The sequence below is a fragment of the Myotis nattereri genome (genome assembly GCF_964212035.1).
Source record: "Myotis nattereri genome assembly, chromosome: 4".
NCBI classification, from domain to species: domain Eukaryota; kingdom Metazoa; phylum Chordata; class Mammalia; order Chiroptera; family Vespertilionidae; genus Myotis; species Myotis nattereri.
The window spans coordinates 79741421-79808977 of NC_138079.1; the positions used below are offsets into that span (position 1 = coordinate 79741421).

The 67557-nt window shown below is 48.0% G+C and overlaps 7 protein-coding genes across 15 annotated transcripts; 4 read left to right on the top strand and 3 right to left on the bottom strand.

Annotated features, from left to right (window-relative positions):
• Positions 1 to 10778: 10778 nt before the first annotated feature.
• On the bottom strand, positions 10779 to 23056 carry ZNF3 (zinc finger protein 3). Of its 4 annotated transcripts, XM_081090089.1 has the most exons (7): positions 22790 to 22892; positions 22427 to 22487; positions 21568 to 21670; positions 17026 to 17164; positions 16261 to 16352; positions 15863 to 15989; positions 10779 to 13987 (listed from the first exon to the last, which is right to left on the bottom strand). In XM_081090089.1, exons 4-7 carry the CDS (start codon positions 17078 to 17080, stop codon positions 12918 to 12920), a joined length of 1344 nt encoding a protein of 447 aa, XP_080946215.1. In that variant the 5' UTR covers positions 17081 to 17164; positions 21568 to 21670; positions 22427 to 22487; positions 22790 to 22892; the 3' UTR covers positions 10779 to 12917. The 4 variants fall into 4 exon arrangements, with proteins under 4 accessions (XP_080946215.1, XP_080946213.1, XP_080946214.1 ...); XM_081090087.1 differs by lacking the exons at positions 22427 to 22487; positions 22790 to 22892 and adding an exon at positions 22976 to 23056 and having other exon boundaries at positions 17026 to 17143; XM_081090088.1 differs by lacking the exon at positions 22427 to 22487 and having other exon boundaries at positions 22790 to 22902.
• A 5669-nt stretch (positions 23057 to 28725) lies between these two features.
• On the top strand, positions 28726 to 31676 carry COPS6 (COP9 signalosome subunit 6; the record flags this gene model as incomplete). Of its 2 annotated transcripts, XM_081088755.1 has the most annotated exons (11): positions 28726 to 28861; positions 29082 to 29207; positions 29392 to 29523; positions 29850 to 29938; positions 30030 to 30092; positions 30400 to 30447; positions 30524 to 30638; positions 30729 to 30821; positions 30902 to 31002; positions 31141 to 31285; positions 31440 to 31676. In XM_081088755.1, the coding sequence occupies 10 exons, from the start codon at positions 28726 to 28728 to the stop codon at positions 31279 to 31281; spliced, it is 1044 nt and encodes a 347-aa protein (XP_080944881.1). In that variant the 3' UTR covers positions 31282 to 31285; positions 31440 to 31676. The 2 variants fall into 2 exon arrangements, with proteins under 2 accessions (XP_080944881.1, XP_080944882.1); XM_081088756.1 differs by having other exon boundaries at positions 28758 to 28861; positions 31141 to 31676.
• Positions 31677 to 32311: 635 nt separating this feature from the next.
• On the bottom strand, positions 32312 to 40418 carry MCM7 (minichromosome maintenance complex component 7). 3 transcript variants are annotated; one of them, XM_081088745.1, is made up of 15 exons: positions 39835 to 40418; positions 38585 to 38664; positions 38098 to 38262; positions 37838 to 37962; positions 37583 to 37763; positions 37155 to 37292; positions 36693 to 36842; positions 36401 to 36515; positions 36196 to 36327; positions 35793 to 35876; positions 35113 to 35506; positions 34760 to 34843; positions 33701 to 33869; positions 32853 to 32962; positions 32312 to 32684 (listed from the first exon to the last, which is right to left on the bottom strand). In XM_081088745.1, exons 1-15 carry the CDS (start codon positions 39863 to 39865, stop codon positions 32483 to 32485), a joined length of 2160 nt encoding a protein of 719 aa, XP_080944871.1. In that variant the 5' UTR covers positions 39866 to 40418; the 3' UTR covers positions 32312 to 32482. The 3 variants fall into 3 exon arrangements, with proteins under 3 accessions (XP_080944871.1, XP_080944873.1, XP_080944872.1); XM_081088747.1 differs by lacking the exon at positions 39835 to 40418 and adding an exon at positions 39156 to 39344; XM_081088746.1 differs by lacking the exon at positions 34760 to 34843.
• On the top strand, positions 40237 to 44155 carry AP4M1 (adaptor related protein complex 4 subunit mu 1). The gene is made up of 15 exons (XM_081088757.1): positions 40237 to 40318; positions 40421 to 40509; positions 40876 to 40982; positions 41060 to 41156; positions 41287 to 41397; positions 41485 to 41565; positions 41783 to 41845; positions 41945 to 42011; positions 42118 to 42171; positions 42298 to 42404; positions 42505 to 42599; positions 42942 to 42986; positions 43230 to 43280; positions 43420 to 43531; positions 43711 to 44155. The coding sequence occupies exons 1-15, from the start codon at positions 40261 to 40263 to the stop codon at positions 43933 to 43935; spliced, it is 1362 nt and encodes a 453-aa protein (XP_080944883.1). The 5' UTR covers positions 40237 to 40260; the 3' UTR covers positions 43936 to 44155.
• On the bottom strand, positions 44132 to 52189 carry TAF6 (TATA-box binding protein associated factor 6). 3 transcript variants are annotated; one of them, XM_081088751.1, is made up of 16 exons: positions 51662 to 52189; positions 51448 to 51533; positions 48734 to 48949; positions 48550 to 48636; positions 48290 to 48443; positions 48026 to 48082; positions 47810 to 47929; positions 47449 to 47594; positions 47264 to 47341; positions 47031 to 47132; positions 46742 to 46924; positions 46396 to 46470; positions 46152 to 46277; positions 45411 to 45584; positions 44948 to 45145; positions 44132 to 44681 (listed from the first exon to the last, which is right to left on the bottom strand). In XM_081088751.1, the coding sequence occupies exons 3-16, from the start codon at positions 48887 to 48889 to the stop codon at positions 44298 to 44300; spliced, it is 2040 nt and encodes a 679-aa protein (XP_080944877.1). In that variant the 5' UTR covers positions 48890 to 48949; positions 51448 to 51533; positions 51662 to 52189; the 3' UTR covers positions 44132 to 44297. The 3 variants fall into 3 exon arrangements, with proteins under 3 accessions (XP_080944877.1, XP_080944878.1, XP_080944879.1); XM_081088752.1 differs by lacking the exon at positions 51448 to 51533 and having other exon boundaries at positions 52129 to 52183; XM_081088753.1 differs by lacking the exon at positions 51448 to 51533 and having other exon boundaries at positions 51976 to 52175.
• Positions 52190 to 52438: 249 nt separating this feature from the next.
• CNPY4 (canopy FGF signaling regulator 4) lies at positions 52439 to 59022 on the top strand. Its single transcript, XM_081090229.1, has 6 exons — positions 52439 to 52676; positions 55087 to 55213; positions 55310 to 55406; positions 55630 to 55752; positions 56248 to 56365; positions 56458 to 59022. The coding sequence occupies exons 1-6, from the start codon at positions 52559 to 52561 to the stop codon at positions 56610 to 56612; spliced, it is 738 nt and encodes a 245-aa protein (XP_080946355.1). The 5' UTR covers positions 52439 to 52558; the 3' UTR covers positions 56613 to 59022.
• On the top strand, positions 56467 to 59020 carry MBLAC1 (metallo-beta-lactamase domain containing 1). Its single transcript, XM_081090228.1, has one exon. The coding sequence runs from the start codon at positions 57895 to 57897 to the stop codon at positions 58765 to 58767; it is 873 nt and encodes a 290-aa protein (XP_080946354.1). The 5' UTR covers positions 56467 to 57894; the 3' UTR covers positions 58768 to 59020.
• Positions 59023 to 67557: the final 8535 nt, after the last annotated feature.

Consider the following 67557-nt stretch of genomic DNA (forward strand, 5'->3'; position numbering starts at 1 on the left):
AAATTAATTCAAAGATAGTTTCCTGTGATTCCAGCATTTGCGATGACTATTAATAAATCACAAGGACAAACTCTGTCGAGTTCAAAGAGCATGTGACATTAAAGTTAAAGTTGTAAATACTTCATCACAAGGGAAATTAGTCAAGCACTCTGAAACTGTTTTTACTCTTAATGTGATATGCAGGGAGATGTTAGAATATGTTTAATTAATTTATTGGTCATTGTTTTTATCAATGTTTTTATATCATGTCTCTGTTGTTATTGTTATATTGTTATTGTTCATTTATTAATTTATATATTATTTTCATATACATTTTACTAATTTTCTTTCATCTCTGACACTTCTATTATAGAGAAAGGTTCTAGATTAATTTCCTTTCAATGTGCATGAATCCGTTCACCAGGCCACTAGTAATAATATAAAGTGATATAAAAAATAGCAAATAGCCCTGGCTGGTTTGGTTCAGTGGATAGAGCATCGGCCTGCAGACTGAAGGGTCCCAGGTTCGATTCCACTCAAAGGCACATGCCTGGGTTGCAAGCTTGATTCCCCAGTGGGGGACGTGCAGGAGGCAGCCCATCAATGATTCTTTCTCATCGTTGATGTTTCTATCTCTCTTTCCCTCTCCCTTCCTCTCTGAAAAAAAAAAAAAAAAAAGCAAATAAAGTTTCAAAACATACAATAGAGAACTGAAATGCATAAATATGTCACAATATATATTTAAATATGATATGTGAGGCCCTTGGAACCATAATAAGTGCAAAAAATTCAGTTAATAACTTTTTCGAATTGCCCCCCTTAAAAATCAAATTGCCCCACTGTGGGGTGTGTGCCCCACGTTGAGAACCACTGAAGGGATCTAAAGGGAAACATTGAAAGAGCCTGTAAGCACAGTTAGGATTTTAAATATATATACATATTTTTATTGATTTCAGAGAAGAAGGGAGAGGAAGAAATATCAATGATGAGAATCATTGATCGGCTGCCTCCTGCATGCCCCACACTGAGGATCGAGCCCACAACCCAGGAATGTGCCCGGACTGGGAATCAAACTGTGACCTCCAGGTTCATAGGCTGATGCTTAACCATTGAGCCACGCCAGCCAGACACACTGTGAGGATTTTATCTCATATATAGTATATATGTTATGTCAGGCCGCTTTTTAAAATTAAAATATTCATTTTTATAGAGAGAGGAGGAGAAAAAAGAAACACTGATGTGAGAGCAAAACATCAATCAGTGGTCCCCTACCAGGGATGGAGCATGCAACCCAGGCATGTGTCCGGACTGGGAATCAAACCAGCAACCCTTCAGGTGCACAGGACGATGCTCAACAATCGAGCCACACCGGCCAGGACTATATCAGGTTGTTATCATTTAGAATCTCTGCAGCCGAAACCGGTTTGGCTCAGTGGATAGAGCGTCGGCCTGCGGACTGAAGGGTCCCAGGTTCGATTCCGGTCAGGGGCATGTACCTTGGCTGCGGGCACATCCCCAGTAGGAGATGTGCAGGAGGCAGCTGATCGATGTTTCTCTCTCATCGATGTTTCTAACTCTCTCTCTCTCTCCCTTCCTCTCTGTAAAAAATCAATAAAATATATTTAAAAAAAGAAATAGAATCTCTGCACCAGAGAGAGGCCCTATAATTGTAATAAAATGGGAGGATTCCTACATCATGCATATAGTTATCCAAACTCATACTTCAGGAAAACCTTGTAAGTTTGATGTATCAAAAAGACTCCAGCCAAAACCGGTTTGGCTCAGTGGATAGAGCGTCGGCCTGCGGACTGAAGGGTCCCGGGTTCGATTCCGGTCAGGGGCATGTGCCTGGGTTGCGGGCACATCCCCAGTAGGAGATGTGCTGGAAGCAGCTGATCGATGTTTCTCTCTCATCGATGTTTCTAACTCTCTCTCTCTCTCCCTTCCTCTCTGTAAAAAAATCAATAAAATATATTAAAAGAAAAAGACTCCAACATTATAAATGTACTTAATGCCACTGAATTATATACTTAAAATGGTCAAAAATGGTAAAATTTATGTACATTTTACTATAATTTTTAAAATCACCAAAAAAGTATGCTATACTTGGTGTATGCAATAAATACTATTTTTTACCAGAAAGAAAAAAACAAACAAAAACAGAAGGCTTGAATCATATTCTGTAACTGAGGAATCCATCTTTTGAGAAAATTTGGATTCCACACTATGTTAAAGACAGAAGATATTTTATGGTAGTTCAAACATATATCTAAACTCAAAATTGCTCTTATAATAAACAGGATATTAGTCTGAGAGTTTGTAAACACTCTTTAAAAATTATTTGAGGGCCCTAGCCAGTTTGGCCCAGTGGATAGAGTATCGGCCTGCTAACTGAAGGGTCCTGGGTTCGGTTCTGGTCAAGGGCACGGAGGCAACCAATCAATGTGTTTCTCTCTCATTGATATTTCTCTTTGTCTTTCCCTTTCTCTTCCACTCTCTAAAAATCAATGGAAAAATATCCTCCCTAACTGGGTTGGCTCAGTGGATAGAGCGTCAGCCTGCGGACTCAAGGGTCCTGGGTTCGATTCCAGTCAAGGGCATGTACCTTGGTTGCAGGCACATCCCCAGTAGGAGGTGTGCAGGAGGCAGCTGATCGATGTTTCTCTCTCATCGATGTTTCTAACTCTCTATCCCTCTCCCTTCCTCTCTGTAAAAAATCAATAAAATATATTAAAATATATATATATCCTTAGGTGAGGATTAAAAAAACAAGTAAATTATTTGAGGTTTGTCAGTACTGTCTAGAAAGACACCATGGGATGCCCTAGCCAGTTGGGCTCAGTGGCTAGAGCTGTGGCTGGAAAGGCAATAGGGACTCAGTGTTTGGGACATAAGGGTCACGGGTTCGATTCTGGTCAAGGGCACATGCCTGGGTTGCAGCTTGATCCCCAGTAGGGGATGTGCAGGAGGCAGCTGATCAATGATTCTCTCTCATCATTGATGTTTCTATCTCTCTCTCCTCCCTTCCTCTCTGAAATAAAAAAAAAAAAAAAGACACCATGAGACCTGTATGGCATCTCCCTAAGTCCAGTGGCCAGCAAACTGCGACTCGCGAGCCACATGTGGCTCTTTGGACCCTTGAGTGTGGCTCTTCCACAAAATACCGACTTCTGCGCATGGGCCACGAAGTTTCAATCGCACTGTTCATGTGTGCCTGCACCTGGTATTTTGTGGAAGAGCCACACTCAAGGGGCCAAAGAGCCGCATGTGGCTCGCGAGTCGCAGTTTGCCAACCACTGCCCTAACCCATGAATTGCTCCTGGTGGGTCCTCCGACTGGTATAAATGATTAGTAATGTCTCCTGAGCATATCCCTTGCACAGTCTCTGTGTAAGCACTTTCCTGGCAAGCTCTCAGTTAAGCTTCACAACTCTCTATAAAGCAACCACTGTTTGTAAAAGTGAAACCTGAGGCTTAGAGAAGGTGAGTGATTTGCCAAAGGGTCACTCACAGCAAGTCAAGGGCAAAGCGAAGGACATCTGAGGCCATAACCCACCATGTTTGCTCCATATATATGGACCGTCTCTTTATAAAACAAGTTTCAACAACAGTTTAGGAACCATCAGTTTGTTTAGGTTTGTGGTAAGACAGCAAATTGAAAACAGACTGTGAAGTCAAGAGAAAGCAATGACTTGATAGGTAATGCCCATGAGATCAAGGATCTGATCTGACTAGTTCATCTCAGTGCCACTAGGACAGCGGTTCTCAACCTGTGGGTCGCGACCCCTTTGGCGGTCTAACAACCCTTTCACAGGGGTCGCCTAAGACCGTCCTGCATATCAGATATTTACATGACCATTCATAACAGTAGCAACATGAGAGTTATGAAGTAGCAACGAAAATAATTTTATGGTTGGGTCACAACATGAGGAGCTGTATTTAACGGGCCAGAAGGTTGAGAACCACTGCACTAGGACCTGATCACATTTTGAGTTCATTATACTATTGGCTGACTCAAATAATTACAAACACTGAGTCCCTATTGCCTTTCCAGCCACAGCTAAGTAACAACCATCTTTAGGGCACATCAATTCCATTCCTAGGCCAGACCTTTCCTTTGTGCTCTCCAGCATGACTCCTTGGTGCCAGAGTGAGCCCTTGTCAATGGAAGTAAGACCATGGCCACTCTACTCAAGCCCTCCCGTGACTCCCAGCTCACTCAGGGAACAGGTCTCACTCCCCACAGTGGCTGACTTTGCCTTACATAACACACCCCACTGCGTCAGAGGAAAGAGATAGACTAAGAGGTTTATTGCAAGGAAGCAGCATAGATGATTATCCGGCAGGCCATCAGGAAGACAGGCTGCAGCTCTCTTGCTCAAGCTGAAACTGTTACCAACAGGAGACTTTCTTCTGCGAAAGATCTCTTAAGGCCTTTCAACTGATTGAATCAGCCCCGCCCAGATTACCTAGGATGATCTCATTGACTTAAAGTCAAGTCTCTCCTACACCTGTATTAGTGTTTGAATGTCAAGGGATTGTAGTCTGGCCAGATTGACACGTGAAACCATCACATCCCCTTACCTCTTTGACCTTACTTCCTACCACTTCACCTCCTCTTTGCTTACCTATTATTTTTGTTCCCACTTGAACAGAGGCGCCAGACACTGTTTTGTTCCCTGCTGTACCTGCAAGCCTAGAATGGTAGCTGGACAGCTGCTCAATAAATATTCATTGAGTAAGTGAATGTGCAACCTTTCATATGATGCTTGAATGTCTGGTCTAACACCCAGTCTCTTTTTCAACATTCCTGGACTCCTGAGCCCCAGGGCCCAATGACAGGGTTGACCTCTCTGGATTCATGCCTTTACCTTCAGACAATCTGATCATTGGACCAAACCTCTCTCACTGAGGCGTCCTTGACCCTGTCCAGCCCTCAACTCTCTTCTGGCATAGCCTTTACCAGTTTTTCTTAAGCACTCTCATGCCTCCGCTAACTGCCAACTCTAATGCCCTGTGAGATTGGTGGTCAAACCAAGCATGATTCTCCACGTGTCCCTCCTGCCTTCTATCTATACTCTGACTCCTGTGGCTTTGTTGTCAGACACATTGTACGGTGGGACTCAGCTACAACTAAGCACCCTCGGGTTTTTCACTGAATCAACATGCTTACAAAACCTCCCTTGACTTCCTGGTACTGTAGGAAAGAGACCAGTTCTTAGCTTGCCATATAAGGCCTTTTCTAATCTGACCTTCAACAGGGCCATCTACCTCTTTTCTTGGGAGACCCTCTCCTCTCCCACCAGCCTCTTTCCCAGACCTGCTCCAGCTGCCCTTCTACAAACGGGGATACGCACACCTGACTGTTTTCCACCATGAAACAGAATCCCTCATCTCTCTTCAACCTTCAACCCCATCTTCTCTGAGAGGTTTCCAGCGTGGCCAGAACCATTCTTACTGCTCTGGTAAATTCACTGCAGTGGTTGGAGGTACTGGAAGTCCCACTGTTCTAGGTAGTGAATGCTCTTATCCTAAGCTGTGCCCCCACACCTGGCCTAGTAATTGCACTTAAGTCAGCTTGTCTGGCGAGGAGGTGATGGGTTTAGAGCAGGAGCTCCGGGTCTCTGGCTGCTGGGATTCAGGGAGTTCGTATGTTCTACAAGGGGCTGCATGTTATAGCCAGCATGCAAGCATGATGTGAAAGGCATGGATTTGCAGGCCAGGAAAGTAAGGGGATTGTTCCTTTCTACTTCCATCCAGGCATCCACCTAGAGCATTGCCATTTGCCCAGAAAGAAGATCTAAGTCCCAGGTTCCTAAACCTGACCATGCACTTAAATCACCTGGGAAGTTCACACTGCAGGCCTTGCTCCCAACTACCTGATTCTTAACTCAGGAAGTGTTGGTGTCCTCGCACTCTGGAAACCTGGACACCTGCAAGTTCAGGTGCCACAGTGCGGCAGGGTTTGGACAGAGCCAGAGGAGCTGACACTGCGGTTTTCCCAATGAGTTGCTCATTGCCGGCTCCGAGGGGCACCCGAATACAGGCTCCCTCCTAAGGGGCCCCTCAAGGGTGCACAGACCAAGTGTGGCAGGTAAGTGGGAGTCGTGTCTAGGGATTCAAGGGCTCCAGGCCAGGGTCGAGCTGCAGACTCCTCCCAGATCAACCATCTCAGCACAGGGTCATATGTGGACTCCCAAGGACTTAGTTACCCGCTCATCTCCCTTCTGATCAGCCCCTCCGAGAACCCCCAAACCATCTTCCCTGCGGATCAATCAGCCCCGCCTTTAACACACTATGTTCTCTGAGCCATAGCCCACAGTTTTTTCCTGTCTGACCAAATCAACTACACCAATTAACATCAAGGACACAAGTGCACTGTTTCCTGTACTGGACATATCGAGGAGGCAGACATTTTTAAATTTTTTAAAATTATCCTGCAGCTCAGCTGAAGTGGCTCAGTTAGTGCACTGAAAGGTTGTCAGGTAAACAAAGAGGAGAGGGCAGTCAGAAAGAAATAGTATGTGTAAAGGCACAGAGGTATGTAACAATATTTGTGCCTGTCACTGTAGTTCTGCATCACTCCAGCATAAAACGTGGGGAAGTTGGAATGAGAAGAGAGGTAGGATGGGAAAGTAGGCAGGGCTAGGAAATGAAAAGCCCTGTGTCATGACAATTTGAACTTTGACCTAGGGGATAAGGAGGGGCCACTGAAAGGTTTTGAGGTGCTGTCATCCTGCATAGGTATGAAGAATGGATTGGAGACTTTAGAAACAAAAAGACCTACTCTCAGGCTGGTGTCCAAGTCCTGGATGGAGTTAAGGATGGCCTAGGCCAAAGTATAAGTCACAAGAATGGGCAAGACAGGATATTGACAGACAAGCTGTATAGGTGAGAGATGGAGAAACAATGCATCCAGAACAATTCCCAGGTTTCTGGCTTCGCTGACTAACAAGTTGATGGTGTCAGCAACCAAAGCAGAGAATACACAAGAAAAAAATATGCCTGTGGAGGAAGAATCCTTTATCATTCCTGGAGAAACCACTCTCTGACCATATTTCTTCTCTTTGTATGTAGAAAATAGTCCACGCCCTAATCAGTTTGGCTCAGTGGATGGAGCGTTGGTCTGCGGACTGAAAGGTCCCAGGTTCGATTCTGGCCAAGGGCATGTACCTTGGTTGCGGGCACATCCCCAGTAGGAGGTGTGCAGGAGGCAGCTGATCGATGTTTCTCTCTCATTGATGTTTCTAACTCTCTATCCCTCTCCCTTCCTCTCTGTAAAAAATCAATAAAATATATTTTTTTAAAAAAGGAAAAAAGAAAGAATATAGTCCATATAATTTTTGATTCATTTCAAAATCTTCAGTTCTTTGCTGACATATTTAAAATAGTGCACCTGACTGAAAAATTTCATTTTTTAAGTAGAAAAAATTTAAACTTTATAAACAACTTAAAAAAGAAAATATCTTTGGAGAGCTTAAAAAAAAACCCAATCATTTAATTTTTAAAAACCCCACACAATTCGTTAAGCCCTAGCCAGTTTGGCTCAGTGGATAGAGCGTGGGCCTGCTTACTGAAAAGTCCCTCAATTTCGGTCAAGGGCACATGCTGGGGTTGCGGTCTTGATCCCCAGTAGGGAGTGTGCAGGAGGTAGCCAATCCATGATTCTCTCTCATCATTGATGTTTCTCTCTCTCTCTCTCCTTCTCCCTTCCTCTCTGAAATCAATAAAAATACATTTTACAAATAAATATAAAAGATTTTTAAAAAGAGTATTTGTCATGGAAACAAGGGCATGAATATAAGATTAAACAAAAAATAACATATTAAAGTATGTATATGTAATATATCCCACGTAAAATAAAATTATTAAAAAAATTAAGTTTTTCTCGCCGAAGCCGGTTTGGCTCAGTGGATGGAGCGTCGGCCTGTGGACTGAAAGGTCCCGGGTTCGATTCCGGTCAAGGGCATGTGCCTGGGTTGCGGGCATATCCCCAGTAGGGGATATGCAGGAGGCGGCTGATCGATGTTTCTCTCTCATTGATGTTTCTAACTCTCTATCTCTCTCCCTTCCTCTCTGTAAAAAATCAATAAAATATATTAAAAAAAAAAAGTTTTTCTCCGTCAACACTCAGTAGCTTACACTTCTATCAGCTGGAATGTTCAGATAAAACCAGGCTTTTCCCTTACTTGGAAACTTATCACATAATATCCTTTCTCAGAATTACTGAGTTGGATCTCAAAGAACAGTTATGACTTGGGGTGTGTGGGGGTAGTTAGGAATGAAATTGCTTTTGCTATGACTGATGGGTCCTTAGAAATCTTGCCCATCCTCATTTCACAGATAATACAAAACCACAAGCTAACTGTAAGGCAGAAGCTTACAAGAAGACAGAATTTGGTTTTACTTAATTTCCAGAATGCTCAACAGTGGAATTGCCTGCTTTTGCCTGGTGCAACGAGCCTCTTTTCCCTGAAAATACTACAATAGAGAATGAATCGTCATCTGTCAGTACTGTTGAAAGTTTCTGCAGAGTGGGAGATTGAAAATGGTTTCTCAGGCCCTCTTGGACTCCAATTTTTTTTTTAATATTTTATTGATTTTTTACAGAGAGGAAGGGAAAGGGATAGAGGGTTAGAAACATCGAGGAGAGAGAAACATCGATCAGCTGCCTTTTGCACAGCCCCTACTGGGGATGTGCCCGCAACCAAGGTACATGCCCTTGACTGGAATCGAACCTGGGACCCTTCAGTCTGCAGGCCGACGCTCTATCCACTGAGCCAAACCGGGTAGGGCATTGGACTCCGATTTTTATTGATTGGATGTGAGGAACTGGAGCAAGATATGGGTACACTGTTGAGCAAACAAGTTCATGGTCATGAACGTAAGTTTGTATGTGGCCTTGTTATAATCTTGCTATTTGGTGTGACAAGATTCTTTGCTTGACTAAATCTTACTCAGGATCCTGAACCTTCTACGCCCACTTTAGCAAGTCCCCCATCCTCCAGATCACTTCATAGCAACATCTAACCAACCTGGCCTGTCTTCAGCAAGGATCCTATTAGGTCAGTTTAGCCCAAACCCCTCTCACCCCTGAATGTTTCCTCTTAGAAAATTGTCATCCACTGACCCCCACCCTTGTTCCTTAGCTATAAATCCCCACGTGGCCATGCTGTATTCAGAATTAGGCCAGTTCTTTTGTTTTTATCCTCACCCAAGGACATGTTTTTGTGTCTTTTCTAATTGATGTTAGAGAGAGAAATGGGGAGCAGGGGAGAAACATTGATCGGGTACCTCTCCTACTTGCCCTGAATAGGGATCAAACCCAAAACCCTTGGGGCACAGGATGATGTTCCAACCAACTGAGCCACCTGGAGAGGGCAGGGCCCAATTCTTATTGAGGTCTCTTTCCCCCTATTGCAATCGTTCTGAATAAAATCTGTTTTACTCCTCTGCCAGCTCTGGCTTTTCACACATTTGATTTTCAGATGTGTGAAGAGGAGCACTAAGAATTAAGACCATACATTTATGTGGCAACCAGCTCAAGGAAAGCCTTGACTACATAAAGGGTTTGAATTTTATTTTGTAAGAAGAGCAGCCACTGAAACATTTTGATAAAGAAGTGAAAAATTAGGTATAGTGCTTTGGGGAGTGATTTGTAGTGAGAGAAAATGAAGATATCAATCCATTAGGAGACTATATAATTCAGGGGGGAATGAAGACCTGAACTCAAGTTAACAGCAATGGAAATGAAGAGGACGAACTATGGAGATTGTAGAATCATAACTGACAGGACAAGATCATTGCCTAGATAGGGTTCTCTTCAGAGGTGGGTGCCTCCCCATCTCACATGCAAGCCATCTGCCTGGGGCCCAGCCTCCACTAAGTAGAACCCTGAGCTCATTGTTATTATCTCACTGGGCAAGTCCAATTGTTTCCTCGTCTATAAAATGGGATCATACTAACAACTGCCTTACACACAGGTCACAGTGAGGATTAAATAATTTAATACATGAAAAACATTTGGAAAGGGGCCAGGTACAGTATATGCATATGTCATCTATTATTACCATCACTTGGAAATCCCACTTCCTCCATGATCTCAACTCTGAAAACTTCCCCTCTGATAATCTCTTGTCTTTTTACTGCATGCTCACTGAACCTGCACAGGATTGATGTTGGTTAGATGAAGAATACAAATAACTTAAAAACACAGGAGAGCCCTAGCTGGTTTGGCTCAGTGGATAGAGCGTCAGCCTTCGGACTGAAGGGTGCAGGGTTTGATTACGGTCAAGGCCACATGTCCAGGTTGTGGGCTCCATCCCCAGTAAGGGGCGTGCAGGAGGCAGCCGATCAATGATTCTCTCTCATCACTGATGTTTCTATCTCTTTCCCCCTCTCTGAAATCAGTAAAAATATATATTTAAAAATAAAAACTCAGAAGTTATGACTCTGAGAGGTTTGCAGAAATTTTGAGAGGGGGTATTGATGGGGAAGACAGATCTAATTTGAAACACATCATTTGAAACTTTTAAAAGATCCAAGTGTAAATGCCTTGCAGTCTGCCGGAGACCCAAGACTGGAGTTTGGGAGAGATCAGTACCACACCTGCAGATTTAAAACTTACTTGCGTCGAATAGTGGAGGCCTTGGAAATAAATGGGCTCACCAAGACAAACGGGTATCATATACATTAAGGATTGCTCAGTTAGGATTAAGAGGAATTGATGGGAATAGGAATAATCAGGGAAATGAGGTGAATAAAATGTTATGAAAATAGTTCGAGACATTTTTTAAAAAACATTTTTCATGTAATGACCCGCAATCAGTCTCAGGTCCCACTGAAAGGGAAAGAAATTTAAAACACATTAGGTGATCATAATACATGATCCAAAATTTTTTACAGGCTAGAGTTCCAGACACTTCCTCATCCTCTCCATTACTTTTTTGTTAGCATGCAACAGACTGAGGAGTCGCAGAGGGAAGGGGAGGGGGGGGGAGTGGGAAGGGATTAACCAAAGAACTTATATGCATATATGCAAAACCCATGCATAGTGCAGTGAAGGCTTAGAGAGGGGGAAGGAGTGAGGAAGAGGTCAATGGGGGGAAATAAAGGGGACATCTATCTGCAGTACTTTCAACAATAAACTTAAAATCTAAATATGCCCATTGCTACCCAACATCCAAGTAAGTTCTTATCAGGGATCCCATGCCCAGTAACCCTTCTAGCTTTAGTTGCTGATTTTAAGTATCATACCACACAGAATGATATGCAGCACAAGAAAACCTGTATGTGGATATAAAGGTGGGAGAGATTGTGTAAATGATGGAATAGTCTACAGTAGTATCTAGAGCAGTGGTTCTCAACCTTCCTAATGCCGCGACCCTTTAATACAGTTCCTCATGTTATGGTGACCCCCAACCATAAAATTATTTTCGTTGCTACTTCATAACTGTAATTTTGCTACTGTTATGAATCGTAATGTAAATATCTGATATGCAGAATGTATTTTCATTGTTACAAATTGAACATAATTAAAGCATAGTAATTAATCACAAAAACAATATGTAATTATATATGTGTTTTTCAATGGTCTTAGGCAACCCCTGTGAAAGGCTCGTCTGACCCCCAAAGGGGTCACGGCCCACAGGTTGAGAACCACTGATCTAGAGGAATATAATGGGAGTCCTGAAGGAAAGAGGTCACATGTTTGTGATTAAGAGAGAAATGGTTGGCTATAAAAATTTTTAAGGTTAATTTTTAGATTCCATTTACAGTCACTGTTTAAACTAAAATAAACTTGGCCCCTACACAAAAACACACTCAAGCCCTCCTTCTGAAAAACTATTCTGTTTAATAGTGCACTTCATTTATGCTACAGGATGAGCAGGATTGGGAAAACATCATGAGGTCATCCCTTCAGCTGGTAAATTCAGGAGCTCCATCTTAACCCAGCAAGGAGCCCTGCCACCAGGCACAGGCCAGAGCCTTCCTTCTCTGGGCTTTGCTCTTTGTTTGCATTCATACTCTGCTGTTGAAGTCAGAGGTGGGGTCAGAAGTTTGGCTGCTGGGCCAGATGTTACAGGTCATAGGTGACAGAGGGCAGGGCAAGCTGGCTGAGCAAGCTCCTTAAAAGCATCCTTAGTCACTAGGGTTTTAATTAAATAACTTTTTATCACAGGAGTGATGAGGAAGAGGGAGAGAAGAGGAAAGAAAACAAAGACCTATGCTAAAAGCTTTTGATCCATTTCCTCATGTTAGACTCACTGATTAGTTATATTTCCCAATTAGTCCTGGGTTCTCCAACAAAATTGCCAGAATGCTTTCAGAAACTCCTCACCCCCAATCAAATAACAAATCCCTCATCACCCTATTTCCTTATCAAAACTTAAAGCTGGATTAGGAACAGTGGCTTCCACGTACAGCATCCTTTCCCCTTTCTTTTTCTTTTTTTAACAGCTTGCAGTTACTTCAACGCATTTGAAATTCCTTTCCCTTCTCTCAGTAAGTAACAGGACCCAGAACATTCTTTCCACTGCCATCTGTGCTGACTATACTGACTCCAATAGAGGAATCCTTAGAATTTTACTCCTACTGTGCTTCCACCCTCACCTTGGTAAGAAAGGCTCCCTTGGTATGAGAAATACGGTCTAGTGCAAACTCCCTTCCATAACGGAAGGTGATTGGTCCCAGAGCTTCCCTCCATTTCCAGCACTTAATCTGCTGTTTGCCTCCTAATTTTTTAAGGCTGGTATTGTTCCTGGGGACACTGACCAGGTTGCTAATCACTGTGCCAGGATGAGTTGCCCAATTTTCCCCATTCTCTAAATGAAAGATTTGCATCAGAAGGGACACATCCGAAGTTGTTCATACTTTTATAGTAAGGCAGGGGGTCTTCAGATGCAGAGGAAGTGAGAAAAACAGGTGTGTGGCTCTCTTTCAAGTTGACTCTCTGATATTTAATTCAGCAGTAACTCTGAGAGAACTTTTGCTCATTCCCATTACATTCAAAGGCTTCTCTCCAGTGTGAATTCTCTGATGGCGAACAAGAGCTGAACTATACCTAAAGGCTTTCCCACACTCATTACATTCATAGGGATTCTCCCCTGTGTGAATTCTTTGATGCTGAATAAGGCCTGAACTATAGGTAAACTTTCCTCCACATTCCATACATTCATAGGGCTTCTCTCCAGTGTGGATTCTCTGGTGCTGGTAGAGGTGTGAGCTCTGGCTGAAGGCCTTCCCACACTCATTACATTCATAGGGCTTCTCTCCAGTGTGGATTCTCTGGTGATGAATGAGGGTAGAGCTTCTACTGAAGGCTTTCCCACATTCATTACAAGCATATGGTTTCTCTCCAGTGTGGATTCTCTGATGATGAGTAAGGGTGGAGCTCCAGCTAAAGGTTTTCCCACACTCGTTACATTCATAAGGTTTCTCTCCAGTGTGGATCCTTCTATGTAGAATGAGAGCAGAGCTACAACTGAAGGTCTTCCCACAATCATTACATTCATAAGGTTTCTCTCCAGTGTGGATTCTCTGATGCTGAATCAGATGTGAGCTCTGGCTGAAAGCCTTCCCACATTCACTACATTCATAGGGTTTTTCCCCAGTGTGAATTCTCTGATGTTGAATAAGGTCTGAAGTTCGATTAAAGCTCTTGCTACATTCATCACACTTATGGGGTCTGTCTCCCACAGAAAGTCTCTGATGTGAAATAAGGTTGGAACTCACAGTGAAGCTGTTCCCAAAATCATTATATTTCTCACTTCTCTCTATCATGGGGGTTAGCTTTTCCTCAACTGTCACTTGACCAAAATCTTGTATCTTCCTATGCAGTTTTTCTCCAGAAGAGTTCCCCAGCTGCCTCTTGAGACTGACTTCTTTTTCATAGGCTTCTTCAAACTTAAGACCCTGAGAAATATCCTTTTGGAATCTTCCCAATAGCACCCCATCTGATTCTGTATCTTCAGAAATTTCTTGGTCATGCTCAGTTCTGGTCTCACCATCTGGCACAATACAAAATACAAACATCACTGGTTCCTTGTGGAAAAATCAAAACCAGAGGACAGGAATAATCATGGGCATGCCTCTTATCTGCCCAGGCTGTGTGTAGCTAAGGCAAAATAAGAGAAGAGGAAACAGGGAAGGAGAAAGGCAGGAAGCAAAACTGAGATAACAGCTAGAAGTATAGAGAAAATTGGATTGTAAGGAGAGAATGGATCAGGTAGAGGCAGGGAGGAGCATGTTGTTTAATGAAGTGAGAAAGTCCTCGGAGGGGTTAAAGACTATAGATATAATTTGGGAGATGGTGACTACCAGAACTGTTTAAGAAAAGTGGGGAAGGTGTTGAGAAACAGTAGCAGAGCAGGAAGGAACACCAAGGTTGACGTCATTAGTGACCCCCTACAGCCCTAGGTGAAAAGAATACTTGTTTGTAGCTGTGCCACATATGTCAAATTCAGGAAACAGGCGAAAGTCCATTTCTGGGCCTTAGGCCTAGAAGGCTATGCTATGATGTGAGAATATGTAAACAATTTCCATATTTGATTGCTCTATTTTCACTGTCTTAGAAATAAAGGGAACTTCACACACACAAAATAACTATAAAGGGTCTAGATATTAGCATTTTTAGGCTGTCAATAAAAAAGTGTTAGGAACAGAAATAGCTATTCCTCCCTCACCTGAACAGGTACCTTTCAGAATCTCTCTGTTCTTAATTCCCTTCAAACCCAGGACCCTCAGCTCTTCCTCACCCTAGATATGTCAAAATACAGAAACAGGAGCCCTGGTTGGCAAGCTCAGTGGTTAGAGCGTCGGCCTGCACACCAAAGGATCTCGGGTTTGATGCCCAGTCAAGGGCACATACCTGGGTTGCAGGTTCGATCCCTGGCCACAATCAGGACGTGCTTGGGAAGCAACCAATCAATGTGTCTCTCTCACATTGCTGTTTCTCTCTCTCTCTCCTCCCTTTCCCCCTCCCTTCTATATGATCTAAAAAAAGATCAATGGAAAAAATATCCTCATTCCTTGGATGAAGATTAAAAAAACAACAACACAACAACACAGTAATGGGAATACTGCTCATGGGAAAAAACATGGAACAAGGTTTTATCCTGCTCATATCAAGCAGGCCCAGAGCTCAATCCCAGACCTAGGATCTGCAGGGCACAGAAAGGAAATGTCAGGGAGGTCTCAATTAGGAGTTGGGAAGACCTGGCACTGCTCAGGAAAGTGTTTTCACTGAAAGTAGGAAAGAGACAAGGAATTAACAGTCTACAGACTAAAGGTTAAAAAGATAATTGCTCCCTATACCAAATTAAAATTTCTACCAGAGCAGCAGTTGCATTAGATCATGAACAAACCAACAAGTTCCTAGAGGCAGTTCAACAGACAAGGGAAGGAGGTAGACAGAGTTCCAGAATGTTCACTTGGGCACAGACCAGTACTTCACAAGTTCAGGGATCCCAATATGCTAATCTTTTGGAAAAGTCTCTGGATTATATGTTAAATTCTAAGAATAGCATGGGAAAAAGCATCATATTTGGACTTAAAAGACCAGGGCTTGAGCTGCCACCAACCAGGTATAGGACCATGTGTAAAACACAAGACCTCTGACCTCCCTTTCCTCACCTATAAAATGAGGATAATTCTTGCTACTTCCACGGCTATTACTGTGAAGATTAAGTGAGAGAATATATATACGAAACCTCTTTATAAACTGCAAAGTACTATACAAATGGGAGTTACTATAATTACTGTTAGAATTTTCTGAGACTAAGTCGGTCCTTAGTTAATTATTTTCACTGACTCAACTGTTATTAGCAAATAAGGAAGCAAAGAAATGCCAAGGGAGTTTTATTGAAAAAGCATTAACTCCTTACCCAATGAGAATACATTCCCATAATTCTCCAGCATCACATCTCTATAGAGATCCCTCTGAGCAGGCTCCAAACGCTTCCACTCCTTCCGGATAAAGTACACAGCCACATCCTCAAATGTCACCAACTCCTGCAACAACACATTCCTGCATGCAATTTCAGGAGTAGGACTGGCAGCACCAAAAAAATAATCTGAGATGGGGCTGAATAATATTTGGGAATCTGGGGAAAGGTAATTAGGGTGAAGAGCGATGACAGTCCAAGAAAGAAAGTCTTACTCGCAGGAAAGGACCACAGTCCTGATGGAGTGAATTGTGGTTGGGGCATTGCCTGGGATGTTGCTGTACCAAAAATATCCATAAAATGGGGACGGAAAAGAGGGTAAGGGGACCACAGCTTACCTGGGACTTGGCCTTTAGGAGTGCAGCTGCCAGCATCTCATCCCCCAGACTGTCCTTGTTGGAAAATGTGGGAACTTTTGAGGAAGGAAGACCTGAGGACAATAAAAGGGTCTATGAGTGAGTCTATCTGCTGCTGTCTGGCCTCCCAACTTACAGAAAACGCATAGGGTCCTGGGACAACCTAGGACCCATTCCTCTGACATTTTTAAGCTCACTTCCTCTGCAGCTAAGGGTGCTTATAACAGGCACAATTAGTGTGGGCACATCCTAAAGAGAGATGTCTAAAGCCTTACTGATTCCTGCTCTCTGCTCTGCCCTCAGTCCCTTCCTCCTCTCCAGTCACCCTACTCTCAATGAAAGTTGCCCAGTCCTATAATTACTGATGTGTTCTTGTCCATTCTCCCAAACTTGGCCAGAAACACAGGCTGTCCTGCTCATATCCTTTCCATCATTTGCCACATCACTGAATTCAAACTATCACATGAAGTTCTCTTAGACCAGAGGAAAACTAGGAGCTCCACCCCATCCCTGACTGAAGACATAACACTCCATCCCCCAGGATCTACAAATCCCAAAACACTGTTGTCTGCTACAAAGCCCATAGAAAATGGAATTTGGTGACTGTCACAGTTTTCTTAATCTTGCACAAGGAACCCACAGACCTTAATCATATCAGGATTCTAGCAGTTATCCTAGTACCTGAAATTTCAATAGATAACTGTTGAATGACTGAATAAAAGAATAAATGAATCCCCTATTCCATACCACTCTCAAGCAGGGACTGAGGTTCCTGAGATGCATGATCATCCTGAGTTTCCATGGGTAAGGTCAGAAGCTCCTGTCTCTGGTCTCCTATTTGCAGACTCAGCAGGAAATAGGTTTTCTGAATGAGAAAGAGGAAGCACTGCAGAAGCAAAGGTTCAAGGTTAAAAGATTTAAAAACACACACAACCCACCTCCTGAATACAGAGAGGGGAACTAGCATTTTAGTTAGTACCCAAGAACAATGAGAGAAAATGCAGCAACTGGGGCTAGTCTTTAAGACCTTGGTGAATATACTTACTCCTACTCCCTGTAATGAGATTACAGGAGAATCACTAAAAGTACCTCGACAATATCCTACCTTTGGCTCTGCACAAAAGTGAGGGATATTTATAACAACAAAAAACGGAGAATACCAGTGCCAAATAATGATATTAGTGGAATGAAATACTAAGCAACTATCCAAATGAAAAATATCAGAGTAAAGTGAAAAAAAGAGTACACATATAGATTGCAAAATGTGTAAGCATCATACACATTTTAAGAATACTTGGGGGGAAAAAAAGAATATTTGGGCCCAACTGGTATGGCTCAGTGGTTGAGCATGGACCTATAAACCAGAAGGTCATAGTCCGATCCCAGTCAGGCACATGCCCAGGTTGCTGGCTGGATTCCCCAGTGTGGGCATGCAAGAGGCAGCTGATCAATGATTCTCTCTCATCAATGTTTCTTTCTCTCTCCCTTCCGCTCTGAAATAAAAATATACTTAAAAAAATATTTGGGATAATGGAGAAAGCTATTTGTTTATAGAAGAGTAAAAAAAAAACCCCTCATAAACACTAGAATTGGCAGGAGAAAAAAACACTTTATTAGGTTTCTAGCTGTTATATTAAAATAAGCTGTCATAATTAGAGGAAAAGGGACCATGAAAGAGCACCCAAATAACAGAGATCAGAGAAGCTTAATGAGTACTCTCTCTCATTTTAAAAAACCTGGGGAAACAACACCTGTTTCACAGAACTAGGTCAAACACTCTATTAAATTAAATGAGGTAAATTCTTTCTCCCCTTTCTTTCTAAAATGGTTTTCTGCTTTCAGTCCCAGTCATAGGTGGAATACTGTCGAAGAATTTGAGCCCTTTTTGTGGCCTTCCTGAATCTCATTACAGGGACTGGGTGTATATATTCACCCGGATCTAAAAGACTAGTCCCAGCCCTCGTTGCTTTGGCTCAGTGGTTAGAGCACTGGACCAACGGGTTCAGGGTTCAATTCCTGGCTAAGGGTATGTACCTCAGTTGTGGATTGATCCCCTGTCCAGTCGGGGAGCATGTGGGAGGCAACCGATCAATGTGTCTCTCTCACGTGGATGTTTCTCTCTCCCCTAACCCCTTCCACCCGCCCTTCCATTCTGTCTGAAAATCTGGAAAAAAAATACCCTTGAGTGAGGATTAAAGAATAATAATAATGATAATGGTAAAAATCTACATATATAAAAGGCTAATATGTTAAGTGTCAAACTGTCCAGGTAATGGCATCACATAGCAATGCCTGGCTTCCTCTCCCTAGTGACGACTAGCCTCCTTACAGTTTCTTTAGCCCAGGAACATGATTTGCTTTATAGCCAGGTGCAAACATTTCACACTTTAACCAAATGTCTGTGAAGTGTTTTCCCATGCCTCATCTCATTTGATCCTCACAGAAGTCCTGGAGTAGGTAGATAGGAGACTCGGTGGAATCCTATTTTCTTTTCATTAGTCAGAAAATGGAGATCTAGAAAGTTTAGAAACTTGACCCAACTGAAAAGAAGAAATGGTGGACCTTGAAAATGACTTCAGGTTTTCTCACTGTGCAGAATATAGTCAAACACTGATGCAGCTAAATATTTTACCCTTTGTTCTCCCTGTGTGATCTATAATAATAATGTGCTTCAAGTTGATATTTACTGCTATGTTGCTGACAATTACCTGAAAAAGAAGTTGGGGTGCTTCACTGGGCTGGAAAAAGTTTAGCTACATCAGAAAGCAGGTCTAATTAAGCAAGTTTACTTTCTATATATGTAAAAGGCTAAGGTGACTCACGCATGCACAATACATATAAAGCTCTCGCTGGCACCAATCACATGCATGTTTTGATCTGTCATTGCCGATTGTGAATTTGGTTGACACTTCTATTATAAAGGGTGAATAGCGATATTGAAATATTTCTTCTAATTAATTTCCTTTCAATGTGCACGAATCTGTGCACCGGGCCACTAGTAAGTAAATAAGAGACTAGTCCTAGTTGCTGTTTCCTCTCACTGAGAAGGTAACAGCCAACTTTCTTTTTATCTCCCTTCTCTCCTAATACATTTCCTTGGGTCAGAATATAAATCCCTGAACCAGGGAGCAATACTTTTTTAAAAATACGATTACTGATTACTCTGTTTTTATCCCTCCTAATGTCCCCAATACGCAGCTACTACAACAAGCAAAATAGATCTTTTCTCTGGCCCTAGTGAATAAAATGTAACATTAACACCTAATCTAAGTTGTGATCTCAGGTAAAAGTTTCCACTTCCCTGAATACAGTGGCAAGAAACAACAGATCTAGACCCTGACCGGGTAGCTCAGTTAGTTAGAATGCCATCCTAATACACCAACCAAGGTTGCAGGTTCGATCCACGGTCAGGGCACATACAAGAAGCAACCAATGAATGTATAAATAAGTGGAACAACAAATCAATGTTTCTCCCCTTCCCCCTTCCTCTGTCTCTTTCAAATAAATAAAGAAACAGATCTAGAATAGATGCAGTAGCCACCCGAGCATCCTTATCCTCAAGCAAGGGAAAAAAACACACAACACTCTGGATTTTGTTTACCCCCATCCCCTTTACGTATTTGCTCATATAACAACAAAGCTGAGTGCCAACTGTATTGCAAAGCTCTACTAAAAGGAGTAAAAAGCCAGGAACAATATTTGCTGTATCATCAGACTGCTGCATTCACATAGGCATAAAAAGAGGAGGGGCCCGCCCTAACCGGTTTGGCTTAGTGGATAGAGCATGGGCCTGCGGACTGAAGGGTCTCAGGTTCGATTTTGGTCAAGGGCATGTACCTTGGTTGTGGGCACATCCCCAGTAGGGAGTGTGCAGGAGGCAGCTGATCAATGTTTCTCTCTCATTGATGTTTCTAACTCTCTATCCCTCTCCCTTCCTCTCTGTAAAAAAAAATCAATAATTTTTTTTTTAAAGGGGGGGAGGGGCCCAGTCTGAGAGCCACTGAGAGTTCAGAGAACTCTAGTTTTTGGGCAACAAAGGGGTATAAAATGCTCACTACCAACACCATTACACAGTGAAAAGCATTTTTAAAAAGTATATATTGCCGAAACCGGTTTGGCTCAGTGGATAGAGCATCGGCCTGCAGACTGAAAGGTCCCAGGTTCGATTCCGGTCAAGGGCATGTACCTGGGTTGCGGGCGTATCCCCAGTAGGAGATGTGCAGGAGGCAGCTGATCGATGTTTCTCTCTCATCGATGTTTCTAACTCTCTATCTCTCTCCCTTCCTCTCTGTAAAAAATCAATAAAATATATTTAAAATAAATATATACATATATATATATATTATTTTTTTTTTTTTTTTTGCCCTAACCGGTTTGGCTCAGTGGATAGAGCATCAGCCTGTGGACTCAAGGGTCCCAGGTTTGATTCCAGTCAAGGGCATGTACCTTGGTTGTGGGCACTTACCTTGGTTGTGGGCACATCCCCAGTAGGGGGTGTGCAGGAGGCAGCTAATCGATGTTTCTCTCTCATCGATGTTTCTAGCTCTCTATCCTTCTCCCTTCCTCTCTGTAAAAAATGAATAAAATATATTTAAAAAAAAAAATATATATATATATATATATATATATATATATATATATATATTTTATTGATTTCAGAGAGGAAGGGAGAGGGAGATATAGAAACATCAATGATGAGAGAAACCTGCACGCCCCTACAATCTGGCATGGGTCCTGACCTCCCAGTTCATAGGTCCACGCTCAACCACTGATCCACACCAGTCAGGCTGAAAAGCACTGCATCAGGTATGAGCCAGGCCCACCAGCTCAAGGTGGATAACTACCCTCTTGCCACTAACACTCTCCCAGCTAGGTCCCTTTTAACAATGTCTCAGAGCCAGCCATCTCTTTGTTCCTATCAACCAACTTTACAATTTCCAGGACTATTTATAAGCACACATCCCCAGTAAACCAGCTCTCCATCCAAACCCTCCTTAGAAAGAAAATCAGAGGCTCTGACTCCAGAGAGAAAAAGCAATGCTCCCTTCTCACAGCTGGGTTAACCAAAGCTGGAAATCAAAGGCATATTGTTGAGAACAAGTCCGCAGTGTCTAGAGCAGTAAACAATGCTTCTCACAGAGAAAAAAAAGAAATCTCCATTGTGCTCCCACAGCTTCAGGTGCAGGCAGGGCCCTTCCCCTGCTCCACTGCCAACTCCTCTCCCCAGAGCTGCTTCTGGGAACTGAGAAAGATGACCTGGTGGTGAAAACGAGCCATGGAGAGCTTTACCTGCTGTATTCTTTCCCACCTTCTTTGGAGTTATCTCTCCGCAGCAATTACTGGGAGCCTCTGCTCAAGTTCCTGGGAATTCTGACTTTAGTTGATGCCAATGCTGTACGATTAAGGGGAAAAAAGAAAAAAAGAATTTTAAACACTCACATAAACTCCACTTCTAATCTAGGTATTTACAGATAAGGGGGGGAAAGAGATGCATGCTAAAAATATACTAATTAAGATCACAACTGGTATTTGTGTAGCACGGCTAAAGAAAGTGGAAAGGGAACTGAAAGTACCTCCCATTCAGTGTGAGGAACGTCTCCTAAAGTTCCTAACGCTGTCAGCTAACTTGCTAGATACTCTCAATACTTCAGCAAGGGTGCCTTCTGTCCCACTGCTGCACAGCTTAGCCACCAGATGGTAAGCTGAAAACCCAAGCCCTTGGACCTTCACCTTACAGAGGCCTCGTGGCGCGTGGAGCTTCAGCGATAGAATCTTCTTCCACCCAATTGTTCAAAACCGAATGATGCCCACTCTCCACAAACATCTCTTCTTGGGGATAAATACCTATAGTTTCTCTAATTAGTCCCTAAGTTTCACGTGCATCGATCGTCCTCTGGAAGTTTACACATGCCCTTCCGAGTGTAAACACCGGATCTCTGTTCCATCCCACGTCAAAAGCGCATCCAATACAGTTGCAAATGGGGGCCAAACAGTGGTACGGCTCACCATAAAAGACTCGACTTACAGGACGCCAGAGGATGACGCCCATAATCGGAGTCTGCACTCGCTCCCAGACCTAGTTCTAACGATGCACACACTTCGAAGAACTCGTTCTCTAACCCTAAAACCCAGGGAAGTAAAATCAGACCTCCTCTCCTGCCGCAGGCGCGAAGAACGGTGCAGACCTCCATGAAAAGCGTCTCGGAGAACTGCCAAGTGAGCGTCGCTGTCATCAGCGATTTAAAGGCAGGGACCCTTCTACAGCCACAGAGGACCTTGAAGCGCTCGAGCGGGGCTCTAAGTCACAAAGCCAGAACCACAGCCCCTTTCTCCCCTCCCTCGCCGGGTACCGCCCAGGGGAAGGGCGTCCCGGGGAAGCGGCGTCGGGGACCGGCACCCTGCTCCGGGCGGGCTCGGGGACCCCACGGGCCGCAGCGGCGCGGACACCACGCCCTTCCCCGGCGACCACCGCCTCCGTCTCCCCGCGAGCCCCGAGGGCGGCCGGACTCACCCTGGAGGCAGGGACGGAAGACTTGGGGGGTCCGGACACGGACCAGGCCCCGCTGGACACTGTCACAGACCCACACACCAGGGACAGAACAAAGAACGGAAGCGCCTCCGTTTCGCTTCCGGGTCGGTCCTTTTTTTTTTTTTTTTTTTTTTGGCCCCCACTACCCCTTGCCCGCCCCGCACACACCTGTCTCCTCTAGGAAACTGGGATGTCTCCGCCTCTCGGTGGTTTACTGACTGGGCGTTCAGGCCTCCGCCCCCGCCCGCCGCGCGCCTACGCCTCGCGCATGCCCAGGCGCCACTGGCCCGGTTCAGGGTGCGAGATGGGGCGGGGAAGGGTGGAGCGGAGAGGATTAGCTTTCGCTCCACGCCCGGTCTCCCGAGGGGCGGCCATCGGCGGAGGAGAGCGCCCAGTGCCTCTGAGCGACCCGGGTCCCCAGCGGAGCTGTGGTAAACTTTGGAAGGATGCATCAATGTGAAAAAGTCAACCTTATTTGCAATTTCCAAATAAATTAAGTTGATGCTTCCAAAGTTTTCCGTTTGTGTTATATGGGAACCGGGCAGGCCGCCGCAAAATATCCCACAATACATATTATTTTGAATTAAAGTTACTTAAGAAACTGCCAATGCAAGAACTTTCTGGCCTCTCTCCTGTCCCCCAGAAAGCAGGAGATCAAGGCCCCCATGTGAAAGGTGCCCTTCTGATCGCTCGAGTTAGGGAACCCAGAGGCGGGGGAGGGGGGAGAAGCTTAAGGTAAAAACCTTGTTACTAGGTAACTGTCCAAGCCCAAACTTGGTTTAGATTAGATTCCTCACCAACAAGCATCCAAACCTGTCCTGTTGATTCTTCACAAATTTATTGTTTGTTTAGGAAGTATAAAAAGATGACCAGCCTATCCTTTCTCAGACCATCACCTATGATTTCCCATGACCATCTTTTAAATTGTTTTTTCTCCTGTGAATCTGGCCTTATGTTCATTTTATTGTTAGTCCAGTCGTAAAAACTCAAGAAGGGTAGAGGGGTGGTAGGGGGTTGGGGACATGCTATCCCCCCTCCCCAACAGTTCCATGTAAAAATGCCCCTGTAAATATTAAAATTTGAAGAAAACATTCCAGCCCATCAGGGAGTTCAGGTGCAGACAAACCTGCACAAGGGATGACAGCAGAAAAGACTTGGGGAAGTTACTGATCCAAGAAAACAGGAGGACCCACTGCATGTTGTAAAATGCTTTAGGGAATGAGGGCAAGGCTTCGTGTTCACTCACTTCTATGCCCTCACAGGAGGAATCCTGGACAGGCTGTTCCCTGTCCGGGACAGCTGGGTGAGGGGGCAAGTGGGAACTGAAAGTCAGCCTGAGCCCCAGAAGGGACATCCTTTTTCCTTTGAGAATTTATAAGATTTACTCTCTTGTCAACTTTCAAATATGCAACACAGCATCCTTACGTATAGTCGCCAGACTACAAACTCTTTTTCTAACCATGCACGGGGACATGTAGCTGCAGGCCTGAGCCATCTCCCACTGCTACCTCTTACTGCTCAGGTCCAAGCTGTGGTCATCTCTCACCTGGATTAGGACAATAGCTCCACTTCCATGCTTCTATGCCTCCTACCGTCTTAACCCCCATGCATCAGCCTGGGTGACCCTTGCAGTGGTTCTCAACCTTCCTACTGCCGCGACCCTTTAATACAGTTCCTCATGTTGTGGTGACCCCCAACCATAAAATTATTTTCGTTGCTACTTCATAACTGTAATTTTGCTACTGTTATGAATCGTAATGTAGATATCTGATATGCAGGATGTATTTTCAGGGGTCGTGACCCACAGGTTGAGAACCGCTGCTACATCCTTGAGTCAAAGCAGATCCTTCTGATTCAGTCTGAAACCCTAAGTCCCAATAATTAATGGCCCAGGAGACTCTGTCACCTCTCAGATTTCATCTCTTATTACTTTCTCCCTCACTCAGTTCTGGTCATTGACTTTTTTGTTATTCTTGGAACACACCAAGAAGTTTCCTGCCTGAAGACCTTTGCAATTACTCCCTCTGGAATACTTTTCCTCCATTTAGCCTCAGATCTTACTCCCTAATTCCATTTCAGTCTTCCCTTCCATGTAAAATTCCACCCCTCCAATCCCTCTTAATATCCTAGCATGTGCTCATTGTCTGTTTCTTATAACTAGAATGTGAGCTTTATGAAGTCAAAACTTTGTTTTATATACTGCTGTATCCCCAGCACCTGGAATCATGCCTGCTGCATAGTAGGCACTCCTAAATATCCGTTTTTGTTAAGTAAATGAACGATGGATGGATGGATGGATGGATGGATGGATAATTTGACAACACCACTGACTCAAAGTAATTGGTGAGCCAGTCTAGATTATTTCCTGGAGGGCTCTCACTTCAGTCCTCAGTATCTTTTCTTTGCAGATTCTCTGAACAGATACTCCCCACCAGTCATTAACTCCACCCTGTGGAAGGAAAGTTAACAACAAAGTGATCCGTTGTATTTTAGTTTTGTTGGAAGGTAGGAAGAGAATGGTGAGATAGTTGTTTTAACACAATCACAACTTGAATTTTTTTTGGTGGTTTTTATAATGCACTTTTAAGAAATGTTTAGTAAGCCCTAGGTGGTTTGGCTCAGTGGATAGTGTTAGGTCGAAAGGGGGTCCAGGAGCTGATGCATGCCTCCGCCAGGCAGATGGTGACACAGATACTGGGCCCTTCCTAGAATTCGTAACAGGCCAGTGCACCAGGCAAATGGTGACGCAGATACCGTCCCGCCCTGGAATTCCTAACAGGTCAGCTACCAGGCAGATGACGACACCTGGAAACCGTGATGACCCCCGCGGCAGGAACTCCCACAGTTCATGCTCCCCTGCCCTCACTGAACAGATGTATAAAAAAAAGCGCCCCCCCCCCCCCGGAAAAACCAAGTTGGCGGCATAGGTAAACACCGGAGATTGCTGCCTCGCATAACCACTTCAAAAATACAACTGCCGAAACCGGTTTGGCTCAGTGGATAGAGCGTCGGCCTGCAGACTGAAAGGTCCCGGGTTTGATTCCGGTCAAGGGCATGTACCTTGGTTGCGGGCACATCCCCAGTGGGAGATGTGCAGAAGGCAACGGATCGATGTTTCTCTCTCATCGATGTTTCTGACTCTCTATCTCCCTTCCTCTCTGTAGAAAATCAATAAAATATATTTAAAAAAAAAATACAACTAAAAGACAGAACAGACATCATCCAGAACCACAGGAAGGCTAGCTGAGTGGAAATTCTACAACTAGAAGGAAAGAGAAAAGCATACCGAGACTCAGAGTAGGTGCGGTGCAGAAGTAAGGTACCGAGGCGCATGCGGAGTGGGCTGGTGGCTGAGGACACGGTTGTCTTTTGCAATCGGGAGGGAGTCTCAAGCTCCTGACTGCTCTGAGCTCCAGTTCCGCGGGTGAGTCTCTGGGGACCCAGACTCATATGGGAGAAACTGGACTGTCTGGCATCGGTCGGAACTCAAGGGAAACTTTCTCTCAGGGGTGCTTGCAGCGATTGCTGGGACACTGAGAAGCGGGGCCTCTGAGGGCAGGACTGAGAGCAGCCATAACTGCTCACTCCGCCCTGTTGATCCCCTAGGACCCCGCCCCGCCCAAGCCATGCATATGAAAGGCCTGGCCCTTTGCAATCTGATAATTACCTAACAAACTGCAGTTGGCCCAAAGCCCCAGGGCAACTTGCATTGCTTCACAGCTGGCTCCTGCTGGATAGCCTCAGGAAGAGGCTAGATTAGCACCTCCTTAGAGATCCAGGAGACAGTGTGCCCGGTGGTCAGAGTGGGACCATCCAGATTACAACTCCTCAGATCCATAAGGGACACACTCAGGGGGCAGACTCAGTGAGCACCAAAGCCCCACTGAAGCAAGTCTTGCCCCAGAGGGGTGTCTCCGGCACAGAAGTTCTCCCACTGTAGACACAGCTGATTCTCACAGCCAATTGGCCTGGAGGTCAATCCCTCCCAGTGTTATCTACAACAATCAAGGCTTAACTACAACAAGACTGCACAAAGCCCACAAGGGGGTGCACCAAGAGTGTCATCCTCAGGTAATTGGGGAGGCTGAGCCACTGGGCCCTATAGGACACCTAGCACAGAAAGCCACTCTATCGACACAGCGAAGCATAAAAAATGCAGAGACAAAGAAACAGGACACAAATGGCAGAAATGAAGGAAAGCAAACTACTGGATATAGAGTTCAAAATCACACTTATAAGGTTTTTCAAGAATTTTCTAGAAACCGCCGATAAATTTAGTGAGACCCCTGGAGGATATGAAAAAAGACCAACTAGAAATTAAGTATACACTGACTGAAATAAAGAATAATATACAGAGATCCAACAGCCCAGGGACGCAGAATAAAGCCTTTCCTTTCTTTCTTTTCTGATTAACTGGACTCTCTTTATTTCCTACGCTGCCTCCTGAGCCACCTAACCTAACAGATAGAGCATAGGCCTGCAGACTGAAGGGTCCCAGATTCGATTCGGGTTGAGGGCCTGTACCTCGTTTGTAGGCTCGATCTCCAGCCCCCAACCAATCAATGATTCAATTTCAAAGTCATCCATGAATTTCACAATTACCACTGTTTTATGAGTTGTTTAATTACCTGCACAGTGTTTTAAAAGCATTTGAAGCAATAAAAAGACAAAGGAGTACTTTAATGTGTGAAACAGCAACACAAATTATCAACTTTATTAACACCAGAATAATTCTTGCCTTTCTTTTAGCCTTCAATCTAGTTGAGAAACATTATACTCCTTAGAAGCTGCCTATCATGTAAAAGAGAGATATTTTTCTGACCTCATTTTTCCTAAGAGAAATAAGGCATATATGCTTTTCTTCCATAAGTATCTTAGTTGGCTGAGAGGTTTTCCACTGGGGATTAGAATGAGATAAACTTTTCCTTCACTTTCTCTTGGCCAGAAGACCTCTTTCTCTGCAGGATTTCTCAGGCCCCTTCCTTTGAGGGTCGCTGGCCCTTCAACTTCCCTTTATCCAGGCTCCTAAATGGAAAGATTGCTTAATTCACATAAGTCACCATTATCATTGGAAAACATCTCCCTGTACCTGCTGGTTCTGGGCACTGGAGTAGGCTCTGCAGGGTTAAGGAACAGGGCTTGCACTTTGGGTGAGGCACAGACAGACGGATGTGTTGGGGCAGCAGGAGCCGGGTAAAGGCCGTGCACACAACGTACGTGGTTGCATGTAGAAGCAGGGAGAGGGTTGGAGTGGTCTCTTTGCCAGAGGGGAGACTCAGGGGATGGAGGGTGCAGGGAGGGTGGGAAGAGTTAAAAATGCTGAGGATGTTTGCACGGTAGGTAATGCCAGTGATTGGAAGGAGATAGGACATGCAGATGGAGCCCCTCAAGAGCAGGCTCCACCCCAAACTATTCACCCATTTATTCAAAAATTACTTATGTAGGTGCCCAAGTTTAATGGTTAACGCAGCAGAAGGCCCTTCAGTGGGAGCGGGGCGGTGAAAGGAACACATGTGAGGGCTCCTGTGGCTGAAACATGGGACCAGGGGGCAGAACGGTAAAGGCTAGGGTCGGCTGGCTGGCAGGCAGGGGCCAGATGACATAGGGGCTTGCAAGGCGCAGCCCGCAGCTTGAGTCTCATTCGGAGGCAATAACATGACATTCCATCCATTCCGCAGTAGGCTTGGGAGCTCGGCAGTATTGTTAATGTCACTGACGAAGAAGAAGCGGGTGGGGTGGGGTCCAGCAATTTGCTCAGGGCCAGCCGCAGCCGAGAGGTGGGGTCGAAGTCTACGAAAACCCGTCGGCTCCGGGGCCAAGCGGGCCTCGGGCTCCCGCAGCTGCGAGCGAGGCCCGCCGTTGGCGGGGAAGAGCCGCAGCAGCCCCGCCAGACCAGGCGCGCGCTCGGGGCACTGCGCATGCGCCGCTGCCGGACGGAAGCCGGGAGGGGGCGGGGCCGGGGCCGAGGCCGGCGGGCGCGGGGGAAAATGGCGGCGGCGGCGGCTGCGGCGAACGGGACGGGTGGGAGCAGCGGGATGGAGGTGGACGCAGCAGGTAACGGGCCCCGCGGGGGCGGCCCCTACAGACGGCCTTCGGGGTCGTGGAGGCCGCCTTCCTGGGTCCTGGGAGAAATCCGGAGGGCGGACGGGACATCGGCCCCTGAGGGAACCGGCGGGAGGGATGTCTGGCCCGGGCTCTGCCGTCTCCGCGGAAGGACATGGGCCTGGATACTCACCTTCTCTCCTCCTACCCACCCCCCCCCCCCCCCCCTTAGTGGTCCCCAGCGTGATGGCCTCCGGAGTGACAGGGAGTGTTTCGGTCGCTCTTCATCCCCTCGTGATCCTCAACATCTCAGACCATTGGATTCGCATGCGCTCCCAGGAAGGGCGGCCGGTGCAGGGTGAGCGTTAAGCCAAATTCTACAACCTCCTCTGGTCGTCTCCCCCAGATACTGGCCTATTTTCCTTCCTTTCCTGAAGCCAGTTCCCCCTCGCCCAGGACTTGGTTCACTCTGACCCCAGGCCCTCAGAGGTGACTGGGGAGCTTGAGGATTCCTGACCCTCCGCGTGTCCTTCTCTTGCCAGTGATCGGGGCGCTCATCGGGAAGCAGGAGGGCCGGAACATCGAGGTGATGAACTCCTTTGAGCTGCTGTCCCACACCGTGGAAGAGAAGATTATCATCGACAAGGAATATTATTACACCAAGGAGGAGCAGTGTGAGAGGGGAATGCAAGTGGGCAGAGGAGTGGGAGGAAGAAAAGTGAAGTGGGGAAGATGGAGGAGGTTGGGAAGCGATACACAGGACATGGGGTGAGTGCTGTGGAGAAGTGAAGACAGAGCAATTGAAGAGATCTTAGAAAAAGGACACACTCAGGTATTCGGCCCAAAGAAAGTAAAGGATGAAAGCATAAAAGGGGTTAATTATTCTAAAGGGAGCCACGATTTGAGGGGGGAGAGAAGCTGGTGAAAATACACCAGGAGTTTCAAATTAAGGAAGCAAGGTTTAAAGAAATGCTTTGTGCTCTGGCCCCTTCCTCTCCAGTTAAACAGGTATTCAAGGAGCTGGAGTTTCTGGGTTGGTACACCACAGGGGGACCACCTGACCCATCCGACATCCACGTCCACAAGCAGGTACACATCCCCACACATGTGCATGCTGGGCCAGAAGAGAGGATGAGGGGGAGATGGGCATTGCCACTCGTCTGTCGTCTTCCTCTTCCAGGTGTGCGAGATAATCGAGAGCCCCCTCTTCCTTAAGTTGAACCCCATGACCAAGCACACAGATGTGAGTACACTGACTCCGTGCTCACTTTGTCATGCTTGTCTACCCTCATGCTTATCTTTTATCCTCATCGCCTTTTATTGTATGACATCTCTATTGAGTTGAATCTCCATTCTGCCACTTAAGAGCTGTGTGACTTTGGGTTAGTCATTTAACCTCGAACCTGCATTTTCTCATGTGTAAATGGGAATAATCCCTCCATCATTGGGTTTGATGAGAAAATCTAAAGTGAAAGGGCCAAGCCCATTTTTTGCACATAGTAAAGGTTCAGGTGCATTTCATGTGAGAGCTGTTCTCCATCTCTTTACAGCTTCCCGTCAGTGTTTTTGAGTCGGTCATCGATATAATCAATGGAGAGGTAATGCCCTACCTTTCAGCCCTCAGATCCTGCCCCTGGTGTTTCCTGCTTTTGACTTTCCCTATATGCTCTATAGGCCACAATGCTGTTTGCTGAACTGACCTACACTCTGGCCACAGAGGAAGCTGAACGCATTGGTGTAGACCATGTGGCCCGAATGACAGCAACAGGGAGTGGAGAGAACTCTACTGGTAACTGAGGTGGAGGGGTGTCCTTGGAAGTGGGGGGGAAGGTATGGTCACAAGCCTTCTCAGCCATGGCCTGTCCTTATCCCCCTGCAGTAGCTGAACACCTGATAGCACAGCATAGTGCTATCAAGATGTTGCACAGCCGCGTCAAGCTCATCTTGGAGTACGTCAAGGCCTCTGAAGCAGGTAGGACAGGGGTCTCCCTGGCACTCTTCTTTCCTGGTGAAGTGACAATATATTAACGCAGCCACTTTTTGTGCCTTTAGGAGAGGTCCCCTTTAACCATGAGATCCTTCGGGAGGCCTATGCTCTGTGTCACTGCCTCCCAGTACTCAGCACAGACAAGTTCAAGACAGACTTTTATGATGTGAGTGTAAATCCCAGGATGGGGAGGTAGGGCTTAATGCTGTCGCTACTGCATGCAGGACTTGGGACTCAACTGTTCCCTGGGCATGCTGTGAGGGACCTAGATCCCCTGGGGAACTGGTTCTTTCTGTTCCCTCAGCAATGCAATGATGTGGGGCTCATGGCCTACCTTGGCACCATCACCAAAACGTGCAACACCATGAACCAGTTCGTGAACAAGTTCAACGTCCTCTATGATCGACAAGGCATCGGCAGGCGGATGCGGGGGCTCTTCTTCTGAGAGGGTACTTGGAGATGATGCACAGGGGTCCCTATGTGCTCCATAGGCCACAACTGTTGCAGAGGGGAGGGGTGCTACACTCCCTTTAGAGAAACCTGTTGTTAATAAAAGGGGAGCAGCTCCTCAGCACCCCTTACAGTGGCTCTGTCCTCTATTAGGTACCCCACAGGTTTCTCAACCATCTTAAAGGAGACCCTTGGTTCCAGCCTTGTGCAAAGGCAGGAGTCCCTTTTTATCATCAGCTCTTCTCCATACTCTTCAGTGATTGGGGAGTTCACTGCCACCTGAAGTGACTCCATGTCTGGTCAGGTGGACTATGTTGAGCAGAATGCTGCCTGCTTCCATCTACGCAATCTGTTGTTTAATGTCTTCCTATAAAGGACTACTTTCCCAAACTTAATTCATTTTTTCACAGAGTGGGAGGATGAGGGATATTAAGCACATTTCTATCAAGGACAACTGAAAGCCTTGATCCTATGGGCAGTGAATATTACCGAGGCTTCCCAATTGTTGCTAGTTTACTGAATGCTTGCTACACTGGGTACATATTTGCCTGACCTATAGGCACCTCAGCCTGACAGGCAGAGGTGCTAGTGTTTGTACTTTAGAGATGAGGCCAGGTGATATAAACATGGGTATCGTCCTGTGTAATTACTTGTGCCAGGCATTACATTTCACATACCTTCCTTTAGGTCCCTGATTTCCATTAGCCCCTGAGTAAGACTTCCAAGTAGGAATTGGGGATTAAGAAGGTGTAGAGGTATTCCAGAAAGAAACGGAGAGGCTGTTTCCTTGCTACTGTACCCTCTGAACCTGAGTGGCACCTCAGTATACACTTGAGCCCAAAGGAAATCTGGGGAAAACAGTCTCTGTACAGTGGGATTCTCATCTCACTGCATCCCATGTCTATATGGATGCCTGGCAGGTACTTTATACTCAGTGCATTTATGGAGTGGATGAAAGAAGACAAGTATAAAGCAAACAGGATGTGCATCTAGAACACACACAATACCTCATTTTAACAAAAGGCAGCAATCTATAAACACTTTATTAGCTAAAGGAATGAATAAAACAAGTGCAGCTCAGAAAAAAGAAGGGATTCTCTTTTCCCCTCAAGGGCAATTTAGGCCTTTAAAGGAAGGGGGAGGGACGTTTGCACACACACTGCAGAGTAGACCCTAGCGTCACAAGTAGGTTGGAATCAGACAAAAGTGATCCGAGTCCGGGCAGTATTGACCTGCCAGACATTTAATTCCTCATACTCATCTAGAGCTGCCTGGAACTGGGCAGGTGTGAAACCACGAGATACGCAGCGCTGCTCCGCCTCAGAAAACCGGACACTTCGGCCTTCTGAGACCAACTCCCGGACAGTGGCAAATATCACATCTGCTGGTCTTTGGGTCCTGAAGGCAACAAGTGTTGGTGTGTAAGGTCAGGGTACAAACAAGAGCACCCAACGTGTCAGAGAATAGTGGTATTACAATTCTGAAGCCACCATCATACATGTGTCATTGCAGAAGCCACAGGTTCAGTGGTCTGCTTAAGTTTTCCTCTTCCATTAAACCACTCACCTAGCTGTTTGTCCCTTGTCACTCAGTAGTGAGTCCTTTGACATCTCCATTAGCCTTATGGCTTCATTCACATCTTCCTTTTCTACTGTGTCCACCATTCGCAGACGTGCCTAAGGGGAAGGTAGGGACAGATGGGAACAGGAGGAGGGGAGTGGAACAGTCAGGGAACCCCCTTCTGTGTTGCCTACTCAGAAAACCAGTGGAGGCCCCCTCCCCTCCCCTATAAACATCCGCAGTGTGGGGCCGGCACTGTCAGACCGAGACAAGTGCAATGCCCAGGGCAGCGTCCAGCAATTGCCCAAGTCTCCGCCTCTCAACACTGGCCAGTCCCGGTGTTCAGCTGTCCTGCGAGGGAGACTAGACCCTTCTGAATTCCAGTGGGCTCCCCACCATGACAGATGGAGCTTGGGGAGCTCAGCCAAGAAAGCGATTGGCAGAGAGGTATCCCTGGGGCTCGGGAAGTGCTAGCTCAGCAGTAGGTCAGGTAAACACACTACCTGCACGAACAGCACTTTGGAGCCCCCAGGACTAAGGTCCAAGATGTGAGGACAGAAATGAAGATTTCTAGCACAGGATCTAGGACATAATGAAATTCACCCCACCCACCCCCAGTGAGGTTTGAGCAGAAAGGCCTTTCCCTCCATGGACGCTGTGCATGCCCTGCTGGAGCAGCAAGTACCCACAGTGCGGTAGCACGAGAGGACCACTATCTGCACTGTCAGCACTTTAGCCCCAGCAGGGCCTGAGTGGAAGGGAGGAGGCAATGAGAAAGGACAGTGTTACTGCAGGCTGCCCAGTAATAGTCAAAACAGATAACCCTCCAGCAGAATAGGAACTGGGGCACTCACCAGAGCAGTGGATAGTCGCAGAATAGCCAGCAGGGTCCTGGCAGAAGTATAGGTGGCGTCCTTACTAGCCCAAGCCTCTCGCCTCATCTCCACGTATGCTGCTGTGATATAGTCGGCCAGAGACTCTGGCACCGTGGGCTGTTTCTCCCGGCACATAGCTATGTATCGTCTGTGAGAAAGCAAGCGAGATTTGGGAGAGTATGCTTTTTCCGTGTAAATTTCCCATTTAAGAAAACTCTTGCCCTTGCTGGTTTAGCTCAGTGGATAGAGGATCAGCCTGCAGACGGAAAGGTCCTGGGTTCAATTCTGGTCAAGGGCATGTGCCCGGGTTGTGGGCTTGGGGACGTGCTGGAGGCAGCCAATCAATAATTCTCTCTCATCAGTGATATTTCTGTATCTCTCTCCCTTCCTCTCTGAAATCAACAAAAATAAACAAAAAAACCCGAAAAAAACAAACAAACAAAACTCTTGGGGTTAGGGAGGAATTTTTAAGTAGAAGAAAAAAAAATAGCGGATTATCTGTGTGGCTTGAATATCACTGATAGATTTCTTGGTACATTTAAAATTATTTCGATTTTTAAGGAAAATGGCTTATGCATGAGTAAGACAAATCCACTTGTAACTAGAGATGGTCAAGTCTTCTCCTGAACATGATTATGGCTAAAGGGGACAAATATATTTTGTTTGCCTTAAGACAACTGTTTACTTGAAGAGAACAGGTAACAGGGAAGAAAAACTTGAGGGACTATTAGGAGCCCTTGCACAGACCTGTGGAGAACATCGTGACAAAGTGTCCTTGGAGCAGGACCCAGCCTTGCCTAGAATCTGAGCCTGCCTCATCCAAGACAGGCCAGTGATGTGCAAGATTAGTTCTGATGTGTGTTCTTCTGTGGCCAGCCTGGGCGGGGGGACTAGATTCAATGTTCTCAGACCCATAACATAGAAAGGGATGGGCAGGGTGGTAGTAAGACTGAAAAGTTTTTTCAAGAGACACACAAGGCCCAAGATACTACCACACAAGGTGAAGCAGACCTGTCCTTCCTTACTCAGCTCTCCTACCTCATAAGCTTCATGTCCAAAGGTTCAAACTGGGCGGGAGGCTGCCGACTGTGCTGGTGTACATAGGTGATATGCTGGGCCAACCTGGGAATAGTGGAGGCAAGGAGGAACACTCTTTTTGGTGCTATGCACCCTGTGCCCCAACTCTTATCTTCCTCTTCCCCGGGCCCCATTGCCTCACAGTGTGGCAGGGAAAAACATTACCAAGAAATCCTTACCAGCGTTTCAGCCCAGACCCACCATTTCCCTAAGAATTGTGGAACCATTTTCATGAGCATTTGAGGGCTTTCCAATTTCTCCTCCCTCCCAATCATCTCTAAGATATGTCTCTTTGAGTGTTGAGCTTAATTCACCGTAGGTCATTGTCTCGGTCAGGGCGGTCCTGGATTAGCCAGAGAAGGTCAAATCGAGAGAGGAGTGCGGCAGGAAGCTGTATGTTCTGTTCCAGGCTGCGGCGAGGGTTGTAGCGCCCATAGGCAGGGTTGGCAGCAGCCAAGATGGAGCAACGGGCATTGAGGGTGGTTAGAATGCCTGCCTTGGCAATGGAGATAGTCTGTTGCTCCATGACCTCATGGATGGCTGTGCGGTCGGCCTCAGCCATCTTGTCAAACTCATCGATGCAGCACACACCCTGGTCAGCCAGTACGAGGGCCCCACCCTCTAAGGTCAGTTCTCCAGTTACAGAGTCTCTCAGCACAGCTGCTGTAAGCCCCACTCCAGAGGAGCCGCGACCTGTTGTGTACTGGCCTAAATGGCAGGGTCAGGAAGACAGGAAACAAGCAGACATGTTTAGCAAAAGGTACAGGAACAAGGGAAAGAGCAAGAATAAGGCAAGGACACACACAAGTAATGGGGACAATGAAATGAGGCCTGCACTGATCTAATCTACTTGCTCAACCAGGCCTTCCTGGGTAAAGATCTATCTCCCTTCCCCAACCCTCTCCCACCTTTCAAATCCCCAAAGAAGAGAATAAATGTGGTGATCCTATTCTTGTTTCTACATTTACCTCCCTCCCCGAGTCTGATTACTCACTGCGGGGGGCCAGGCGATCAATGTAAGACAGGAGCTGAGACTTAGCCACACCAGGATCCCCCATCAGGCAGATGTTGATGTTGCCTGGAAAAAGAAAGCCCCTGCGACTGTTCTCTTAATGCAAGTTGTCCAACAGAGCCTACCCCACTCCCATACTCAGGATCGTTTCTTCTGATCCATTCTGGTGCCCATGAAGCCAAGATGCCAAGTCTTGCCTTCCCTCGTCAGAGCCTCCCCCTCATTTCTTTTTCTTTTTTTTTTTTTTTAAAGCAAATTAGTAGTGGCACTTTGCTTATGCTAGTACCAGCAAACGTTTTATAGCAGATACATCAGACAAGTGGTACATCTCTTCAGAATTCAATCTGCTGAACTATGCAAGCATCACAGTATCATTTCCTCTTACCCCTGATTTTCATGCCCCGAGGAGACTGGTCCACACCTCCCACCAGAAGGAGCAGCAGCGCCTTCTTTACATCTTCATGCCCATATATTTCTGGAGCAATGGAGGCTGCCAGCTTTTCGTAGAAATCCTCCTCTGAGGGCAAAGTGAAAATTAGGAAAAAAAGTGCTACGAAGAAACATTCCTGGTCTTTCCCCCAGCTCTTCACCTGCAATTTGCCTCAGCTCCTCCTTGCTCAGTTCTCCAGACCCAGACTCATCATCCTCACTCTTACTCATCTTCACAATCCGATGGGCTTCCAAGTAAGTTTCTGAGAGCAAACCCTTGAACAGGAAAAGACCATGATATGAAAGAAGACCACATTATTCCTTCAGGAAGGAGTTCCCGATAAAACCCTTTGTTCTATTTTGTTTTGCGGTTAATAGTTTTCTCTGTAGGTGTGGTGAGAGTGGGCAAGGGGGAAAAGGGAACATTCCCTCCCTTCAAACTCTCTTTCTTACCTGTACCACCTGCCGGAACCCAGAGCGCAAGATTGGCAAGAAGATACCAGTGACACTGATGTGGTCCCCAGGCTGGGCAATCCGTGTGTTCTCTCCTTCTACCAACACCGTGATGCTACGAGGAATATTTCCCACGGGCACTTGGTCACTCTGGGGGATAAGGGTGCACACGCAGGGAAAAAGAAACATAAGGCCCTTTAGGATCTAAGCTCCTGCCTAGGGATCCCACTCTCCTACTTCTTGACCCACCCTAGCTTCAGACCAGGCAACAGGAATACGAAAGCAGAGATCTCCTTTACCTCTCCCCAGCTCAAAGCTTCAGTTAAATATCCCTCCTGCTCTAGGTGACTTCTCTGCCTCACCTCCTCCTCCTCTACTTTCTTTCTTCCACTTGTGAGTGACTATAGTATTCAAATCGACTCCCAAGCTCCATCTCCCCTGGGCAACACCCCCAAAACTCACATGTTCTTGCATCTTCATCTCCTGGAATTTTATGAATTTGGAGCCACGTGTCTGTAAATATAGTCGCCCTCCTGAACGGTTGGTCTGGCACTCTTGGCTCGGACACATAATCAGAGGCATGAAAGTGGGAGACTGGATCTAGGATATAAGAAAGCATCAAAGGAAGTCAGAAGAAAATGAACCACTCAGAGTCAGTCACTTGCATCATGTTTTATCATCACAGAACTGTCAAGAATATCTTGAACTATTCTGGGGTAACAGTTGACAGGGATCAAAAACACAAATGGATGGTCTATATATCAGAAAAAGAATGAAAGGTGAAAACACAGATGTATTTTACAGTAAACGGAGAAAAGGATAAACCTCATAGACAGAAATTCTTACGAAAAACACTAACAAGTGCATTCCCATCCCTACTTCATACATACCGGCTGGTAGGTCTCTGCCCCACACTGGTCACAAGTGTAAGTGGCCACCACCATTCTGGGTTTAACTTCAGAGACACGAGTGACAATTCCACGTACAGTTACCAATTTCCCTACAGAGTCAGCCCGCACTTCCCGGATCACACGAGGCTTATTACTACTTGGGCCTTGAAAGTACAGTTCACTGAGAGAGAAAATAGTCATTAGCAAGGTCCTGAAGAACAAATTCCCACACCCTTCCCCACTGCGATCACTCACAATCTTCGCATGAGTTCAGGAGGGTACTGGTTCTGGGGGCTTCGGGCTGCCCCAGGGTCCCGGCTCCGCTGCTCCATCATCAGTCGGTGCTCAATGTAAACATCCAGGACATCTTTATTTACCACCTACAGGCAAAGGAAGGAACATGGGAAGAATGAGGGGCAGGATGGGGCACAAAGGTCAGCAGGCAGAAATCATCCCTCCTTCCTACTAGCTCAGAAAACAGAAAAGTTCTTTGCCCTGAATTTTCTTGCACTCACCTCCCTCTCCTTGTACTGAGGCAGCAGCTCTTGAACAGAATCAGCAAAGAGCCTCGCATAGCGCTTGGTGTTCTCACAAATTGAGTCTACCAGCTCAGGGTCCTCCTCGGCCACATCATCTAGGTCTATGTACATTGCCACTTGTTCCCGATGAGCCAGTCGAACCTGGGGTGGGGAAGAGTTGGGAAGACCCCAGAGTCAAGTTTACTGTGCTCATGCAAGGACCCTTCACTGTGAGCTCAGGACAGATTCCAGGTCTCCCCAGGGGAGAAATAGTGTGGGACAGCAGTACTCACTTCTTAAACCCCCCAAAAGACAGCTTCCCAACTCCTAGGAACACCTCAATTATCACAAATGTAGGACCATATCACTTACCAAGTACCAGGTACTGCACTAAACATACATCATTTACAGACAGATGGACGTGTTGAAATAAGCCAGGCCACCTTACAGCTCAAGGTACCATTCCCTCCAATCTTAGACTTACCAACTGGTTCCCATACTTGAACTGCTTCTTGCCAAACTCGTCATCCTGGTAAAACTCTTGTAGGAATTTCTTCACTTTTTCTATAATGTAAATATAAAATCATGATGATCAACCTTCCTTTCTTTGAGGTACCTTTTTGCAAACCCTGGACAGAAATCTAAGAAACCCACTCTTGTTTAAGTGACTAATTAGTTATATGAACATTTAAATCACCCCACCCCACGTAATTTTCCCCAAACTGGGCAGAACTCCTTTCACAAGTCTGTTTTTATATAAATAAGGGGGCACTTGGCAGTTGAAAAATTGCCCAACACCCTCCCCCTGGGGTAATTATAGTGTCTGCCTTCGTTAGAAATCTCGGTGCCCGTTCCCAAAGGCCTCCCAACTCCCAGCAGCAAACTCAAGTCTCAAGGTTCTCAGCTTTTCTTCCATAACTACCATTCCCCGTTTTCTTTCGGTGCCCTAAACCTATGCCACTACTAGTCCCATCCTCCACCCCACCCCCTCGGCCGCCACTGCTTCCGCTCTTAGTAAACAAAGAAGCACATGGGCCCAGATGCTGCCGCCTCACAGCGCGGGATTCCTCCGCCGGGGGGGCCGGTCCGGCCACTGGCCAGCTGGTCCAGCGCACTCCGTCGTCCCCCTCTTGGTCCCATACTACCTCCTCTAAGATTCGCACAAAAACCCTTAATTCCAGGCACGCCCCCGCTCTCGGCAGCCCTCTCGGAGGCTACCGCGCGGAAGGACACTGTTTACACACGGAGCTCCCTCCGAGGCGTCGCGCAACTTCCGCCCGCCTTCACTTCCGCTTGTAGGATGGACTAAAATGGCCAATCCCCGCGCGCAGCGGCCCGGGTCAGCCCGCCCCCGGGGCTTCGACATCCCGGGAGAAGGCGGCTGCTTGGGAATGCCGAAGCGCGCGGAAGGTAGCGGGGCGAGCGGGGCCCGACTCTACGCCCTAGATAAGACCTTCCGAGGTCCCGGTCTCGCCCAGGCGCGATCGTCTCCACTCGAACCCCCAGCGGGACTATCCGCCGCCCCCACTCCTTTCCCGGACACCATCACTAGCTCTTCTCCGACCTCGGGTCTTCACGTGCCTCCCAGGCACCGTGTGCCTTAGCCACGCCGCTTCTGGACCCCGGCTCTGGCCTCGCGCGCCGAGCGGCCCCCAGGACCCTAGCTCACATCAACAGGTGCTGGCCGGGCGAGTTCCCGCGCCGGACGTCCCTCCCAAGCTTGCAGACCCTCACCTTTCTCCAGCGCATAGTCCTTAAGAGCCATCGCTGCTGAGGACCGTGCAGCAGCAGTTGGCGCGCTCGGGTTCTCACTCTCCCGTAGCAGCTAACGTTCCCGCTGCAGACTGTGGCTGACCAACCGAAATTGGCGCGAAACGTCGCCCAACACGTGACCGGCGCAGACGCGTATGGGCCAATCCGATAAGAGGTCCTCTGTCCCGCCCTCTCGCCGCGGGCCCAGCCTCGACCAATCACCAGGCGAACCTGGGCTGAGTGACGGGGAAGCGACGTGGGTGGTGAAAGAGACAGGTTGGGCGGGGTGGGGCAGGCGCCGGATTTCCCGCGTCAGAGGAGAGTCGGTCTTAAAGGGCCAGCCTACACGCGTCCCTTTGTTCGGGGCTGCCGTCCCTTTCCTCTTCTTGTCCACTCTGCAGAACGGCCATGATTTCCCAGTTCTTCATCCTGTCCTCCAAGGGCGACCCACTCATCTACAAGGACTGTATCCTTGACCCACGAGTCCACGGGGGGAGGCTGGGGTGGGAGTAGTGTCCCAGAGCTAGCTTGTGTCTCCGGCTCCTTAGCTGTCCTTCAACCGGGTCAGTCCGCGGGGACAGTGGAGGCCGGGATGTGGCCGAGCTCTTCTACCGGAAGCTGACGGGACTGCCTGGAGAAGAGTCCCCGGTTGTCATGGTAACCACAGGGGGTTGGAGTGCTATTCTGGCAGGTTCGGGTGGAGGGGACGCTTCCTCCCCCTCGGGGCTGTGTCCTTGAGAGCTTCCCATTGGGGTGGGGGTCGTGCATTCCTCCAAATAATATTGAGGAAAGTTTATTGAGCGCTAACGATATAGCAGGCACAGCTCCTCGCATGAGGAAGGAACTCTCATGAACCCCACTTTACACTTGGGGAGACTGGGCCCTTGGGAGGTTTCTGATTCGCCCGAGGTCGCACTGCTGGGCAGTTGGGGAATCGGGGTACCAGCTAAAATCTCGTGGGCCCTTAAGCACAACTCCCTTCCTGACGCTTTCTCTCCCCCCCACCCCCCCTTTCTGCCTCAGCACCACGATGACCGGCATTTTGTTCACATCAGACACAGTGGTCTCTATTTGGTGGCCACGACTTCAGAAAACATTTCTCCCTTCAGCCTCCTAGAGCTGCTCTCTCGGTGAGGAGGGCGGGGCGGGGCAGCTGGGTGTTGGGGGTGAGAGGAGGAAGAGAGGCACACGCCATCCTTTTTCTCAGGTTGGCCACCCTCCTGGGCGATTACTGCGGCTCCCTGGGAGAGGGGACCATCTCCCGCAACGTGGCCCTTGTCTATGAACTCCTGGATGAGGTGTTGGTAAGGCTCCGAGATGTCCTTGGTTGGCCCTGTTCCCTAAAGAGCTGTTCCTTGATGGTGAGGCCAAGGCCACTCCATCTCACCTCTTTGCTCCAGGGGCCCCCCTAAAACGGCTCTTCCCCGTCGGTAGGATTATGGCTATGTGCAGACCACATCCACAGAGATGCTGAGGAACTTCATCCAGACCGAGGCTGTGGTCAGCAAACCCTTCAGCCTCTTCGATCTCAGCAGCGTGGGCTTGGTGAGTAGAGGGACAGAGGACCAGGAGGGAGAAGGTTCGGCCGGGAGTGTCAGACCTGGAGGACTGATTGCTTCGGGTGCTTTGCAGTTTGGGGCTGAGACACAACAGAGCAAAGTGGCCCCCAGCAGTGCAGCCAGCCGCCCCGTCCTGTCCAGCCGTTCTGACCAGGTGAGGGACGCTAAACAGGTTCAGACCCTCTGATTCTGTTTTGGGGGATCCCAGAGTCCAAGATGCCTGCATATCTTCCCACCTCTCCTAGGTTTGGATAATCCAGTCCCTTCCCATACCTCGTGTCCCCCACCCTGGCCCTAGCGTCCACTGCTCTGTCCGTTTTAGAATACAGGCTGTTCAGCCTCCAACTACCCAAATGCCCTCTCTTCCTCAGAGCCAAAAGAATGAAGTGTTTTTGGATGTGGTTGAGAGACTGTCCGTACTGATAGCATCTAATGTAAGTTTGGGCCCCCGCCCTGGAGCTGGGGACAGGTAGTATCTGGCAAACACATTTGGGGAGGTCATCTCTGGGCACTAACGTCTCTGCCACTCTCAGGGCTCACTGCTGAAGGTGGATGTGCAGGGGGAGATCCGACTCAAGAGCTTTCTTCCCAGTGGCTCTGGTGAGAAGTCTGCAGGGTGGGCCTAGGGTTGGGTGTGGGACAGACTTCTTGGTGGGGTTTGTGGTGGTATTTGGGGGCCTTTTCTGATGTCCTTGTTCTCTGGCAGAGATGCGCATTGGCTTGACAGAAGAATTTTGTGTGGGGAAGTCGGAACTGAGAGGTGAGAAAAAAGTGGGTCTTTCTCTCCTACCAGAAGCTTCATGCAGAGAAGTTAGAGACAGATCCCTATCCCATCCCTGCTCTTCTCTCCCAAAATATGGCTTAGCAGAGGAGTCTTTCTTTCTAGGTTATGGGCCAGGAATTCGGGTGGATGAAGTCTCATTTCACAGCTCGGTGCAACTGGATGAATTTGAGTCTCATCGAATACTCCGCTTGCAGCCACCTCAGGGCGAGGTCAGGGTGGGCTGGCCTAGCATATGCCATCTACCCAAGGGAAGGGAGGCAGTTCAGGTGTGAGGGGACCAAACTGGTCTCCGTTTCTCCCTCATCTTAGCTGACTGTGATGCGGTACCAGCTCTCAGATGACCTCCCCTCCCCGCTTCCCTTCCGGCTCTTTCCCTCTGTGCAGTGGGATCGAGGCTCAGGCAGGTGAGACCATTTCCAGTTCTAGAACTTCTCTGGAACCCACGTCAATAGGTAGGTTTATTGTGGAGGCACGGTGGTTAGTGGTATAGGTTACAAATTAGAAAAAGGCACCCTCCCTCCACGTGGACTCAGCCCCATGAACACTACTGACTAACAGAGTCGAGTAGATTTCAGCCCTTCTCTCCTTCCTGCAGTACATGTATGGGGGCTGGTGAGATGCCAGTAGGATATGGCTAGAGCAAGCATGTCAAACCCACGGCCAGTGGGCCGCATGCCTCGTTTGCATGCCAGCCATGAGTTTGACATGCTTGGGCTAGAGTAACGGTGTCGTATTCTCTCATCCAGGCTCCAGGTTTATCTGAAGTTACGATGTGACTTGCCCCCAAAGAGGTATGAGTGGGGGTAGCCAAGACTAGTTCAGCTATAGGGAGTAGGAGAAAGGGCCCAGATCGATACCTGTCGCTATGGCCTTCAGATGCAGCCACCAGCCTAGGAATCAGTTTAGTTAGAGGCTGGAGAGTTTGGGAAGGGGGTGGGGTGGAACTTGTGCTGAATTCCAGCTGTGACATTAATGAAATGTGGAGACAAGTCACTACCTTTCTGGGGCTGACTCTGTTCCTTTCATGTTTGCAGCCAGGCTCTCAATATCAGGCTTCATCTTCCCCTGCCTCGAGGGGTGGTCAGGTTAGTGTGTGTGCATTATGGTTTTACCAGCTTCCCTGGACAACAGGATGGCACTGGGGAGGAGAGTATATACTGCGGGGGTGGAAGTGGTCTGCCCCTGAGGCAGTCGGGCTGAGCCCAGCACCTTTCCAAACTCCAGCCTGTCTCAGGAGCTGAGTAGCCCAGAGCAGAAGGCAGAGCTGTGGGATGGAGCCCTTCGCTGGGACCTGCCTCGGGTGCAAGGAGGCTCTCAGCTCTCAGGCCTTTTCCAGGTATCAGCTGCTGATTCTCTAGGGCCCACTTCTCCCTCCATTTTCAGCCCCAACTCATGTCTCCTAATATAGTTGCTGCGTTGTTCCCACTAATATAATCACCTTCCTGGCCCCACGGCTCCCCTGCCCACCTTCCTCTCTGTCTTCGGCACTCATCGCTCTGCCTCTGTCCCTCACAGATGGAAGTCCCAGGTCTGCCCGGGCCTCCTGGTCAAGGACATTCCACCTCAGCCCCTCCTCTGGGGCTGGGCCCTGCGAGCCTCTCCTTTGAACTTCCCCGGCACACGTGCTCCGGCCTCCAGGTTCGCTTCCTCAGGTTGGCATTCAGACACTGCAGCAATGCCAACCCCCACAAGTGGGTGCGACACCTAAGCCACAGTGATGCTTATGTCATTCGGATCTGAGGCTCCCCAAACAAGGACATGGGCAGAAAAGACGGTGGCCTGTGTTTCAGGAGGAGGACAATACTGTCTTCTCCATCGTTCTGGCCTGTGGTTATGGATCTGGCTGGAAGAGACCCAAGTTCTAGAGACCACAGGGCTCAACAGGTTAGATCCTTCCATTGTATCGGACACAGGAAGGACTGAGGTGAATCAGAACTTATAAATCAAACTTTTATTATGAGGAGCTGGCTGTACAATATCTAAAAAGAAAGTTAAGGTGAAGGAAGCAGATGACTACTTCCTTCCACCCAGCGTGTGTGTGTGTGCAGAGAGAGAGAGAGAGAGACTCTTGGGAAGAGAAGGTTGGCAGATGTGTGACAGCATCAAGGGGCAGGCTGAGGCGAGCCAGATCCAGGGGGCTGGGAGCCATTAGCCTTTGGAGTCCCTGGAGCTGGAGGAGGACTATCTCCAGCTTCCTGTTTTCCCCCACAGAGGGCACTGCCCCCAAGTGGGGAAGGGGCTGAGGACTGGGGAGGGACTGGGGAAGGGTGGGAGGTGGGGGGGCCTCCTTTGCCGTCCCCTGTTGGGGGAAGAGAGACCACTATGTACTTCTGGACACTGCCGGGGCCAGAGGGGGCAGTGCTGGGAGGTGCAGCTGTGGCAGTGGAGACCAGCTTGACAATGGGCTGCACACTGGGGACCGTGGTAGTGACAGGAGAGGTGGTGGTGGAGCCTGAGCCAGGGGCTGAGGTGCTGAGGGACAGGACCTGGGAAAAGAACGTAAAGTTAGTGTCTGTTATCTTGCATCCTCACCACTCCCCAGGCCTGGGGGAATACCTCACTTGCTCCAACCAAATAATCAATCCTCTGATTCATCCTCAGGGGGAGAAGCTATGGCCTTCTGGGCCCCTGGGAAGTGCTCCTTCTAGCTCCTGTTTTGGGCCCAGAGGTGACTGGGCTCTACTCTGGGGTCTCTCAGGACAGCATGGTGACATGCTTCCCATCATCCCTGGTCCCATAGGGCTCTACATACCTGTTGGGTGGATGAGGCACTAGAGGACGATGACATTACAATAAACTTGGTGGGAGGAGGGGAAGGCTGAGGTGGAGCAGCAGCTCGTGCAGACACCAGTGTCTGGACGGGCAGTGCAATGGAGCCAGGGACTTTCAGCAAGCCAGGGGTCCGAGGGCCAGGTTGAGGGGCCTGAGAAAGGGTCAGCGTGGGTCGGGGCTGTAGGAGGAAGAGGCAAGAAGAAAATATCAACATCTAAGAAAAAGGGCTCATCTTGCTCCTGAGTTGGTCTCACTGGGGTGGGGTTTAGCTGCCTCCAAAACTTTTGACTTGGAGGGCCCCGGGTTTTGAAAAATTCATGCTCAGCATGGGCATGCCTATAATTCCACATCCCAATGCAAACTGGGGCTCTGTCCCGCCCCCGTTATTCTTCATTCCTCCTCTCCATCTGGTCACTCTTCCTCCTCCCCGGACTGTCACTGACCTGAGTGATGGTCAGAGTGGTCCTGTTGACCTGTTGAGCCTGCAGAGCAGCTTGTGCCCGGGCCTTGACCACATGGGAGCAGAGGAGGGGCCCAAGGGACCCAAATTCTGCCCGATAGGCATCCTGATTGTCAGGTGGTGGGCGCAGCTTTGCCAGAACAGGGGCACAGTGCTTCTGTAGAGATAAAGCAAAAAAAAAAAAAGCAGGTAGGAAGAGGGTTGGGATTCTCAGAAACGTGGTGAAGGCATGAAAAAGGCTATTACTATTTCAGTATGTTCTTGTTGAAGGCCAAACTGCTGGCACAGCAGTGTGTATAAGGAATGCTGTGGTTTTTCTTAATAAGAAAACATAGGCACCAATTGGTGTGAACAGAGAACATGCTGAATACCCTGGTAATATCTGAGAGGTAGTTTTGGTCCATAGCGCATTTGCTGTACACAGAATGGGCCAAAGTGATGCAGAAGCATGAAGGGTAGTGCAGTCTGGAAGCCTTGAGATTTAAGACCTCTTATTTCTTATTTAACTCCTTTGTGCCTCAGTCTTTTCCATCTGCTAAATAGTATTGGACTCTGAGGTTGCTCTGAATATATGAGGCAAAGATGGGATAAATGAATAAAAGACCACATTCTTGCTAAACATTGTACGTGTGTGTGTGTGTGTGTGCGCGCGCGCGTGAGAGTGTGTGTGTGGGGGGGAGGATCAGTGGGAAGAAGCAGGGGGAGGGCAGGGGGTTCTGGTCACCAGGAGGAGGCTCTGCACGTGGTCAGCTCCAATTCGGTCAATGTTGCTCAGCACAGGGCCATCCAGGACACTTCGGATCCGCTCCCCCTCCTGCTGCAGCCGTGGCAGAATCAGAGTTTTAATCACCTGATGAAAAGGAAGGGGAGAAGGCAGGGCCCTGGGGTCACCACAGAGTCTCCCAGGTGGTGGGCTATTGCCCACTATGACTTCTTGATGCCTCCCTCCCAAGTGCTTCCCCACTGACATCATGTCCCAGCTCGGCCAGGCCTGCAATGGAGCCGTAACGTGTAGTCCATGGAGTCTTCTCATCCACCCAGCTCTGTAAGGGGATGGAAAATAAATCCAGGTAAATGGGCCTGAAAGCCTAATTGGTAAGGACCCAAGTCTCATAAACACACGTTCCTTGTAGATCATTAAGACATTACAGATATATATGGCATACGGCTCAAGTCCCATTCCCAATCCCTCTGCCCTCTGCCCCTTGTTTTCAATTTCCACCCACAACTGACCCACCACCACTGCTCTCATTGTCCTGGTGACAACCCTGAGGTAGAGATGTGAAAGGGCTTATGATCCTTATTCTGGCTCACCTTGGTGAAGGTCTTGGTGATCCGGGACTGGATGTTGTTAGTGGTTGTGCTGAAATGCTTGCAGATCTGGGCCACCAGGCGGGCAGCAAAGTCCCGGAGTGCCCAGTGATTGTCCACATCTGGCCTCAGACACAACTGTCTGCTCACAATGCAGGTCATTACAGCTGGAATCAATTCATGCACCTGAGAGAAAAGTGATAAGGCAGCTAATTATGGTTACTGGCTTACTGTTGGTGGCGGTGAGGTCTCCAAAGCCTGGGATAAGAGGTGGGTAGGCAGGACCACTCACGTATTTTTCTAGGTACAGCGTAGGGTTGTCCATCAGTGCCTTCACCATGCGCATCAAATAGATGAGCAGGGCCAGGTTGTTCTGCACCACGTTCACACGGACCTATAGGAGGGAGAAGTGACAGGGCAGGGAGACACTTTAGATGGGCTTCCCCTGCCAACTCCTCACCCCCTGGAACCTCATTCTAGGGCCTTGACCACATGGGAGCAGAGGAGGGGTCTGAATCCTCTCACCCCCTCTGAGATGAAGGTGCTGAATCGTGGCAGCATCTGATAGAGCCCTGGGTCTGTTGCGATGCTCTGAAGGGCTTCCTGTGGGAGGAGGGGAATGAGTGAGGTGGGGGCAGATACCCCGGGGAGAACCTGTGAGGCCTCCAGGAGAAGGGGTCTGCGGTAAAGGCAGGGTGGTGGGGCCTCACCGCTCTCTTGGCTTCACATGACCCCACACAGGCTTCAGTGATCTCCTTGTAGTACAGTTGCTGCTCCACAGACAACTCATGGATACTTCGGGGCTTTAATCGAAAAGGGCCCCCCTCCAGGAGGGGTGGTGCCTTCTTCTCTTTCCCTGTGTAAATTGGGAAGATGGGCTTGAAAAAGAAAGCTCCAGAAGCGGCCTCAGTATCAGAGAAACCCTGACCCTCTACTCACCTACCCGGGGAGACCTGGCTTCCCTTACGCTGCTTGGTCCCTTCTGGGGCTTTCTGGCTGACCTCACCCAATTCACAGTGACTATCTGGCTTTGGGGAAAGAGCCGAAGAGGCCTGGCCTAGCAGTACTGACCTTTGCCATCAGCTGGAGCAGCCCCTTGACCTTTGCTTTTCAAGGGTCCATCTTCCTCCTGGCCTGGCTTTGCTGACTTCAGGGGTTCTGTGGCCTCAGCCTTCTGCTGCTCTTTGGGAGCTGGTGGGAAAGCAGTCAGCTGCAAGAGTGTTGAGAGGTAGGAGGGGCGGGGTGGGGGGGAGAGACAGAGGGATGGGCTCTGGGCAGGGAGGTTACCTGGAGGTGGATTCTCTGGGATAGCTGGCTGGCAGCCTTCAATGCTCAACCAATGAGCTGTGAGGAAGGAAGGTATCAAGTTGAACTGCAGAGGAATACTAGGGAATCACTCCACACTAAGAAACATGTGTTTTCATTCCTGTTCCCACTTCCTGCCACTCACCAGGGATCTCACACTGAGTGTTTCATCCTTGTGAGTCTCCTTAAACCCATAAGCATTGCCCCTCCTTTCCTTCCCCTGCCCCCGCTCTCCTTTCCCCCAACCTTTGAGGCAGACGTCCAGGGGCACCCGGGGCAGAGGGGTATTGATGATGTCACTCAGGTCAACCTCCTTCTCCTCATAGAAGTAGAGTTCCCGGCCCCCACCAGAGGCGAACCGGAAAGGAATGAACTCTTGAGCATGGAAGCCATACAGTGGCTATCTCAGGAGAGAGAGAGAGAGAAAGACAGCAGGATGAGAAGGGGGCCCATGGGAGGCCTGTTCTCACCCCCCTGCCCATCTCAGTCCTGTGTGTCCCAATCACCTCCACGTTCTTTAGCTTCAGTGCATAGTCAATGTCACTGGTGGTGAGCTTCTGCCGCTTCCCCATGTGCATGAATTTTAAGGCATCCTGGGTGGGAGAACAAATGTCAGCCTGAGACCCCGAGGAAGGGAGCCTGGGCATCCTCCTCAATACAATGCAGGGCTGGGTGGAGGGGCCAGATTACCTGTGCAATCTCCTTGATGCGGTAACTGACTTCATCTGTCAGCAGCTGACAGGTTTCCTCCTGAATCTGGGCGATGCCCATTGATTCGGCCACCACCTTCATGGACTCCGAAGGCAGCACAGTGTTGCTGAGCTTCAGCTTCTTCTCCTCAGCCATTCTGGAGCTCTTCCTCCCTCCCCTGAAGGGTGATGCCCCAGGGTGGAGAGATGGGAGATCCTGGGGGGAAGGGGTGGGCAGAAGAGAGAAAAAGAAATGTGAGACCCAAAGTAGAGGGCTGTCTGCTCAGGAGAGGCCACAGCAAACGGAGGACAATGAGGATGTGAGGAGGGAAGAACTCGTGGTACCTTCTGTCCATCCCCGCATGAGTCAGCATTGGGTGTAACAGAAGGAGGTAGCAATTCGATCCAGTTCAACATATTTATTGAGCTCTGACTATGCCAGGCACTATACAAGTGAGGCACAGTAGGAATGATCTTGACCCTCAATTTAAATACCAGCCCTAGCATTACTGTGCTGTGTTACTAGGGCAGGTTACTTCAACTGTCCCTGCTTTGGGTTTCCACATTTCCATAAAATACGGAAGACCCTTTTTTCCTAAGGTTGTTTTACGCATACTTTCCTCTCTCTTGTCCCTTCTTGCATTATTACTTGACACAAATACAGTTCTGGTTAAATACAACTTCTCACACCCTGACCCTATATTCTTGTACAATTCAATATGATGAGAAAAATACACAACCATCATGGCTAATTACCACTTTAAATTCATGGCCACAAACTTCAAATGGGCCCTTAATCCTGCCAGACAAGCATACTGTAACTCACTGACTCAGTCTCCCTCTGTCCTGTGTGACAGCCTTTCTCCTTCCCCACTTCTGACCATCAGAAGGGACCTCCAGGCTTTCACCATGTCTACCCACTGAGTAGCACTGTATCCACATACCTGCCTTCCCACCTGTTACTACAGAGAAACTGGTCATGCCCGACACCACCTCCAGCATTGTTCCAGTGTTTGTCCCATCTCCCTCTGTCATCAATTTCTCAACCTACCAGATCATTTCCATCAGCCTACAAAATGCAGTTATTTTCCCTAGCTTAAAAACAGCCTTAAAAAGAAGGAAATTCTGACACATGCTACAACATGAATGAACCCCGAGGACATTATGCTGATTGAAATAAGCCAGTCACAAAAGGACAAATATGGTATGATTCCACTCGTGTGAGGGTCTTAAAGTAGCCAAACTCAGAGTCAGAAAGTAGAACGGTGGTTGCTAGGGGCTGGCGGAGGGGGAATGGGAAGTTATTGTTTAATAGGGATGGAATTTCAGTTCTACAATGTGAAGAGTTCTGGAAATGGATTGTCGTGATGGTTACACAACAATGTGAATGTATTTACTGCCACTAAACTACACTTTAAAATGGTTAAGATGGTGGGCTTTATGTGTATTTTACCAAATTAAACACTAAGACAAATCTTTTATTCACTTTCTCTATATGACATACCCCATTTTTTCTCCTCCTTGCAATAAAACTCCCTCAAAAAGTTGTCTTAACTTTGTTTCTAATTCTCCTCTCCTCTCTTGAACCTACTCCAATCAGGCCTTTGTCCCTCTAGGTCCCTGAAACTCTCAAGGTCACGGATGACTTCACATTGCCAAATCCAAGGCCCACTGTCCTCATCTTCTTTCACCTCAAAAGCAGTACATAGCATAGCTGACTACTACTTTCTGAAAACTATTTTTTTACTCCACTGTGGCACCAACTTCTGGTTTTCCTCCTACCTCACTGGCCATTACCCTCAGTTTCCTTTTCTGGTTCTTCCTCCTCACCTGCTTAATGTTAGAATGTCTAGACCAGTGGTCGGCAGACTCATTAGTCAACAGAGCCAAATATCAACAGTACAACGACTGAAATTTCTTTTGAGAGCCCAATTTTTTAAACTTAAACTATATAGGTAGGTACATTGTTATTAACTTAATTAGGGTACTCCTAAGGCTTAGGAAGAGCCACACTCAAGGGGCCAAAGAGCCGCAGTTTGCCAACCACTACACTAGGTGATCCAACCAGATTCCTCCATTCCCACTGCAGGTGCCCATCATCTATCACCTGGAGAACTTCAATAGCCTCCGCAGAAGCTCTTCCGGCTTTCACCTGGCTCTTGACTTCTACTCCCAACACAGCTGCCAGAGTGATTCTGTCAAATTATACGTCAGATTGGGTCACTGTTCAAACTCTGTAATGGCTCCCCATTTACCATCCAGAAAAACCCAAAATTCTTATTATGGTCCACAAGGCCCTCTCTGCATGACATCTCTGACCTCCTTTCCTTCCTTCTTCCAGCTCCACTGCCCCCCTTGCCGTTCAAACCTGAGAGACATGCTCTTGGTCACGGCCTTTGCTATTCCTTCTGCCTGGAATGCTCTTCCCCAGATGACAGCCTGACTGCCTACTTCCGCCGCCCTGTTTAACACCACACTCCCCACCCTCTTCCTCCCCATGGCATCTAACATCCAATCCATATTGTATCATTTCTTATCGAAGATCACCACACCTCCTCCTCCCGCGCCGTATGGACAGAGAGCTTTGTCTATTGTGTTCACTGATGTGTTCCAAGTCAGCAGACTGTTGCCCGAGACACTGTAAATATTCAATACATATTTGCTGAGTAAATGAACGAACTGTGAGGATTAGAGATCTAAGCGCTCAATACGTACTCGGTACCGGTGTTATCCAGAGGAGCAAGTACAGGCCCCAGCTTGGAATCTACTGTCTGGCCAGCAGGAAGGGGGCTCGCGTGAAGCTGGTATTGGGAAAACGGATGCAAAAGTGTTCAAGACCGACTGCGACTGCGGGGCGTCGGTGGGGCTGGGGCGGACGCGCGGAGGGCGTGAGAAGATGGAGACCAAAGAGAATTTGGTTCTTCCCTACCCATCCAGCTCTCCTCCTCCACTCTGGTCTCATTTGCCGGGAACACACTTATTCACACATACTCTGCGCCTGGAGCCGGGGTACAGGAAGCGGTCGTGCCCCAGCGTCCTGGCGAACTACGAATCCTTCAACACCCGGCGGTCTCTGCCAGGAAGAGCTCACAGCGCTCGACAGCCCCTCAGGCCGGTGGAGTCGGCGGAAAGCCTTCACCGAGGGCTAACCTGAGCGAGAGCCAACAGGAAAACGGGCCCGCGGTCCCCCGGCCGGGGGTCCAGCTCGAAGGAGCCGGGAGCCCACCTCATCCCCCATCATACCTCCAATGCAAACACATAGAGTCCCCACGCGCACGGACACGCCACCAACCGTCCTCTTCCTGGTCCCCGCACAGACCCGACAAGGGGTCTAGGCCGGGGTACCCCTCGACCCCCTCCCGCCAGCCGAGCGCCCCAGGAACGAAGAGCTCTCACCGCCGCCAAAGCGCCGCTCAGCCGGCGCTCGGCGCCATGTTGGCCCCGCCCCCTCCCAGGAGCCGGTCCTGGCAGAGAAAAGGAGCCAGTCCCTACCCCTTCTCTGAGCAGGAATAAGTTCTCTAGACTCACGGCCTGAAATTATGTAAAAACTCTGTGTCTACAGGTACATGGCAGGAACAAACACTTCTGTGGTGATGACTTCTGCGTATCCCCTCACTAGCCGGCGGCCAGGACCTTCCGGAGGCGCCACAAATCCCAGGCGGGGAAGGCGGGAGCGACGTGGCCCCGCCCCCTTTCGGGTCGGCACTGCGCGTGCGCCTTAGTGCTAGGCTCGACTCTTAAAGTTGCCTCGGAATTAAAAGGGCCCGCTGCCTTCCCGAAGTTGGTTAGAAGGCACGGGGTGTTAAGTTGTGGACAGCACTTTGTCATGGGACCTGTGCCGTTGGGAATATTGCTTTTCATTTTGACTGCATGCGTCCCAGCTTGGGCTGGGGCGCCGAAGGAGGAGGACGATGACACAGAACGCTTGCCCAGCAAATGCGAAGGTATCTGAAAGGAATAGCCCCTTTTGGCATCCCTCTGTCCCACCTCCTTTGTTTGGGCCGGACCAAATGGACCGTGATGGGTGGGTCGCTCAACCTCCTTAAAGACCTGAGGGAGGTTTTGGTGGAGTTTCGCGGAAGTCGAATGGGATCAAGGGAGGGAACCTATAGTGGTTTCCAAAATCTACGGCACTACAATTCCCATGAGACATCCAGAGAGAGCCCGCTTTTTCTGGCTGGTTTGGGCCCCAATGGTTTGTGGGAATTGTAGTTCAGAGACTATCCGCCCAGGACCACCACGCTACTGAGCGTCTTCTGTGTGTTTTTCCCAAGCCACTAGACCTCAATCTGGAGATCCTGCAGGAGCGGGATGTTAGGCTTACCTCGTGGATATCCTCTGCTCCACCTCGGCAGAGACACTCCCAAATTACAGGCCCCGCGTTCTCCTGAAGGGGCGTGGGGATGAGTAAATCAGCCCCTGACGCTCATAAATGAAAGAGGAGGCCACACTGAGGTTCCCATAGGTGTGAGGCTTTCCAAAGGGTGTGTGTGTGCTGTATGGATTTTACAGCAAGCAGTATCTTCTGTGGTTGCACTATTTGTGGGTCCCAGCTGGTGTTAGGCAGTTATTTATTGGGCTCCTTCTGGATGCACAATAGCCATAGAGAGCAATAATAGGGAGAAGGCATTTCAGAACTGGGCCATTGCACGCTCTGGTTCCCTAGTTTGTTGCCTTCCTGACTCTAATTTCTTTCCTGGATTCTTTTTCTTTTAACCTGCATTTCAGTATCGCTGTTCCTCAACACTTGGACCTAATCTCTACTCCCCTTTCACTTGTGCCCCTACTCCTCTGTCAGAATTTCTAAACACAGACCCAATCTTGTCAGTCCTTGCTTTAACACCTGGGCAGGCTTCCTGCAGTGATGAGAGTACAGCCAAGATTGTTGTTAGGGCAGAACACACATTTCTTTGTTTTATGCCCCCCCTTTCTTTCTTTTCCACAAACTCCCACCCCCAAAATGCCCATGCTGAAGCCACACTGTACTCAGCAGCTAGTGAGCCTGCCTTATCTTTTCCCCCCTCTGCTTCTCCCTTTGCCTGGAATAACCCTCTCACTTCTGCATGTTGTTCTCCAAGATCCAATTTAAATGTCACCTCCTTTGGAAGCCTTCTTTTCGTATCTGTCTCCTCTCACTGTATTGTACCCTTGGAGGGAAAGAGAGTACCTGTGTCTCCCAGATCTTAGAGTAGTACCTGGCATATTTTAGGCACTTTTGTTACTTGCTCCTGTGTTTAGTTCACTTGGCACTTCTGTATAGGCCACTCCCTTTCTTGGGACCCATAATGTGCCAGGTCACATGCTAGGTGCTGGAAAGACAGTGGTGGAACAGATACAATGCTCACCCTTAAGGAAATCCCAGGCTAGCAGGAAGTCAATATGTTACCATTGAATGAATTTTGCATTTCCTAATGAGATTAAGTCTCTTGGTCTTTTTTTTTTTTTTTTTTTAAATTTCTTTATTGATTTCAGAGAGGAAGGGAGAAGGAGAGAGGGATAGAAACATCAATGATAAGAGAGAATCATTGATTGGCTGCCTCCTGCACACCCCCCACTGGGGAACGAGCACGCAACTCAGGCATGTGCCCTTGGCCAGAATCGAACCTGGGACCCTTCAGTCCGCAGGCCGACGCTCTATCCACTAAGCCAAGCCGGCTAGGGCCTCTTGGTCTTTTTAAAAAAAAATACATATTTTTATTGGTTTTAGAGAGGGAAAGGGAGAAAGAAACATCAGTGATGAGAGAGAATCATTGATCAGCTGCCTCCTGCACACCTCCTCCTTCAGCACCCCAGCCCAACCAAGCCCACAACCTGGGCATGTTCCCTTGACTGGAATCGAACGTGGGACCCTTCAGTCCGTGGGCTGATGCTCTATCCACTGAGCCAAGCCAGCTAGGGTCTTAATCCCTAGGGTTGGAACCATCACACCATTTTGCCATCTTTTTTTCTATCCCCGACTGCATTGGCAGTGTTTCATGGATAGGGATGGTGGGTCTTAATTGCTCTCTATTGCTATTGTGCATCCAGAAGGAGCCCAATAAATGACTGCCTAACAACAGCAAAGACTTATACACTGCTCACTTTGTGCTGGCACTACTGTAAAGGCTTTACATGGATTGATTTAATCCTCAACACACCCCTATGAGGAGGTACTATTATTATCTCCATTTTAGAGGTGAAGAAACCAAGGCACAGCAGATTGCTACACAGCTTACTAAGGGGCTGAGTCAGGATTGTAAATCAGGCTGGCTCCAGAGTCTGCATTTGAAACCATCATGCTCTGCTGCTTTTGCTCATCTGCAGAATGAGTTGCTGGCATGTTTGTTTATCTCTCATGTCCCTTTGGACATCTAGTGTGTAAGCTGCTGAGTCTGGAGCTACAGGAACAGCTGAGTCGCACTGGACGATCTCGAGAGGTGCTGGAGCTGGGGCAGGTGCTGGACACGGGCAAGAGGAAAAGACACATCCCTTACAGCGTTTCGTGAGTCCTTGATGCTCCCTCCACCTTTCAACCGCCGAAAGAGCTCTGGGAGCTCATACAGTATTCAAGGAGTCTTTGTTTCCCCTCTTCCCACAGAGAGACAAGGCTAGAAGAGGCCTTGGAGAATTTATGTGAGCAAGTTCTGGATTACAGTGTTCATGCTGAGCGCAAGGGCTCACTGAGATATGCCAAGGTCAGACTCCTCCCGGGGCAGGATCCCACTGCTCAGGCCTATATCCTCTGGAGCCTCCCTTCTCTAGCCTTTCAGTGTCCCCTCCTCATCTTTAGACTCCCACATCTCACCCTCATGGAACTTACCCTTCAGACTCTGGTGCTTGACAAAACTGATATGGTGGGAAGGGAAAGGAAGAAGCTGAGGTAGTGGGCTGGGCTGATCCCAAATTCCCATCTCACAGGGGCAGAGTCAGACCATGGCAACGCTGAAAGGCCTGGTGCAGAAGGGGGTAAAGGTGGATCTGGGGATCCCTCTGGAGCTGTGGGACGAGCCCAGTGTGGAGGTCACATTCCTCAAGAAGCAGGTAGGTTAGGATACAGCCCAGGGAGGTGAGAAGGGAACCTGAAAGGGGAACTAGATCCTAGGGAGGTCTACCTCTGAGCAGGGAGAAGGGGGCAGAGTGAGGACTGTCATTGATTGACATGCACCCGGAGCATATCAAGAAGTAATAATGGAGACTAATAATATGCATTACCACTTACCGAGTACCAACTTTGTGTAAGTTTGGAGCCTATACATTTCAGCTGCTGCCTCATTTTGCCCTCACAACCACCTGATTACCATTTCCCATCTTACAGACAAGGAACCGAAACTTCAGAGTTTAATAACCTACTCAGTAGAGGAGGTGTTAGCAAATGCTTGTTGGATGAATGGGGATCACACAGCTAGTAAGCCACGTTTAAACTCCTGGCTATCTGCCTCTCCAAGGTGGGGTGGGGAGACAGGTAGTAAAGAGCAAAGAGGAAGGTTCCCAAAGCCCAGCAGAGCAGGTACTCTTCTGACCCTTGCACTTGACCAGTGTGAGAAAATGCTGGAGGAGTTTGAAGAAGTCGTGGAAGACTGGTACTTCCACCATCAGGAGCAGCCCCTGCAGCGTTTTCTCTGTGAAGGTCATGTGCTCCCAGCTTCCGAAACTGGTGAGTGCGTGGGCTGGGCCCTTCCCTGCCAGGCCACAACATCCCCTACCCCCAGGACCAACATCTAACTTGTTTTCTATCACCCAACTTAGCATGTCTACAGGAAACTTGGACTGGAAAGGAGATCACAGAAGGGCAAGAGAAGACAGAAGGGGAGGAGGAGCAAGATCAAGAGGAGGAGAAGGAAAAGGAAGAAGAGATGACTAGCACACCAGGCCACCCCACGCATGACCCAGAGGACCTCTGACCCTTGTTTTTGAGTCCCCAGGAAGGGCAGGGGTCATGGAGAGGCTCTGAAGCCTGAGCTCCCTCTGCCCCACAGCTTTAATGGTGTGTGTGTGTGTGTGTGTGTGTGTGTGTGTGTGTCTCACCCCTAAGCTTGTAGTTGTTCTCTCCCATCTGGCCTCAGGCAGAATCCTGATGGTACAGCATGGCATAGCTGTGGGGAGAAAGGTGTGAGCAGAAGGTGGAAGCCCTACCCCAACGGATGAGCCCTCTGCCCGCCATCTAGCTCCCTCAGCTGTAGGTGTGGAGACGACACTGAAGGCTTTCCCCTTTAATTATCTCTACTACTTCAACCCCCACCCAGAGGTCAGCAATTGCATAGGAGTTGGGGGCCTTGGGGACGTCACTTGGCCTTGTTTAGACCCTTACAAGGATGAAGCCAGAGGGCATTCTCTGCGACTTACATACACCGCCGAAGGCTACGTGACAACTGACTGTGACCGCGGAGGGGGCGCTGGATGGGGATGGGGTGATGCTGATAAGTTAGGCGGAGTAGGCACTTAGTCTGCTTTATATTCATTCCACCGATGGCCCGCCACATAATTTCACAGGTGCCAAATTTTCTATATCGCTAGGAAGCTTTCTTTTTTTAAAAGTATCGGCTGCAACCAACATTTCCAGCAACTCCGGTGCACACATCCTAGCTGGCTGATGTGGCAGCGCCCCGCCCAGCGAACAGGGCTGCTGGCTGCCGCCCTGTTAGAAGCTAATGGTGCTCGGTAATGCTGCAGCGCAAGGCAGGGATCCCAGGCCGAGGACGGCGTTTGGGCCGGGGTCCGGGTCCGCGCACGCCGGAGAACGCGGCCGCGTTAGAATGCCGCGGGCGGTGCCGTCTCGGCCGCCATATTTGGGCTTATGGGGGCTCGCAGCGGACAAAATCCTTCGCGTTTTTCCGCTTTCCATTCTTCCCTTAGAACCTTAGGGGCGTGAAACTGGGTCCAAGGCAGAGAGCGGCGTAGGTTATAGAGAAGGAACTAAAAAGGACCTCCTTGGGAGGGTGACGAGTGTGGCCCTACCACGAGAGCGTGGAAAGGCGGGGGCCCCGAAGACACTGAAAGACGCGCTGCTTCACGTGGAAGAAAAGGTTGGGCGAGACCATCCTCGGAAGGGGGCTGCGGCGATACCACTTCAAGAGTGAGGGGGCGGGAGGACTGAGACTTGGAGGTGCCACTTAGCGGAGGCTCCGGCGAGTGTGGGAACCCGGAGGGCCCGGACGTTGGCCCACAGCCCCGCTTTCTCCGGCCATGAGCCGTGTGGTGCGGACCGAGCCGCTGCGCGGGGAGCCCCCCGTGCGGCTGCCTGGCGACCCCTTCTCCGTGGTGGTTCTACTTCGGGGCTACGCGGAGCCCGAGGGGGCGGGCGGCGCCGTGCGCGCCGACGGCTCTGTGACCCTCATCCTGCCCCGCGCCTCCCGCCACCGAGAGCCTCCGTCCGAGGGCGGCGAGGCGAAGACCGCCCTGGAGGAGGCAGCCCGCGGTCCCATCCTCGTGGACACCGGGGGCCCCTGGGCTCGGGAGAGGCTCCTGGAGGCCCTGGCGGGGCAGGGCGTGGCCCCCGTAGACGTGACTCTGGTGGTGGGAACCCACGGACACTCGGATCACATCGGGAACCTGGGGCTGTTCCCAAGGGCCGCCCTGTTAGTCTCGCACGACTTCTGCCTCCCCGGGGGCTGCTTCCTTCCCCACGGGCTCGGGGAGGAGCGGCCCCTGCGGCTGGGGCCGGGGCTCGAGGTGTGGGCCACGCCGGGCCACGGGGGCCAGCGGGACGTGAGCGTGGTGGTGGCGGGCACGGCCCTGGGCACCGTGGCCGTGGTGGGCGACGTGTTCGAACGCGATGGGGACGAGGGCTTCTGGCAGGCCCTGAGCGAAGACCCGGTGGCTCAGGAGCGGAGCCGGAAGAGGGTCCTGGGCACAGCCGACGTGGTCGTGCCCGGCCACGGAGCCCCCTTCCTGGTGGTCAGGGAGGCCTGGAATCCAGAGGCAGAGGGCCCCGAGGCCAGAGACGAGGAGCCCCAGGAGACGCCGGACGCCCCAGGAGACGAGGAGCCCCAGGAGACGCCGGACGCCTGTGAGGGCGGCCCTCCCGCCCCAGCCCGCGGCCTGGGAACTGAAGTCTAGGTTGGGAGAGGACCATCAGCCAGAGTCGGAGGGGCCAGGTGGTCACTCCCAGCGAGGACAGAGCGCTTCTGCCACCGCTGTCACCAATATCACCATTTTAGCAGCCAAACTCGGACCAAGGACGGACCAGCTGTGTGCCACCTCTGAGGGTTTCATTAACAAAATGGGGGACGATTGGGAGAGTTGTCCCAAATAAAAATTGGAAACTACGTTGAAAATCATAGTGCCTTAATGTAAATAAAAATTGGAAACTACATTGAAAATCATAGTGCCTTAATGTAAATGTAAGGAGACGAGGTATTAACAGTGACAGTTACGCAAATGTAATCAACAGCAAACAGGGGACACCTTTTGGCTAGTTGCTTATTTCTCAAGAGGTAGCAGGTTGCTGAGAGAAGGTGCAGGGCATGGAAGTAACACCACAGTCATCTGACTTATTCATGAATTTATTCAATGAATAGTTATTTAACTCCTGCTATGTCTCAAGCACCGGGATACAACTGTGAACGCGTCAGGCAAACTCCCTGTCCCTCATGGATATTACATTCTATTGAAACAGACAAGCAAACAATAATAATAGTACTAAATCAAATAACTACAGGTTGTGGTTAGTGATATGAGAAAAAATCAGGCTGAGAAGGGGATATGGTTCTGAGGGGTGGGTAGTCAGGGAAAGCCTGTGAGGAGATGATGTTTGATCAGAGAACAGAATGAGGAGAAAGCTGGACCCCTTGATCTGCTTGAGCAGCAGGAATCCATGGAGTTGGAAGACTGGCGATAAATGAAACTGCAGAGTTACTGAGATTGAAGCCTTGGTTTTTGAGCAGGCCAATGACCTGGGCTCATTTATGTTTTAAAACAAACACTCTCGTTCTGAATGGAAAAGGGGTTAGAGTGGAGCAAGGATTGAATGGGCTGTGGTTGGGAAGCTTTTGCAGTCTTCCAGGCGAGAGAAGTTGATGGCACCTGGCCCATATCCCAGAAGTCCTGTTAGGGCTGTGGTCCTCTTCATAACTGTCCCAGTCCCCTTGCCCTCTATCCACAGGTGTGGCAGATGGAGAGGAGGAAGTCCACCTTGTGGATGATGAGCCTCCCTGGGTGGATGCGATCAGGCAGGGCCAAACTGGAGGTCATTTCCCAGGTGTCTACAAAGGCCACGCAGAGGTCAGCAAAGACAGCTCAGAGAAGCCAGTTCACCTGGAGAGTGAACCAGTCACAGCCATACATGGACTTGTAGGGTGTTGACCAGCTTGATGACCACAAGAGTGCAACCACAGCGGCCCAGATCCTGTCAGTCATCAGATAAAGATGGCCCCAGGAAAGGTGGTAAAGTAGACCCCAGCACTACCACGGTGTGGGGGTCCTGGCCAGGTCCCAGACCATGGAGTGCAGGGAAGCCACTGGTGTGTAAAGGGTGTGCAGGGACCGCTGTAGGCCTTCTAATGCAGCACTATGCTCTGGGTGGTCTCCATAGCCATCAGGGACCCTGTCTAACATGTGGCATGTAGGTAGATCCTCTGGTTGCAGGACTGTGGGGAAGTCAGGGGTTATTTAGAGCTATGCACTCTTACCTTGGACAAACAAATTCCTGCCCTCACTTTCCAGAACATAGGTATTCTGCTCATTACTCAGGCCTGGCCATTCGGGGCAATACATCACTTTGGCCACACTGATTGTCTTCAGGATGGACAGGTCACCTAAACAAGTCCAGTCTTGGTAATATTAAGGTTTTCGCTAGAGCTAGTGGAAAAGTCTAGTTTTTTCTACAAGACTGACATGGGAGGATGCATCATCTTGTCATTTGTCCAGACAGCCCACTGCTGCTGTAGACTAAAAATGAAGCTAATCAGTAGGGGCAGAAGTGAGCAGTTAAGAGAAACAGACCTGATGACAAGTTTGAGTGCTGAAAGTCAGAGCCTCTGCCTCGAACTCATCCGCCACCTGGGCTGACTAATCAACTCCTTTCCTGCCTAAGCTTCTTTGACTGTTTTCAGTTGCTTGCAGCAAGAGGAGTTCTGAATGGATACAGACACGGGTGAAATGAGCCATTACAGGCAGTGAGGATAGTGTGGAGAGAGGGTTAACAGAGGGAAAGCAGTGCTTAAGATATTAGGAAGTTGGGCCCAGAGTGTACACTTAGAAGTTTCTCTAAAGCTTCCTTTTTGTGAAAACTCTCAGGAACACTTGACCTATATGATTAGATTCCTCTGCTCATAAATATTCAGTGGCTCCACATCACCTGCAGGACAATCCAAACTTTCTCTTCTGGTCCTTTTCAAGTCAAAGTTTGTCCAGTTTGGCTAGACTGCCTGCTTCCTTCCAGACAAGTCCACATCCCCTTTTTCTCCTGCAGGCTTTTGATTTTGTTCTTTCCCTGTTGTCTTCCCTCTCTTCTCTACTTTCCAGGCTCAACTCAGGTTGTTACAGAAAAAACCAGACCAGAACCAAACAACGCTCTGAGAGTTTGGAGTTACACTTTATTCACCGCGGCGGGCTCAGGGAAATGAATCCAAATCTAAGCACAGCTACAAGCAGAACTTCCCTTTTTATAGAAGAGCCAGCCCTTTGTGTGCTTACTGGCGGCGGCCTTGAAAACTATACAGTTCTATCCAATTAAAAAATGCACCTGGCATGGCATTGGGTGTATCTAGTCTCTGGCCTACAAGGTCAGATAGCTAAGTTTATCTCCCCCACTATTCAAGCAGGCTACAAAGCAAAGTTACTTTTTCAGAATAAGCGGCCGTCCAAAGAATAGCAGAGAATTCCAAACAGTAGTTTTACAGAATAGGGGTTTTCCTTCACAAGATCGCCTACAGATGTTCCCAACCCTACTTTAAACTCTTGTAATGCAGTCTCTATATTATTCACTTAGCCTGGTGTTGGTCATTTTTTTCTGGAAATGTCCTCTCCCCATGGTTCCCCTTGAGAGCAGAAACTATGCAAGATATTTCTTTGAATGCTACAGAGCTCAGTATTTTGTCTATAAATGCTATGAAATAAATACATACTAATTTTTTTTAATCTACCTGGTTAGCTGTTACCTGTTGCCCAGCTCTAACTCCTTGTCTAGGATTTAGATGTCAATCCCTGCCCAGCCTCTGAGAAGTTCCAACATCATGTCCACTTATACAAACAAGGGGGTGTCTCTCAAAGCCCTCCCTATTCACCTTTCTTCACAAGGCTCCAGGCGTCTTGCATATCCTGTCATGGCCATTCACGGCAGTGACACACAGATACTCCATCACTGCCATGGGATGGAGTCCCTCATCATGTGGATGACATGGCCCATTAGGCAGCCCAAGATTCTATCAACAGTGCAGAAGGAACATCCGGAGCAGGACACCAAGTGCTCCATATCTCAGTGGTAGAAGCCAGAGGGTTTGGGAGCTAGAAGTCCAGCATAGTATGCGGGTCATGGGAAGAAGAATATAACAGGGTAACTAGTATAAAGCTAACATTTTTTGAGTGTTTACTCTGTGCCACATGCATGTACTATAACCATCCTCTTAAAATAGGGAAATTAAGTGAAGTGAGTTGGTAAATGTCAGAGCAAGCATGTGAATGAAGGCTTCCAGACTCCAATGCCCATTCCTTAATTACTCTAGGGAGAGGTTAATCCAAGTTATGAACATAACTCTCTAGGTCAGCTAGCTTCTACTCCAAACTATCCCAGATGCACTCATTCCAGCTGTTCCTTCTCTTGGCTGCCATTTGGCTGTGTCAGAGAAAGACCCTGAAGGAGAGCTTTGTTGGTCACATTCCTGGAGAGACAAATGTCTGTGATAAGAATGAAGGCATGCTGAGGGCTAAAAGCTTGATTTTAAGTAGGAGACTATTCATAATTTTAACTATGTCTATTTTCAAAAAGGATTCTAGCTGAAACCAGTTTGGCTCAGTGGATAGAGCGTCGGCCTGCGGACTGAGGGGTCTCAGGTTCGATTTTGGTCAAGGGCATGTACCTGGGTTGTGGGCACATCCCCAGTAGGAGATGTGCAGGAGGCACCTGATTGATGTTTCTCTCATCGATGTTTCTGACTCTCTATCTCTCTCCCTTCCTCTCTGTAAACAATCAATAAAATATATTAAAAAAAAAAAAAGGATTCTAAGTGGCTACCATAGATGTATGTATACAATCTATATATATAAAAGCCTAATATGCTAATTGTCCCTCCAACTGTTCAACTGTTCGATCAGTCGCTATGATGCACACTGACCACCAGGGGGTAGACGCTTTGACCAGTTGGTTAGCTTGCTGCTGGGGTCGGGCTGATCAGGACTGGGTGAGATGGGCCCCAATTGTGCACCAGGACCCCTCAGGAAATGTCGGAGAGCCGGTTTCAGCTTGATCCCCACAGGCCAGACCGAGGGACCCCATTGGTGCACGAATCTGTGCATTGGGCCTCTAGTATAGTATCCTATATAATAAAAGGATAATATGCAAATTGACCTAATAGCAGAATGACCAGTTGCTATGATGCGCACCGACCACCAGGGGGCAGATGTTTAGTGCAGGAGCTTTCCTCTGGTGGTCAGTGTGCTCCCACAGAGGGAGTCCTGCTCAGCCAGAAGCTCATGGCTGGCAAGTGCAGCAGCGGTGGTGGCGGGAGCCTCTCCCGCCTCCGCAGCAGTGCTAAGGATGTCCGACTGCTGTGGGGAGTGGGCCTACGCCGTCAGTTGGACATCCCCTGAGGGCTCCTGGACTGTGAGAGGGCACAGACCGGGCTGAGGAACTCCCTCCCCCCCCCCCCCCCCAGTGCACAAATTTTGTGCATCGGGCCTCTAGTAATTAACATAAAGATAAAAAAGGAAGTTAGAAACCAGGTAGAAGGTGAAGATAATTTTATCAGGAACTTGAAAATTGTATCAGGATACTTCCTGAAACTGAACACTGCATTCACTATCTCAGTCTCGCTTCCACTCTAACCACTCCACTAAAATGGCTCTGGATGGCATTACTCATGAATGTCATAATTGACAAATCCAAACTTCCTAGCAACACACACACACACACACACACACACACACTGGATTTTGTATTTTTCCTTTTGTAGTAATAGAAAATATAAGAGCTTGTTTGGAGAGAAATTTTTTCTTGTGTTTACATTCCAAAAGGATCAAGGAGTGGATGAAAACTTAGACAAAAGCATGATTGGAAGCAACCAGAGGGTTATGAATATGCTTTAAAAATCATCTAAAGAATGAATGAATTAACTTTTATTGTACAACAAACCACCCCAAAAAGTAGTGGCTTAAAACCACAAAGATTATTTCTTACAATTCCATGAGTCATCTGGACTGCCTTGGCCAGAGCTGAATGATCCAGGATAGCCTCATCACTCATCGGTGCTTCAGCGGGAATTGGTGGATGGTGGCGCCTCTCTCTCTATGGCTTCTCCATCTCTGATGGCCAGCCCAGGCTTGTTCACAGGGTAGAAGAGGGATTCCCAGTGTTAGGGCAAAAGCTCCAAGGACACTTGCAGTTCGGGTTGAGGTTTAGAAAATGCACAATATCGCTTACATCACCTTCAAAGCAAGTCATAAGGCCAGTCCAGATGCAGGGATGAGGAAAGACCCTCCACTTCCTGATAGAAGACGCTGCAAAGAATTTCTGACTTTTTTGTTGTTGTTGTAAATGTACTGCGATGGGTGTGTGCATGAATTGGTGAGGCTAAAAGTTCACCAACTTCATTGTTTGGTTAAGTCCTTTTTATACTTTCTGCCTTTCCCAGGAGCAGCTGCTAATCACACCACACCATTCCCTCCTCACTCCCAGAAGGGGGCAGCATTTATTCACAGAGAAAGCAAAGACCATTGTTCAGCTATCTCTGCTTCAAGATACCTTACCTGAGAACTCGTCAGCATCTGCACCCGGAGCCACCTCCAGAAGAGGAGCAGTCCCTTGCCCACTCTTACCAGACATTTCCTTTATATCTTTTTGCTGATGCCTTTTCATACGTTTCCATTCAGTATCTCAGTCTGGCTTCCACTCTGACCACTCCACAAAAATGACTCTGGATGGCATGGCTCATGAATGTCCTAACTGGCAAATGCAAAAGACACTTAGTGCTCATTTTACTTGGCCATCCAGAAGCACTTGACATTCCTTCTTGAAACTTGCATTCCATACCCTCTCCCTTGGGCTCCTAGACCACGCATAGCTCTGTTCTCTACCTAATGCCTCCTTCCCTCACAGTCCCCTTTGAGGGCTCTTCTTTCTCCTCATGCTCCTTTATTAATCTAAACAAAAAAAAAATTTTTTTTGGTCAAATGTCATTGGTTATGAGAACATTTATGAGAACAAAAAAAAGTACAACCTGGCCAGTTTGGCTCCGTTGGTTGAGTGTCATCCCATGCACTGAAAGGTCACTGGTTCGATTTCCAGTTAGGGCACGTGCCCAGGTTGCAGATTTAGTCCCCAGTCAGGGTGTGTATGGGAGGCAACCAATCGATATTTCTCTTTTGCATCCATGTTTCTCTCTCTCTCTCCCTCTTCCTTCCTCTCTCTCTAAAATCAATAAAAATACATAAAAAATAAAAGGTACAAGGAACAATAATGCAACAAATACCTGTGTCCTAACCACCCAGTATAAGAAAGATGCTTTGTCATTACTTTGAAGTCCCCTTATGTTTTTCTCTAGTTCTATCCCTTTCTTGGCCCTTCAGAGGCAACCACTATCTTTTATTATAAAATATGTTTTTATTGATTTCAGAGAGAAGGAGGGGGAAGGAGAAAGGTATAGAAACATCAATGAATAGAGAGAATCATTGATCAGCTGCCTCCTGCATGCCTCCCACTGGGGATCGAGCCTGAAACCGAGGCAATGACTGGGAATTGAACCCTGACCTCCTGGTTCATGGGTTGATGCTCAACCACTGAGCACACTGGCCGGGCACAGCCACTATCTTGAATGGGCTGTTTAACATTTTCTTGATTTTTTTGGTAGTTTTAGCACAATTGCATTTCTACACAATTTTATACTTTATATAAATGAAGTTAATTTTATACTTTACGTAAATAAATCATATTGTAAAAATCCTTCCACAACTTGCTTTTTTCATCAATATTATGATCCTGAGATTTATTCATTTATTGTGGGTAGCTGCAATAATGTGTAGTAATTAATTTTATGGAAAACTACATAATGTTGGAAAAACTAAATATCCACATGCAAAAGAATGAAATTGGATCCTTACCTTAAACCATACACAAAAATTAATTTAATTTTGATGTAGTCCTATTTGTTTATTTTCTCTTTAGTTCCCATTGCCCTAGGAACACTATCAGTGAAGAAATTGTTTCGGCATATGTCTGAGATTTCGCTGCCTGTGGATTCCTCTAGTATTTTTATGGTTTCCTGTCTTATGTTTAAGTCCTTTATCCATTTTGAGTTTATTTTGTGTATGGTGTAAGTTGGTGGTCTAGTTTTATTTTTTTGTGGTCCCACTTCTAGGAATATATCCCAAGAAACTAGAAACACCAATCAGAAAGGATATATGCACCCCTATGTTCATAGCAGCACAATTTACCATAGCTAAGATTTGGAAACAGCCTAAGTGCCCATCAATAGATGAGTGGATTATAAAACTGTGGTACATCTACACAATGGAATACTACGCTGTGGTAAAAAAAGAAGGAATTCTTACCATTTGCAACAGCATGGATGGAACTGGAGGGCATTATGCTAAGTGAAATAAGCCAGTCAGAGAAAGATAACTATCACATGATCTCACTCATTTGTGGAATATAATGAATAACATAAACTGATGGACAGATCCAGAGACAGAGAGGCATCAATCAGACCGTCCAAACCTCAGAGGGAAGGTAGGGGAGGGTGGGGGTAAGGGGGAGAGATCAACCAAAGGACTTATATACTAGCATATAGGCCTAACCAATGGACACAGACAACAGGGGGGTGAAGGCATGAGGGGGGGGGCGGTAGGGGGTAATGTGGGGATACGGACACATATGTAATAACTTAATCAATAAAAAATTAATTTAAAATGAATTAAAGACTTAAAAAACATAAAACTCCTAGAAGAAAACAAAGAGACAAAGCTCCTTGACATTGATCTTGGTCATGATTTTTTGGATATGATACCAAAAACAAATGCAATATAAGCAAACATAAATAAGTGTGACTACATCAAGCCAAAAAGTTTCTGCACGCAAAGGAAATAATCAAAATGAAGAAATAATGCATGAAATGGCAGAAAGTACTTGCAAACTATATATCTGATAAGCATTTAATATTCAAAATATATAAGGAACTCATACAATTCAATAGCCAAAAAACACTCCCCCCCCCCCCCCCAAAAAAACCGATTTAAAAATTGACAAATGGCCTAGCCGGTTTGGCTTAGTATATAGAGTGTCAGCCTGCAGACTGAATGGTCCTGGGTTCTATTTCAGTCAAGGACACATGCCAGGGTTGTGGACTCAATCCCCAGTGTGGGGCATGCAGGAGGCAGCTGATCGATGATTCTCTCTCATCATTGATGTTTCTATCTGTCTCTCCCTCTCACCCTCTGAAATCAATAAGAATATATTTTTAAAAAATTGACAAATAATGTGAATAGACATTTTTCCAAAGAAGGTATACAAATGGTTAACAGATATATGAAAAGATGCTCAACATCGCTAATAATCAGGAAAATACAAATCAAAACCACAATGAGATATCACTTCATACCTGCGAGGATGGCTATTATAAAAAAGACAAGAGATAGCAGGTATTGGCCATGGTGTGGAGAAAAGAGAACCCCTGTGCATTGTTAGTGGCAAAATAAATT

Coding starts and splice junctions, on each gene's coding strand:
- ZNF3 (XM_081090090.1), bottom strand. CDS start 17,245: ATGCTAGTTCCCCTCTCTGTATTCAGGAGGTGGGTTGTGTGTGTTTTT. Junction 16,353..17,025: donor TCAGTCCCTGCTTGAGAGTG/GTATGGAATAGG, acceptor TATTGTCCTCAG/GTCTTCCTTCCTCAAAAGTT. Junction 15,990..16,260: donor TCCTAAAGGCCAAGTCCCAG/GTAAGCTGTGGT, acceptor GTGTTGTTGCAG/GAGTTGGTGACATTTGAGGA.
- MCM7 (XM_081088745.1), bottom strand. CDS start 39,865: ATGGCTCTTAAGGACTATGCGCTGGAGAAAG. Junction 35,877..36,195: donor TCGGGGCATGAAAATCAGGG/GTAAGAGGAAAT, acceptor TTCTTTTTCCAG/GCAACATCAACATCTGCCTG. Junction 33,870..34,759: donor TTGGACATGAAGCTTATGAG/GTAGGAGAGCTG, acceptor GCTTTCTCACAG/ACGATACATAGCTATGTGCC.
- AP4M1 (XM_081088757.1), top strand. CDS start 40,261: ATGATTTCCCAGTTCTTCATCCTGTCCTCCAAGGGCGACCCACTCATC. Junction 42,172..42,297: donor GGGGAAGTCGGAACTGAGAG/GTGAGAAAAAAG, acceptor CTTTCTTTCTAG/GTTATGGGCCAGGAATTCGG. Junction 42,405..42,504: donor TGCAGCCACCTCAGGGCGAG/GTCAGGGTGGGC, acceptor CCCTCATCTTAG/CTGACTGTGATGCGGTACCA.
- TAF6 (XM_081088751.1), bottom strand. CDS start 48,889: ATGGCTGAGGAGAAGAAGCTGAAGCTCAGCAACACTGTGCTGCCTTCG. Junction 48,637..48,733: donor GCATCAAGGAGATTGCACAG/GTAATCTGGCCC, acceptor TCTCCCACCCAG/GATGCCTTAAAATTCATGCA. Junction 47,342..47,448: donor CATGTGAAGCCAAGAGAGCG/GTGAGGCCCCAC, acceptor CTCCTCCCACAG/GAAGCCCTTCAGAGCATCGC.
- CNPY4 (XM_081090229.1), top strand. CDS start 52,559: ATGGGACCTGTGCCGTTGGGAATATTGCTTTTCATTTTGACTGCATGC. Junction 55,407..55,629: donor GCTCACTGAGATATGCCAAG/GTCAGACTCCTC, acceptor CCCATCTCACAG/GGGCAGAGTCAGACCATGGC. Junction 56,366..56,457: donor GCTCCCAGCTTCCGAAACTG/GTGAGTGCGTGG, acceptor CACCCAACTTAG/CATGTCTACAGGAAACTTGG.
- MBLAC1 (XM_081090228.1), top strand. CDS start 57,895: ATGAGCCGTGTGGTGCGGACCGAGCCGCTGCGCGGGGAGCCCCCCGTG.